The sequence below is a fragment of the Vicugna pacos genome, unplaced genomic scaffold (genome assembly GCF_048564905.1).
Source record: "Vicugna pacos unplaced genomic scaffold, VicPac4 scaffold_20, whole genome shotgun sequence".
Taxonomy (NCBI): Eukaryota; Metazoa; Chordata; class Mammalia; order Artiodactyla; family Camelidae; genus Vicugna; species Vicugna pacos.
Genome location: NW_027328741.1, coordinates 44,844,124 through 44,916,212, shown reverse-complemented (window position 1 = coordinate 44,916,212; position 72,089 = coordinate 44,844,124).

Sequence of the window (72,089 nt, the reverse complement as noted above, 5' to 3'; positions counted from 1 at the left end):
TTTATTTCAATTGATTTCGTATTTTTCTCTCTTTAATCCATATAGTATAGTAGCATTTAAAAACATAACCAAAGAAACAGTTGCAAGTTTCTCATGGTCTCTCCTTAGCATTTTGGTAAATGTTTTGCATATTTTTGCTATTTTATATTTCTTAGTAGACTTCTTTTGTACCCCTCTTATAAGGTGTATCCGTTTTGTTTTTTTAAACACATTCAGGTTTTGATTCTCTAATAAAGTCTTTATTTTCACTTTATATCTAAATGATAACTGTGTAAGTATTATTGGGTGAGTGATTTCTTATTTCATTAGTTTGAAAATGTCATTTTATTTAATCTTGGCCTTTGTTTTCAGCTCAGAAATGTGCTGATATCCTAATGGGGGTTCCTTTGTAAATTATCATAATTTTTTTGGCTGCCTTTAAAATTTTTTCTCTGTCATTGACTTGCCAATTTTCATATGACGTATCTTGAAGGAGGTCCCTTTGTCTTAAAGTTATTGGTGTTTTGTTGGCTCACGGACTTGTATATCAGTTCCTTACACAGGTTCGGGAAGTTGTCAACTATCACTTCTTTTAATAAACTATCAGCTGCCTTCTAAATGTCTTATCCCTCCAGGATTCCACTCTAATGTGCACTTCTTGAGGAAGTCTGAAGGCTATTGTAGAATTTCCTCACTTTTTAATATCTTGTATCTCTGCCCTCTCCTATAATTTCTAGTTTTGTATTCCTGAGTTTGCTAATCTCTCTTCCACAAAGACAGTCTACTTCCATTGCTTTCTGTTGCGTTCCTCATCTCATTTATTAAGTTCTCCTGGTCCTCCAATAATGTTTGTTTATTTTATAGTTTCAGTCTCTTTGGTAATGTATACCTTATCATCATTTCATTTATTCCTGAGCTCGCTAAACTGCTTTCTGAGTTTTGTTTTGTGTATTGAGTTTCTGTATGACATCTATTTAGATTGAGTGTTAGTTATGTGGCAATATACCATGACTTTAAGTTTGTTTGCTGCAGGGTTGACATTGTGTGTGTGTGTGTGTGTGTGTGTGTGTGTTCAGGTGCATCTGCGTGTTTGTCTGTGTCTGTGTCATTGTATGTGTGTGTCTTTCAGTGAGTGTGTGTGCCTTAAAATGTAACTGTGCTTGGTCATGATCTTGATAAATTATTGCTCTGATGACACTAAATAACAGATTTGGAGTTGGAGTCCGTGTTTTTGTTTTTTGGTAGTTTGCAATATGGCACAATTTTTGGTTTTACTTACCTGAACTACCTCTGACAATATTTCAAAACGGCACTTTCCAGTCACTACTGTCTAGATAAAAGATGTACTTTCATTGTCACTTCTTACACTTCTCTGGTAGTTAATGCCACTGTTGTCACTGGGAGGCGAAACCTTCCTTTCATTTGATATCCCTTGAGAATCAGTGAGCACAATGAGGAAAGGTGTAAAGACAGGTTGGTATTTGGAATTAGGCAAGTGTCTTTGCCATGTCCAGTTTTGCAATGTAACTTGTCTCCACCACTGTGAATGGGGAGTAGGGACAGTGTCATGAATGTCTGAGGGTCTGAAAGATGGAATTTCTGTCTCCATTGTGGCTCCCTCCTAGTTACCTTTGACCATGAGTACTGGTGCAGTTGGAGGCTGAAGCTGTGTGAACCACTGAGACCCTGTTTCTACTGGGTTCTCTGAACTTGTGGACTCAGATATCTTAGTCATGGGGCCTTGGTTGCAGACACCAAATCTGCTCTTCCCTCAGTTCAGCCTCTTTGAGTGTTTTATTACACCAAACTTCACCTTTTCACATGCGTTCTGTAGTATTGTTTTGTGTTGTATTTTTTTATTGAGATTTGAATGTTTTAATGACTGTAGATGTAAGGGGAAAGACAAAAATAGTTTAAACATGTCATTTTTAAAAGTATATACTTTTTCAATTAAAAGCTTAAATTCTACTAAGGACATTATAAGAACACAAAAGAAAGTGAACAAATCACCTCCCTTAATGTCATAGTACTGTAAAATAATTTGATTTTCCTCGGTTATTTTCTTCAATATTTTTCCCACCTCATGCACATTTTACTAAAATATATCCATATAATCCCTTTAAAATCAATGAAATTATTAAAATATTTCTCTGTGCTCTAAATATAGCCTTGTTGTTTCTCTAATTTATTACTAGTAGCTTTCACGTTTCTGTCTTCTCCATCTTTTTTCCCTTTCTCCACAGGAAACCACTACTTGGTACACTACACATATATATGTGGTTCTGTTTCTGTTTTTTATGATTATTTCTCTTATATATTTATTTTCCTCATTTAAGTGACAACGTAGAGTGTTTTTCTCTGTATGACTTATTTTCCTATGTGCAACACTCTCTGGGTCCATTCACATTGTTCCAAATGGCGGAATTTTATTTTTTAATTTACAATGACTAAGTATATATTATGTTATCTATATCTAACATTTACTTCAGCCAATCAGCTGTTGATGTGCAGTTGATTTGTGCTTCTCTCCTTGGCTACTATAAATGATGATGTTAAGAACTTTGGGGGTAATATATCCTTTAAGTTAATGTTTTCATTTTTTTCAGATTTATACCAAAAACAGGAATTGCTGCAACATATAATGATTCTATTTCTAGTTTTCTGAGCACTGTCCACACTTTTATACTAGTGGATACATCAATTTATATTTCCACCAACAGTGTACCTGGTTTCCCTCTTATCAAATTCTTATTAATTTTTGTCATTGGTAGACTATTTGTTAATAGACATTTTGGTTGCTGTGAGATTATATTTCATACTGGTTTTGATTTATGTTTTCCTGATGAATAGCAACGTTATGTATAATTTTATGTACATGAAAATCATCCACATGTCTATTTTTGAAACGTTTCCATGAAGATTCTTCAACTGTTTTCAAGTTGGGGTCTTTGTTAAATAGTGAGACTAATATGCTATACATATATTATGGATATTGACATCTTGTTGTTCTCATTATCTGAAATTTTTCCTTCTATTCTGTCTTTTATCATATGTCTTGCTGAAAGTTTCCTTTGAACTGCAAAAGGTTTTGCACTTCACATTTATACAAGAAGTAAATTCCCTAAATCACATAATTCATCTATTTTTTCCTCAGTAAACTAAAAATTGTAATTGTTAGTTTTAATTTTTTTTTAATTTGGAGACAGAACAAAAATACACATTGCTATGATTTATCTCAAAGTCAGTTCTGCTCCTGTTCTTGGTCAGAAATTGTACAGTTTCGGGCTTTACATTTAGGAAATTAATCCATTATTATCTCATTTTGTATACTATGGAAGGAAGCGCTCTTCCATCTTCTTTTTCATATACTGTCAAGATTTCTCAGAACTACTTGTTGAAGAGACTGCTTTTTTTCCATTTTGTACACTTGCATCCTTCATTGTAGACTAATTGACCATATGTGTGTGGGTTAATTTTTGGACTCTTTATTTTGTTCCATTGATCTATGTGTTTCTTTAAGTGCCATATTTTAATGTATTGATTACTGTAGCTGTGTAGTATGTTATAAAATCAGGGAGGGTAATAACCACATCTTTGTTCATTTTATAAATAATTTTAGAAAATTTGGGTGTTTCAGATGTACGTATAAATTTTATTATTTTCTCTTTGTTTTGTGAAGAAACTTATGGATTCTGTGAGAATAGAAATTTACTAAAGGGAAAAACCTGAGAAAAATACTAAAGTATGGAAGATAAATCATAAAATATTAGCAAAAAATGGATTGCTGTATAAATCAAAGAAAAAATATATAAAGACAAATGACAACAGAAACAAAATCCATGGTGTATAACAAAAACAGTATTAATAGGGATGTTTATAGCAAAATAATCCCTCTTATACAAATAAGAAACATCTCAATCTTATAAAATATTCTTACAAACAAAAGTTGTACCAAAATTTAAAACAAACTTGTTAGTAAAGGGAAAATAGGTGAAAGGACAGGACATAATTAAATAAAATAAAGATTAAATATAGAAACATTTAATCAAATTAAATAATGGCTTTTAAAAGATAAATAAAGTTGTTAGATTTTAACCAGACACATGAGCAAAAAAGAGAGTACAGATTAATAAACTGAGAAATAAATGAGAAGTTACAACTTATATCATAGAAATACAGAGCATCATAAGAAGATACAACAAATTATATGCCAATAAAATGAAAACCCTAGGAGAAATGGACAATTTCTTAGAAAGAACTAATCTCCAGAATGGCACGAGTAAGAAAATATGAACAGATTATCACTTATGAAATTGAATATGTAATTAAACAAAATCTCCCAAGAAACAAAATTCCAGGCCTTGACAGCTTCACGGGTGATTTCTGCAAACATTTAGAGAATAACTATCACCTATACTTCTCAGAGAATTACAAAAATTTTGAGAGGAAGGGAGGCTTCCTACCCCACATTTCTGTATCACACTACAACTAAAACTGGAACAAATACGTCAAAAAATTACAGGTTAAATAGTAATGATAAGCATAGATGTGAAAATCATCACTAAATTATTAGTAAATCAAACAGTACAGTAAGAGGGTTATACATTTTGGTTAAGTCCATTTTATTCCATGGATACAAAAGTGATTCAATATCCACAAATTAATCAGATACACCACACTAACAAATTGAAGAATAAAAATTATATAGACACCTCAATAGAGTCATAAAATATTTTGAGAAATTCAGTATCTATTTATGAATATATTTCTCCTCAAAGTGGGCATGAGGAAACATACCTCAACACAGTTATGGTCATAAATGACAAAAACTCAGCTAACATGACACTCACTGATTAAAAGCTGAAATCCTCTCCAATAAGAGCTGGAAGAAGACAAGAATGCTCATTCTTACTTCTTTTATTCAGTATAGTATTGGAAATTCTAGCCATAGCTTTCCAAAATAAAAGTAAATAAAATATAGCTATTTCAGAAAAGGAGTAAAAGAATCTGTTTGCTGATGACATACATTAAACAGAAATCCTAAACATGATGCCACAAAACTACTAGGGCTTATCAATGCATTTGGTAAAATTTCAGAATGTAAAATTAACATACAGAAATCTTGCATTTCTACACACTAAGAACAAGCTAACAGATAGAGAAAGTGAGGGAACTGCCTCATTTACACTTGCATTACCAAAGAAAAATCAAAAATTTTTCCAGCCAAGGAGGTAAAAGACCTGTACTCAGAACACTATAAAATATTTATAACAGAAATTGAAGATAATGCAAACACATGAAAGGATATTCTGTGTTCATAGATGAGGAAAAAATATTGTTTAAATGACAGTATTAGCCAAGAATATACACAAATTAAATTCAGTGCCTATCGAAATACCAAGGGCATTTTCAGGCACTTGCAAAAAATAATTCTAAAATTTACATGTAAACACAAATTAGTTGAAATCACTGAAAAAAGGAAGAAAAGAATACAAACAAACTAAAAACACAAACAACTGTGAGAAAGAACAAATAGAAATTATCACTGTCCCTGATTTTGAACAATAATACAAATCTACAGTAAGAAAGAAAATATGGTAGTGGCACAGAACAAACAGAATAATGGAACACAAAGAATGCCTGAAAATGAAATCAGACAGTTATTGTCATTTGGCCCTTTACAAAAAAATGAATATATAGTGGGGGAAATGTTACCAACAGGCACATGAAACCGATCAAAATCACTAACCATCAGAAAAATGCACGACCAAAACACAATGAGAGTTTATATCACTCCTGTCAGATGACTATTATCAAAAAGATAACAAATATAAGTGTTGGTGAGGATGTATGACAAACAACCCTGATGCACTGCTGGAGTGAATGTAAATGTGTGCTGCCACTGTGGAAAACCACATGGAGTTTTATGTAAAAATTAAAAATGAAATATAATCCAACATTTCTATACCTGGATACTTATTTCAAGAAAATAAAAACACTAATTAGTAAATATAATTTCAACCCTATACTCACTGCAGCAAAATTCACAATAGACAGGATATAGAAGCAAATTAATTGCTCATCAATAGATGATGGATAAAGAAGATGTGTGTTTATAGTATATATATCTACAAATATTAACTACAGATTTGTCTATATTTATATATATATATACACACACTGTATATATATGCCCTGTGTGTGTGTATATATATATATGCACAAACACACATAAAATTACAATGGGTTATTACTCAGGTATAAAAAGAATAAGTTCTTGTCATTTGCAACAAATGGGTAGACAAAGAGGGTAATATGCTAAGTGAAATATCTCAGAAAGTAAATGACAAATGCTGAATGATTTTACTCATATTTGTAATTTTAAACAAATGAATATAACAACACAGAAAAGGAGTTATAGATATAGAAAGAAACAGGTTGTTCACAAGAAGGAGGGAAATGGGGTGAGGAAAAGATAAAGCTGAGGAAAATGAAGAGAGAAAACTTTCCAGTTGCAAATTAAATGAATCAGGGGCAAGAAATGTACTGTATGGGGAATAGTCAATGACTATGAAATATCTTTAAATAGCAAAATATCATAACTAGATATATTCTGGTGATCAGTTTGAAATATATTAAAAATAGAAAAGGATATGTTGTGTAAGAGAAACTAACACAGTGTTATAGATTTAAGTACATTTCAAAAACAAACATACTTATAGAAAAAAATTAGATTTGTAGTTAACAGAGGCAGGGTTTGGGAAAGAGAATTGATTAATGCACTCAAGAGCTACAAATCTACTGCCGTAAAATAAACGTGTTTTAGGGATGCCCCGTAGTAACATGAAAATTACAATAAATACTGCTTTATGTTCTATATGAATGTTGCTAGAGAGTAGACCATAAGGTTTCTCATCACGACCAAAAGACAAATAGTATTTCTTTTATATTGTATCTAAATGATATAATGAATTCTCCCTAAAGTTGCCTTGATATTAATTTCAAGATACTTGTAAATCAAATCAATATCCTGTGCACCTAAACTTACACAATGTTTTATGACAATTATATCTCAATAAAAGCGGAAGAAAAATGGAAAATCAATGGTAATTTTTCCCATGAAATTTCTCATGATTATTTTTGCAGCAAGTAATCTTGAGTCATGAAATACTTATCCTAGGTAAAGATAGTAATAAATAAGTGATTCTAAAATATTTTACATAAAGATACTTATAAAATTAGTGTTTTACCATGCCTTTATCTTTCTGCATGTTAACAGCCTACTGCTTCTGTACGCGACAAAATTTCACTCTGTGTATTCATCTGAGATTAGGGAATAGATATAAATTTAAAACTGGCTGCTCTTGCTGTGAGTGATAAATTTCACTGTCTGTGACCTATGGGCTCATCTCCCCGACAGCATAGGTAAAAAATGAACATGCTAGGTTGCTAAAAATCTCAGTATGATAAAATCTCAGAACTCCTACAATTCTTAACTTTTATGCAATAGGAATGCAATACTGACAAAAACTTGATTTTGGATAACAATGTGGTGTTTTCTCATGGTTGCATTAGGGTATGTGAGGATAATCCCTGAGATCCACAACAAACATTCTAGCTTAATTGCTGGGCAAAGAAGTGTAATGGTTCTGCATTATTAGCACTGAGTACTGCTTTCAAAATGATGACTACGGTCACTCTAATCCAGGTAGTCCAACGAAAGAAAGGTTATTGCTATTTCTAAGTGAACTGGAATAAGTCAGTAGTTCAGTCTCTATAAATATGTCACGGGGTGTTCAAAACCAAAATAAGTTATGTCAACAATTAGAATTAAAAAAAATTGGACATAAGCTTAAATTAAAAAGAAGACAGTCTGTGCTGGGCTCTGTTAACTGGAGAATATATATGTCTCAGTCCAATTCAAGGGTTCAGTGGCTTGACCTTAGCATCAGCTCTGGATTCAATGAACAGCTAACAATTAGTATACTGGGAGAAATATAATCTACCTCTCCCTGATCGGAAGAAAACCTGGTGGCTCAGTGAAACTCTTAATTCACAGAGATTCTGCTAGATGCAGAGGAATAATTCACTGATGACTCAACTAAGAAAAACTTAGTTACTTCTTAATAAACCATCTTCACACACACACAAAATGGTAGACAGATTTGTAGTTATTAGTGGGAAGTATTCAGTGGGCAAAGCGCAGAGAATAGTTTTCACAGCACCACCCAAATTTTGTACATTTGCCAATAGTCTAGATTTTCCCAGGTAGAAAACTACAGATGGACAAACAATATTCTTCTTTAGAATTTCTAATTTTGAAAGGAAACTGTAGGTTTTGACTTATCAGTATAGATCCTTGTTACGGTGATCACGCTAAGACCCACTGTCTGATAAGAGAGCTGGAAACTAGCTGCCGATCAAGCCCATCTGAAGCCCAGACTGCTAATGCAAAAAACAACATAACCACCATCTGAGCTGAGCTGACAAATTTAAAAGCTTGATGTTTCTGTTGTAGGAACAACAGGTGCTGTGCAGACACAGTTCTCCTGCTGCAAGTGGGCCTTTTTATTCTCTTGGTAAAGGTCATAATGGTTGCATGTTGCTAGAACATACCCTGGCTCATTTGCCCTTTCTCCAGGTTATCAAAGGGTTTCTTCACAACTGGTGACACATTTTCAGGACTCAAACTTGCCATTTCAGTCTTATCAGATGACACTTTCTGCATGATTGTGAGCAGAAGCCTTAGGCTCCCTGACCTTGCCTAAAAGTTTTCCAGCATTTCACAATCTGAAAATGCTTCACTTTTATTTTAATTTAATGGGAAATAGACAAAGTCTTCCGTGAATATTTTATATTTAATATCTGCAGAAATTTGGTATTCTTGCAGTTGGACAAATTTTTAATTCCACCACTCTCACCTCCTTTGAGTCCACACATTTTAGATTGCAATTTGGTAACTGAATATGACCACCCCAACCAACCATCAAGTACCACTTAGATACTTACTGTCTGAAGGTTAGAAGGGGCACAATTTATGTGAGGTGTATAAACCTACATTAAATGTTTGCAATGGCACTGTCTCTTCTGGACAAAGCTCTGATTCTAAGAAGTAAATTTATCAGAAGTCAGTATAGTTATTCATATGGAGAAGAGAATCAGCAATTTTGGGGTGGGTGGGTGATGAAGAGACAGGAAAAAATGCAGCAAATGGGAATTTAGTGCTTTCGGCTACTGGAGGTATGAATTAAGAAGAAAATAATACTTTGTCTCCTGTACCTACATCCACTTACTGTCTTGAGAGACTAGTCCTTGGGCTATGAAAAGAGCTAGTTTGTGGTGAAGAGTAAAGACCATAACGAAATAGTTTGAAAACCATGAGAGTTTTGTTGTTTCAGGAAAGTAGATTTTGCTTAAAGTCAACATGTATTTTTCATTCACTAAATAATAAAATGCATTCTGTGGCATGTGCTGTGCTTTCTGTGCCGGTATCCAAGTTAGACAAGGAAGGGGGGATAGACAGAAAACATCTGGAGGAGGTGGCTTCTGTGCTGAGACTGGGAAAGTCTAACTAGGTAAAATGAGAACACCCTAAGCCCAATGATGAGCTGAAGCAAAAGTGGTGAGGTTGCAGCTAACATAGTTGCAAGCATTTGCCTGGATATATCTCCAGATACAGTGAAACATTAAGATATCCCAAGGTAGTCAGATGCCAGATTTTTAAAGAAATAACAAAACTAAGTTGAGTTTCTGGGGTTAGATTTAGAAAGGCATATAGTGCCACCCTGAGGACTTTAGCTTGTATTTGGCTGGAAATAAAAGTAACATAAAGTATTGACTAGAAGATATAGTGTAGACACTTGAGGGCAGGAAATGAAAGCACCAATTGGAATGCTTTGAGAACAGCACAAAGAACACCATAGATAAAATTGCTTCTTAAATTCTACCACATGATGAATGTGCCATCTGGGACTACATCATGTGACCCTTATGATTCCAGGGATGAGATAATCGAGACCAGGATCCCTGGGCCGTTTCCGGCATTGATCTCCTGTTCCAACATATCCTAACTTATCACTTTTGATACTTTCCAGGATGAACCAGAAACCACTTAGTACTTTTCCCTCTCTCCATGTTTTAGTCTTTTCCCAAATTCTTCCATTTTTCTCTTCTTCCTTACAAGAAATTATTTAAATTTACTCCCATATTCTTCCATCAAATGATCATATCAATCAAATATCTCTTTTTTTTCTTTAAATGGTAACTTAATCTCCCATTTAACACTTAAGTCTACTTAAAAAATATAAGGAAAATACAGGTGCACATCTATGTTTATTGTTCAAATAAGAATATTGCAGATATTTGTCGACATTTAACAACATCAATTTTAATCTTTGTTATCCTGCATAATCTGGTAGTCCTCTGGTAGATCAGTTGTAATTAGGATGACGTTCATAAGCTGAAGATAGCTGATGATTTGGCCTTGAAAGAGAAGTAGCTGATGTATTGGCTAGCTCTGGCACTGAAATCCGTGGGTTTCTACCTGGTTGAAGTTTAGAAAAACGACCTTCACTGGCAGATATTTTGTGATATCCATTTGGAAAAGTAGGAGGTTCCTCCATCAGTCCAAAATAATTGCACTGTATGGGAGATAAGATGCTGTACTGAGAAGTAGAAGTTTTAGTTGTAATGAAGTTCACAACACGGCCATTTGCTTCATTGTAGCTGCTTTGAGAGTGCCCGTGGATAATGGTCAACTGATTTAAAATAGCACGTTGATACATTACAATTTGTTCTGGATGTCTAAATGACATTGATCATAGAGGAGAAAAATCACCTCTGATCAGGATATTCGTATCACCATTTATGTGGCTAGTAGAGGGCTTTCTTATTAGAAGCATGTTTAAATTTGCAGAAGGTAAAAATGCACTTTATCCTCTATTGTCAGCCACAAAATCTGAACTATGAGTGTCCCCATGCTTTAAGTGCTTCTTTTTGAAATCTTCAGCCAATGAAGCCACCAGAGAGGCATTTTTAATCCCAACTATTCCTTTTATTCTCACTGAAATCAGGGGACTGCCTAGTTTAAAATTTGGATTATGATAGAACTGCTGCTACAACCAAAGGAGAAAGATTTTAGTAATATTTTAAACCGAAATACAAGGCTACAATAAGCCTAACCTATAAAACCTCAGAATTCACTTTTACTATGCAAAGATATTATCATCAATATATGAACATTGCTGACAATATTTTGAAGTTTCTTATTTGGAAAATACCATTTAAATAGTATAGTCATCAAATTTATGAAGTTAGCATTTGCAGTAATGGTGAATGCCATTTTTTAAAAGCAGTTTTAATAACTTTATTTAAATTTGTGGTAAGATTCATAGTTGTAAGCAAATTTCCCATAATCTTGACTACATAAGACACTGTCCTCATTTTTTTGAAAAATAAAGTATTTAAGTTTTAATAGTTTTGTACAGTTTTCAAAATCTAGTTTTACATATATATTACCATAGATTGATGTACAAAATAAAATTTTATATATAAGTTACGAAGTGGTAATTAAATTTCTTAATACCTTGCTTAAAACAGAGACTTCTTTTCTTCTGCCTGAAAGTCAGCTAGAGAAGCAGATCTTCGAAAATTCTGCTGCACTTTACTAAATCCATAAAGGTTTAGCTGTCTAACTAAACTTTTCATACTTCCAGGTTCAAATATTCTGAAAGGAGACTTTCTTTCCAAATTTTCCTTCATAAAGACATCTTCATCCATCACTATGGAAGTTCCAATATCATCCCAACAGATGGATTTAAATTGGTCATTCCCAACCATTTTCCAGAGTTTTCTTGGATATGTCAGAGAACGAAAATCATTATCTTCATCTGGTTCAGAGACACAATGTTTGTAACATGGCCTTTTTATCAGGGATTCTTCAGACAAATCCTTAAAAACATTTTCCTCAATCATAGACCTCAAGTCCAAGTCCCCAGAGAATGTTTGATCACACAATAGAGATCTACTGTACATTCCTGAAGAAGTTGGTCCATATTTAGGAGACACAACTTGAATTTCTGTAGAAACATGTGCCATCTCAAATAACATTTTCTACAACTACATTTCTAATCTGCATAATTTTGTGCACTGCAGCTTCAAATGCTGTTTTGGCGGGCCAGCACAGATAAACTGTGAGGCCATCACAATGGTTCTCAATTTGAGAAGCTGTGACATCACATTCGACTGGTCTCCTAGCAACTCAAGTGTAACATTCAGCCAGTGTTTACTTCTCATTCATCCAGTTAAAATGAAGCATATATGATGCTTAATTTTATACGGTGATCTGCAAATATTATCCCCACAAAATCTATTTAAATAATTTAATTTTGGTGTCTAAGAAATAAAACCAATCTCCATCCTTTTGTACACAAATTTATACCAATTATGTGAACAGAGAATAAATAATCACAAAATATATAAAATAATTTTAAAGTCTTGGATTTTAAAGTGAAATTTGTGTAAAACATTTATGAAAATTTATAACTATTTCATTATCATTTGTAATTAAAGTGAAACATAATTTGATTTGGAAGTGGAAGTAGTTTTTTATCTGTGTACTTTAAAATAAGTAGCTCTATATTCAACACATGAACAGAATAAATATTAGTTTATTTGTTATGTTTATATATAAATGGTAAATATTTATGAAATAAAATTAGATTAAAATATTCAATCAAATTTAAGAAATTCTAAAGGAGAGAATTTTTGTTTTAACTTGTAATTCAGTGCTATAAGTAAAATAAATGTAGTTTTATATACTACTTTAAATTTACACAAGAGAAAATCTTACAGTATTCTTACAAATGTTTATTTTTGCCATTCTTTCACTCAGAGGTTTTCAGTCCCTAGAAGGAATAAATTTTCTTGTCATCTTTATAATACATACTCTTGTGGCTTCTGTTAAGTGTTCTAAAATGATGTTGATAAATACACTTAGGCACAAGATCCTGGGTTCAAAAAGCATTACCTCCATTTAGGGGCAAACAAACAATCAAAATACAAAGAAATTAGAGAATACGTGGGTTGGGGTGGAAAAGACCAGGCAATGCATTTTAGGAAGCAATATGTTTCTCAGTCCTAAAACAGTTGTCATTGTTAGTAAAATACGGCACTTTAAGGCAAGTGTTTTGTTCACTAATTTTAAATAATAGCTATGTTCTTTATCAGTAAACTGTAGTAAACCAAGTTCAACCAAAATTTATATTCTTAAATAAGAAATAAAATCCATTAAACATAAACCAAATTCAAAATGAGAGACAAAATTTTTGAATAAATAAATCTACACTCAAGCTATAATGTAAATTTCTCATTCAGTATGTGTATATTCCATTCTAAATAAATGTTAGCAACCTGAATTTATTGCATATTATAAGTATTATAAACTATAGTTAAGAGGGAGTTAGTCCTGATTCATAAATATTATTTAACATACGCAAAGTAATATATGGTATACCATACCTTTAAAAACAGAGAATTCAGAAATAACAGTCTCAAAAACTGTAGGAAATTTATTGACAGATCTAATCTTAAGTTTTCTATAAAAGTATTCTTAACAAATTCACTTTAGATAGAATGTAACTAAACATAATAAAAGGCATAAATGTAAAACGCATGAATAAAATCAAGTTCAATGTAAACATACAGAAAGGTTTATCTCAGGTCCTGTAATAAAAAAAGTAGCTCATTGTCACAAGTCCTAAATTACACTTCTAGAAGTCTGAGCCAGAACAACTAGTCAAGAAAAAATATAAAATGCATACAACTTGTAAAGAAGCAGTAAAATTTTTACAGATGACATAATTATACATAGATGGAAAACTCCATAGACTCCTACAGTGACTGTTAGAAATACTGAACATACTTAGTAAACTTGCAGAATACAAAATCAATATACAAATATCCATTGCATTTTTATATAATAAGAACTCATTATCAGAAAGAGAAATTGGGAAAACAATTGTGTGTAAATTTATACCAAAAAGAAAAAAAAAGGAATAAATTTGATAAGTGAAATAAAAGATCAAAACATAGATCAATAAATTACAGGTGTAAGAAATAAAAGTAAACAAAATAAATAAAAGATATTCTGTGCGCATGGATTGTATACAATGTGAGGAAATACTCTAATTTATATTTCTCATGTTCAATCTTTCCAGCACTACATATTTAGGAGAATGTCTTTCCTTCATATTATACTCTTGCTTCATTTTTCATGGGTTAATTGATCATAATTGTGAGGGATTACATCTGGTTGCTCTATTCTCTTCTATTGTTTGGTGTCTGTTTTTGAGTCAGTATCATGTTATTTAAATTACTAAATCTTTGTAGGACTGTTTAACATCAGAGAACTTTACACTATTAGATTTAATACATATTTTCAAGATTATTTCAGCAACTCATGATTTTTGTGGATACATATAAATTTTGAATTTATTTGTTCTATGTAATGGAAAAATCTCATGGTTATATTGACATGAATCACACTAAATTTAGATTGCTTTGGGTAGTATGGTTGTTTCAACCAAATAGTTTCACAACATTAACATAAGAGATGTTTTCATTTCTTTGGATCTGTTTTAATTTCCTTCATCAATGTTTTCTATATATTAATGTATAGGTTTTCATCTCAATTGTTAACTTCATTTCTAAGTATTCTTTACATATACATAAAATTATATACATTATATTTTTAAACATGTTCCTACACAATTACAACAGGCAGAAGGCAGTGGCAAGACATATTCAAAGCCCTGAATGAAAGAAAGCTGTAATCTAAGATAATTTATCAAGCAAGGATATCCTTTAGAATAGAAGGAGAGATAAATAACTTCTGAAAAAACAAATATAGAAGAATTTAGCAACAGAAAAAGAAATAATGAAAGATCTACTCTAAAACAAAAAGAAGCAGGATGTTATAGAAAAGAGAAAGGCATAATTAGAAAGGCAATAATTACAATGACTTACAATTGCATAAACATGATGTTGTAAAACAGGACATCAAAATTTTTAAGTGTCATAGTGTGAAACAGTTAATACAGAGTATTTTCTTCTTGTTTCTCTTCTCTTTAGGATGAGTTAGAATTTGTATTCCTATCAGTTAAAATAAATAGATATAGTAATGGGTCAGTATACATAAAAAACAGGTCAACCATTAGTCAAAAGCTTACAATGAATTCACAAATCCAGAAAGAAACCAGGATAATAAAAAAAATTATCAAGCCACAAAAGAGAAAGAAATGAACAAAAAGGAAATACAAAATCAAAAGGGAAATGAAGTTCAAAATGGATATAAACACCAGTCTATCAATAATTATCACAATTTTTAATAGACAAAGTGCCTGATTAAAAAGATAAATATTGTCAGATGGGATAACATAACAAGACCCTACATAATGAAGATACAAGAGACCCCATTAGTAAGAGGAACACACATAAATGAAGTCAGAGGATTCAAAAATATATTCCATGCAAATGGACATGAAAAGTAAGCAGGACTAGCAGTACTGACTTCACACAAAATAGACTTTACAACAAAGGCCATAGAGAAAGATAAACAAGGACATGATATAATGATTAAAGAAGCAATAAAAACTGAGGGTGTTATGCTCATTAAGTTATACGTCCTCAATATAGGAGCACCTAAATACAGGAAGCAAATACTAATAGATAAAAAGGGAGAAATGGATGGGAACACAATCACAGTAGGAGATTATAACTCCCCATTACCATCACTAGACTGGTCTTTCAGACAGGAAATTAATAAGGGAACAAAGACACTAAAAGATAAGATAAAATAATTGGAGTTGGCTGATATTTTCAAAACAGTACTTCTCCCCAAAGCAGAATATGCATTCTTTCCCAGTGCACATGAAACATTTTCTTGGAAAGATTATGTACTCAGGCACAGAAGAATCCTCAAAAAATTTAAGAAGCTAATAATTATTTCAAGCATCTTTTCTGAGTATAATACCATGAAAGTAGTAATCAATCACAGAAAAACAGGGAGAAAAAATGACAGCAAGAAGATTAAACAACATGGTACTAAAACAAGAGGGGAGTTGATGAAGTAAAATAAGAAATTCAAATATATCTTGAGAAATATGACAAAACACTATGCAAAGTTTATGAAATACAATTAAAGCAGGCTTAAGAGGGAAGATCATTGTGACAAGGCCCTCTTCAAAGAAGAAGAGCATTTTCAAATAAATAATCTAATGTTCTATCTAAACTAATCATGAAAAGAAGAGCAAACAAAACCAAAAGTCAGCAGAAAGAGGGAAATAATAAAGATAAAGGAAGGAAGAATTGAAGTAGATATTAATAAATAGAAAAAATCAAACTCTTTTCTAAAATAGTAAACAAAATCGACAAAACTCTGGACAGACTCATCAACAAGAATAGAGAGAGAACACAAATAACATAAGAAATGACAATGGAGAAACTACAAAGAGTACAACAAATTTGCAAAATATCATAAGGGAATACCATGAGCAACTCTATGGAAACTTACTGGATAACCAGGAAGAAATGCAGAAGTTTCTGGAAACATTCAGCCAACCATTTTTGCATTAAGAAGAAATTGACCATTTGAACAGAGAGATCACCAGAAATAGAATAGAATTATCAATAAAATAAAAAATCTCTGCAAACAAAAATTCAGACCCAAATATCTTCACTGGGGAATTTGACCAAAAATAGAAAGAAAAATCCATACCACACTTCCTCAAGCTTTTCCAAAAGATTGATACGGAGAGAGTACACCCAAACTCACATCATAAAGCCAACATCAACCTGATACCAAAACCAGACAAAGACACTATTCCAAAAGAAAACTATAGGCCAATATCATTGATAAACATAGATGTAAAAGTCTTTAAGGAAGTATTAACAAACAGAATCCAACAACATGAAAAAAAAGATTATACACCATGGTCAATTTAGGTTCAACCCAGGAACGCAAAGATGGTTGAACATATACAAATCAATCAATCCATTGTGATACACTATATCAACAACAGAGAGGACAAAAAAACACATGATCATCTCAGTAGGTAAAGAAAAAGCATTTGATAAAATTTAACACCTATTTGCAATAAAAGTTCTTATCACAGTGTGCATAGAGGGACCATATCTCAACATAATGACAGCTATTTATGACAAACATATACCAGCAAATTACTCAATGGTGAAAACCTGAAACCCTTCCCACAAAAAGCTGAGACAAGACAAGGTTGCCAATTCTCACAATTTCAATTAAATATAGTATTGGAAGTCCTAGCCACAATGATCAGGCAAGAAAAAGAAATAAAATTATTCAGACTGGAAAAGAAGAGGTAAAATTGCCACGATATGCAGACATGACACTATATATAGAAAACTGTAATAGCTTCACAAAAAATACTTAGGCTAAAAAAGGAACTGGTCAAGCTACCCAGATTAATGTAAAAATCAATTTCATTTCTTTACACTAACATTTAATCAACAGGAAAACAAAGTATAGAAACAACCGCTTTTATAATTGCACCCAAATCTATAAAATGCTTAAGAATAAATCTGACCAAGGAGGTGAATGGCTTATACATAGAGAATTAGAAAACATTGATTGAGGAAATCAAAAAAGATTAGAAGAATTGAAAAGATACCCAATGGATTTGAAATAGAAGAAACAATATTGTTAAAATGGCAATAATGTCCAAGGCAATCCACAAACTTAATATGATTTCCTATCAAATTTTGCAAAACATTTCTTTTTGTGACTGAAACAAATGATCCTAAGATTTAACAGAGTCATAATAGATCCATAATTTCCAAAGCAATATTCAAGAAAAAGAAACAGGCTGGAGGAATAAACAACCAGGTCTCCATACACTATTGCAGAGCTACAATAATCAAAATGACATGATATTGGTACAGAAACAGGCATATGGACCAATGGAACAGAATAGAGGGCCTAGGAAGAAATCTACAGGCCTATGTTCAATTAATATTTGACAGAGTAGACAAGAATATGACAGAGAAAAGACCGTCTCTTCACCAACTGGTATTGGGAAAAGTGGATAACAGCATGCAGAGCAATGGAGATAGAACACTCCTTCACTCCATACACAAGAATAAACTCAAAATGGCTTGAAGACTTAAATGTAAGGCAAGACAGAGTAGAAGAAAATATATGCAAAACACTCTGAGATAATTCTCAGCAATGATGTCCTAAAACAGCCTACCCAGGTAATGGATGTAAGAGCAAAATTAATAAATGGGACCTAATTAAACTTATAAGTTTTGCACAGCAAATTTAACCATAAACAAAGCAAAATGACAACCTACAGGATTAAAGAAAATATTTCGAATTGATGCAACTGACAAAGGCTAAATTTTCAAAATATAAAGACTTCATACCACCTAATAATAATAAAAAAACCACAAGAAACCCAATCTGAAAATGCGCAGAAGCACTAAAGAAGCAATTCTCAAATAAAGACATACAAATGACACATAGCTATATGAAAAAATAGTTGCTCACCATCATTATCAGAGAAGGGCAATTCAAAAGAATAATGAAGTATCAGCTCACAATAGTCACAATGGCCATCATTCAAAACTCCACAAACAATAAATGCTGGGGAAGCTGTGGAGAAAGAGAACCCTCCTACACTGTTGGAAGGAATGTAGTTTGGTTCACTCATTGTTGAAACCAGGATGGGGATTCCTCTAAATAATATAAATAGACAACATACAACCCAACTATCCCACTTCTGGGTATATATCAAAGGGAACTCAAATTCAAAAAGACATCTGCAGCAAAATGTTCTTAGCAGGGCTATATACAACAGCCACGACATGGAAGCAACCTAATTGTCCAACAACAGATGACAGTATTCAGAAGTTATGCCATATTTACACAATGGAATAATATTCTGCAATAAAAAATAAAACAATGACATTTACAGAAAAATGGATGTCCCCAAAAAGTGTCATTCTAATTGAAGTAAGCCAGAAAGAGAAAGAAAAATAATACATGACATGCCATATGTGGAACCTTAAAAAAAAAATTTGGTTGAGAACACTATGGCTTCATCTACAAAACTGAAACACAGTCGCAGATCTACTAAACAAATTTATAATTATTGCGGAAATGGGCTGCGAGAGGATAAATCTGGGTTCAGTAGATTTATAAATGTTATCCAGTATATATAAAGATATATTTTTTCAAAATTATTTTTTATGACACAGGGCAGTAAGTTAAATATCTTGAAGTAATATTTACTAGGCACACAAATATATGCATGTATGGGAACACTGTGATAAACCCACAGATTCACACATTGTAAATTGCAGTAATTCAAAGATAAATAAATGAATAAATATGTAAATTAATTAATTAATTAATTAATTAATAAATAATAAAGAAATAAAAAATATTTAATTATAAATGAAATACAAATATTCACACTATCTTTACACCTCACGAATCCAGGAGAAAACAGAAAGAATATAGAAGAAATTTCAATGAATGAGAATAAGGCAAATAAGAGAAACAATTGAAAAGATAAAAAAAATACCAAAGTCTGTTTCTTTTAAACATAAACTGGACAAACCTTTAGATTGTCTAAGAAAATAAAGACTCAAATAAAATAAGAAATGAAAGAGAAGATTTTACAACTGAAGTTGTAGAGATGCAAAGCATCATAAGATATTACCACTAGTCAACGATTTGAATTACCTAGAAAAGACAATTTCCCAGAAACATATGTCTTCTAATACTTAATGAAGAAGGAATTAGAAATTTAAATAGAACAAAAGGGTGTATGAGTAAATCAATAATCCAAACGTCTGAAACCAGAAAAAATTTACAAGACGGCTTTACTGGTGAATTCTGTCATACATTTGAAGACAATTTTTCACCAATTCTTCCCCATATCTTCCAAGAATTTGAAGGGGTTGAAAGATTCTAAACTTATTTTATGATGCCAGCTTTATTTGTATAACAGTGCTAGAAAGGACATTATATGCAAAATATACAATATTATCCCTGATGAATATATGTGCCAAAATTCTCAACAAAACACATGCAAAATGAATTCAACAACACATTTAATGTATGATAAACATTCATGAGTAAAGGGATTTATCCCTGGGTTTAAGGATACTTCAAAATATTCAAATCAATAAAGGTGACATGCCACACCAATAGAATGAGAAATAAAACTCACATTATCATCTCAATATATGCAGAAGCAGCATTCTATATAATGCAACATCCTTTTAAGATACTCCCATCAAATTAAATTAACCCTGTCAGTGGCACGATATCATATACACACACTGTGTGGACAGAAGCAGAGCAGTTCTCTGTTTATTGATTCTTAGAAAAAGGGTTTATATAGGACATGCACATTGCCTCACATATCATCTAATTTATAACAATGTTAATAATCTTAAGCAATTTATGTCACCATGCTCTTGCATTAAGCACAGAATGTTAAATTATCAAGGATTGTTTTAAAGTTCATCATGGAACTTCATTAAGTAGGCCATCTCTTATCCAGGCAGCTGTGCCTGTCTTAGGTTGTCCTCCTCTGAGAAACTTATCCAGCATAGGATATCCAGCCATCCATACTGGATACATTGTTTAGGCCATTTCTTATCCAGCCTGGATATGTGACATTCCTCACAGCTTGTTTATCAGTTCAGCCCATGGGCTTATTCTCTAGAGCCTTCAGATAGGGACCTACATACCCAACATTCCTTGACAGAAAAATGGATGAAGAAAATTTGTAGTATATATGCAATGTAATCAATACTTTGCATTCCTATCAACAGTGTCCACGATGTTCCTTTTTCTCCACAATCTGTGTCTTTTAGGCATTGTATATTTTTGTTTCCTTTGTCATAGTTTAGTTGACCAAAGGTGTGATGTTTAATTTCTGCCTCTGTGTTCTTTTCCAGTAATATAGATGTTTGTATGCTTTCTGGTATTGTGTTGTTTTGATTACTGTATTTTTGTAATATATTCTGGGACCTGGGAGGATTATGGGTTATGCCTCCAACTTGTTCTTTTTCCTCATTGTTCCTTTTGCAGTTCTGGGTCTTTTGCAGTTCCTTACAAATCTTAGGACTGTTTTTATTTCTGTGGAAAATATCATGTAGTTCGATGTGAATCACTTTATATCTGTAGACATTATTTGTAGTATGTATATTTTAACAATAATAATTCCTCTAAATTAAGACATTGAGATTTCTTTCCATTTCTTTACATCATCTTCAAATTAATTTATAAGTGTATTATTGATTTTATTATCTTGGTTTTTTCACAGGTTTTTCATTTTTTGATCTGATTTCATATGAATTTTTTAAAATTTTGGAATATTTCACTGTTAGGGTAAAGAAATGTGACATTTTTTGTATATTAATCATGAACTTTGCTAAATGTCTTTAATTTTTTTAGTTGTTCTGATGTGGAGATTCTTTAGGGATCTCTATATAGATTATCATGTCATCTAAAATAACAACAGTTTTACTTCATTCAATCCAACAAGAGTAAATTATTTTCTAGTCTGATTGCTGTTGCTAGGACATCCCATACTGTGTTTAATAGAAATGGTAAGAGTGGACATCCTTGTCTTATTCCTTTATTTGGCTTTCAGTTTTTCACTTTTGCATATTATTTTGTCTGTATGTCTGTAATTAATGACTTTAGTTATGTTGAGATATATTTCCTGAATCCTACTTTGATAAGAGGTTTCTGTTGTTGTTGTTGCTGTTGTTGTTTTTGTTGTTGTTGTTGTTGCAGTTGTTGATGTTTTATGTATAAATGTTGAATTTTGTGAAATACTTTTGATGGATTTATGACCACATCGTTTTCCCTTTTCATTTTGTTAATGTGGTGTTTCAAACTAATTGATTTTTGTATGTTGAACCTCTCTTGTGACCCTGCATTGAATCCAAGTAGATCATGGTGTATGATTCATTTTAGGTATTGCTGGATTTAGTTTGCTAATAATATTTTGTTGAATTTTTGCATCTAATTCAATCAAATATATTTGCTTGAATTTCCCTTTGCCCGTACTTTGTTTGTTGGCTTTGCTCTCAGGGTGATGAAATCTTCATATAATTAATTTGGGAGTTTCCCACATCTTCACTATTTTTGAATAGTTTGAAGAGTATGAGTCCTGCTTTGTATTTTTGTACAGTTTTCCACGGGAGCTGTTTAAATCTGCACTGATATTTAACGATAATTTTTAATGCAGATTCTATCTTTCTTCTAGTAATCAGTTTTTTCAAATTATTTGTTTCTCCTTATCTTGGTCTCTTTCTAGACATTTCTCTATTTTTTCTAATTTGCCCAGTTTTTTGGCATGTAATTGTTGACAGAATGAACCCTTATTTGTATATTTGAGTTAACAATTGTTATTTCTCTTCTTTTATTTCATATTTTATTTCTTTGGAGTATCTCTCTTTTCTTCATGACACACCAGGCTAGAGGTTTTTTGATTTTGCTTATCTTAAAAAGAAAACATTAAACAGAATTTTTGGTTTTACTACTTTTTTGCATAGTTTTTTCTCTCAAATTTATATTTACACCTGTAATATTTAGGATCATGCTTTTTTCTTTTTTTAACTTTTTTCTATTGGTTTATATTCATTTCACAAAGTTCTCTCCAATTCCAGCGTAGAACACACTTTTTCAGTTACAATGAACATATATACATTTTTGTCCCATTTTTTCCTCTCTGAGCTGCCGTAAGAACTTTTATATATTTCCCTGTGCTATAAAGTACAATCCTGTTTATCTATTCTACAATTTTGACCTCCCAGTCTATCTTTCCTCGACCCCTACACCCTTGGCAACCAAAACATTGTATTCTATGTCTGTGAGTCTATTTCTCTTTTAATTTTGTGCTTTTTTTGTTTTGTTGTTTTTATTTTTAGATTCCACTGATGAGCCATCTCATATGGTATTTTTCTTTCTCTTTCTGGCTTACTTCACTTAGACTGATTATCTCCAGGAGCATCCATGTTTCTGAAAATTGCATTACGTTGTTGTTTTATATGGCTGACTGATCTTCCATTGTATAAATATACTACCTCTTCTTTATCCATCCAACTGTCGATGGACATTTAGTCTGTTTCCATGTCTTGGCTATTGTAAATAGTGCTGGCTATGAACATTGGGGTGCAGGTGTCATCCTGAAATAGGGTTCCTTGTGGATTTATGTCCAGGAGCGGGATTCCTCGATCATATTGTAAGTCTATTCCTAGGCTTTTGAAAGATCTCCATCCTGTTTTAAACACTGGCTGAACCAAACTGCATTGCCACCAGCAGTGAAGGACGGTACCATTTTATCCACAGCCTCTCCAGCATTTGTCATTTGTGGATTTTTGAATGATGGCCATTCTGACTATTGTGAGGTGTTAACTCACTGTAGTTTTGATTTGCATTTCTCTGATAATCAGTGATATTGAGCATTGTCTGACGTGTCTTTTGATCATTTGTATGTCTTCCTTGGGGAATTGCTTGTTTAGTTTTTCAGCCCATTTTTGGGTTGCATTGTTTATTTTTTCTTATTCAGTTGGATGAACTGCTTATATACTCTGGAGATCAAGCCTTTGTAGCTTTCATATGCACATTTATTTTCCCATTCCGTACATTGTCTTCTTGCTTCAATTCCGGTTTCTTTACTATGCAGAAGCGTGTAAGATTCATTAGGTCTCTTTTGTTTATTCTTGCTTTTATTTCTTTGAGAAAATTTTCGAATCTTATGTCAGATAATATTTTGCCTATATTTTCCTCATGGAGATATATTGTATCTTGTCTTATGTTTAAGTCTTTGATACATTCTCATTTTATTTTTGTGTATGGTGCTCTAGCTTCATTGGGAGTGTTCCATTGGCCTATATGTCTGTTTTCCTTCCAATACATTGCTGTCATGTTGACTGTAGCTCTATAGTATTATCTGAATCATTAGCATAAATAATGCCACTGATTTTTGAACCTTAGTCTTGTAACCTGCTACCTTGCTGAATTCTTCTATCAGCTGTAGAATTTTTTGTCTGGACCTCGCAAGGTTTTCTATATTTAGTGACATACTATCTGCATATAGTGAGACTTTTTCCTCTTCCTTTCCAATTTGCATCCCTTTTACTTCTCTCTCATTTGATTGCTGTGACTAGGACTTCCATGTTTATATTGAATTGGAGTAGTGATAGAGTGCATCCTTGACTTGTCTCGATTTTAGTGGGAAAATTTTAACTTTCTCACCATTGAGTACTGGGCTGGCTATAGGTTTGTTATCTATAGCTTTCATGATGCTGAAATATGTTCCCTCTATGCCCACTTTGGTGAGAGTTTTTATCATATGTGGGTGTTGAATTTCAACAAATGCTTTTCCTGCATCTATTGAGAAGATCATTTTGTTTTGGTCCTTTCTCTTGTTGATATGCTGTATTACACTGATTGATTTGCATATGTTGATTCACCCCTGTGTCCCTGGCATGATCCCCCTTGGTCATGATGTATAATGTTTTATCTGTGTTGGATTCTATTTGTTACTATTTTGGTGAGGATTTTGGCGTCTGTGTTCATCAGTGATATTGGCCTATAATCCTCTTTTTTGGTAGTGTCTTTGCCTGGTTGTGGTATCAGGGTGATTGTGGCTTCATAGAATGAATTTGGGAGTATGCCTTCCTTTTCAATCTTCTGGAAGATTTTGAGAAGTACTGGTATGAGTTCTTCTTTGTATGTTTAGTAGAATTCTTCAGTGATACCTTCCAGTCCTGGACTTTTATTTGTAGGAATGTTTTATATTGCTATTTTGAATTCATTTCTAGTGCTCTGCTTGTTCAAGGGGTCAGTTTCTTCTTGATTCAGTCTTGGTGGACAGTATGTTTCCAGAAAATTGTCCATCTCCTCTAGGTTATCCAGTTTGTTTCCATATAGATTTAATAATATTTTCATATGACATCCTGTATTTCATTTTTAGTTGTTGTAATTTCTCCGTTCTCTTTTCTTATTTTGCTAATTTGTGCTCTCTGTCTTTCCTTCTTTTTTAGTTTGGACAGAGGATTGTTGATTTTAATTACTTTTTCAAAAAACAAGCTTTTGTTTTGGTTGATTTTTTCCTATATTCTTTTTAATTACTATTTTATTTCCTCCCCAATATTTATGATTTCTTTCCTTCTGCTGCCATTTGGGGTTTTTTGTTCTTCTTTTTCTAGTGCATTCTGCTGGTGGTTTAAATTGTTTATTTGTGATTGTTCTTCTTTATACAGGAAGACCTTTATTGCTATAAACTCCCCTCTCAGCACTGCTTTTGCTGTGTCCCATAAATTTTGTTTGGTTTTGCTTTCATTTTCTTTTGTCTCAAGGTACTTTTTCAATTTAGCTTTGATTTCTTCATTGACCCATTGGTTTTTAATAACATATTGTTTAATCTCCATGATTTCTTTTGTTCTCCTTTGTTTCTCTGTTGTTGATTTCTAGCTTCATGGCATTGTGGTTAGTAAAGATGCTTGAGGTAATTTCTTCCTTCTTAAAATTGCTGAGGTTTCTTTTGTGCCCAAAAATATCATGAATCCTGGAAAATGTCCCATGTGCACTTGAAAAGAATGTATATCCTATTTTGTGGGGGCTGCAATGCTCTGAAAAATCCAACAAGTTTAATATTTCTATTGTACTATTTAACTTCTCTGTTGCCTAATTTATTTTCTGTCGTGATGATCTGTCCAGTGATGTTAATGCAGTGTTGAAATCTCCAACTATTATTAGATTCCCATCACTATCCCCCTCTATATCTGTTAGTAATTATTTTATATATTTAGGTGCTCCTCAATTTGGTGCATATGTATTAACGAGTGTGCTATCCTCATCTTGTATCACTCCTTCAATCATTATAAAATGTCCTTCTTTATCTTTCTTTATGGCCTTTGTTTTAAAGACTATTTTGTCTGAAATTAGTACTGTAACACCTGCTTTTTTGGCTTTTCCATTTGAATGGAATAACTTTTCTATCCTTTCACTCTTGATCTATATGTGTCATTCTCTCTTAATTGGGTCTCTTGTATGCAGCATATTGAAGATCCTTGATTTATTATCTAGCATGCCACTCTATGACATTCGACTGGAGCATTTAGTACATTTACATTTAAAATAATCGATGATAGGTTTGTGTTTATTGCCATTATGACCTTATTTTTTCAGTTGATTAGGTATTTCCTTTCATCTTTCTTTTATGGTTTGGTCATTTTCCTATGTAGTGTCATGTATTTTATTTAGTTTTAGTGACTCCCTGATAAGTTTTTGTCTTGTTGTTACCACTTTTATAAGTGTTTTGACCATTATTGTAACTGCTTTTATTAAACTGCTAGTAATATGATCTCAAACCCATCCTATCGAGAACAAATAATTTTAAAAGGAAAGACCAAAAATAAAATTCTCTATTTTCCTTCCTCCCTCTCCGTATCTCAATGATTTGTATGTCTTCTTTTAAAATTTTTTGTGTATTTTATTTGTAATTCATGAGTTATCACCTTTCCAGCTGTGACTTTTAAATTTCTGAAGCATCCTGCTGCTTTTATATTTAGTGTAGACCTTTCAATATTTCTTCTAGCATGGGTCTAGTTTTGCTAAACTCTTGTAGCTCTTTCTTGTCTGTGAAATTCTTTATGTCTCCTTCTAGCATAAATTATTGGCTTACTGGTTAAAATATCCTAAGGTATATCTTTTTTTCATTCAGAACTTTAAATATATCTTTCCACTCCCTACAGGCCTGTAGTATTTGTGTAGTGAAATCAGCTGGGAGCCTTATGAGGATTCCCTTGTAACTCACTCTTTGTTATTCTCTTGCTGCCTTTAGGATTATTTCTTTATCCTTACTCTGGCGATCTTACTTATATGTCTTGGTTTGTGTGTATTTTTGTTCTTCCTGTTTGGGACACTCTGAGCTTCTTTTACTTGGATATCTGATTCCTTCCATATGTTAGGGAAGTTCTCAGTCATGATTTCTTCAAACACCTTTGTAATCCCCTTTGATCTTTCCTCCCCTTCTGGGACTTCTATCATGGCAAGATTGGCATGTTTTCTATTATCCCATAAGTCTCTTATGCCTTTTTCAATTGTTTCTCATTGTTTCTGTTGTAGATATTCTGATTGTGTGCTTTCTATTGTCCTATCTTCTAAGTCACTAATTTGTTCCCCTGAGTTCTCTACTCAGATTTGCAACACCTTTAGATCATTCCTCAGCTCAGTCAACGGTTTTACATATTCTTTTCGGTTCTTCTTTATAGCTTTCATTTCATTTTTAACATATTTTATATCGCTTAACACTATCTTTTATTTCATTGAATAATTTGATCACTCTTTTTTTGAAATCTTGATCTAGTAGGTTATTGATGTCTAATTCACTGATTGTTCTTTAAGGAATTTCTCTTTTTCTTTTAATTGGGACTTGTTTCTTTGCTTTTCATCTTGGTCTTACCTTTCTGGCACTGTGGTTTATGGATTATTATTTATCTTCTGTGGTCCTAAAGGTTTTTATCTAACTAATGCTATGTAGAATGCAACTTAGAAAAGAGAAAAGAGAGAGAGAGAGATAAAGAATATTAAAGGAGGGAGAAATAAAGGTTTGAAGACATTGTAAATGAATAATAGAAAAGCAAGTTAAAGCAGAGTTTTGAAAAATAATAATAAATATATTTTAAAAAATTTCAAAGGGATTAAAATGGGGGTATATATAATTGCCTGAGATGTAAAAATTAAGAGGGTAATAGAAAATGAAACAGGTAAAAACAGATTAAAACAAGGGGGTGGTTAGTGTCCTCCTGGTGACTGTGTACTTTTAATGTGAAGTCTTTCTGTCTTGATCCTGTTTTGGAAGCTCAGCTTACTTTTTCCAGAGGCCCTCCATTGGAGTTCTAATATGTGCTGCTCCCAGGGCCTGTTAGCAAGCAGATTGCTCCTATTCCAAACACTGGTTCCAGAGCAGCTCTCTTTACTGTGGGCTGGCTTGTCACTGCCCTGCCCGATGCTGCAGTCAGATGTTTCAGACTGACCAGGCAGGATTGGGCATCATGCTCACTCGCAGCCACATGGTCAGGGGCTCTGTTCCAGCTCAAAAGGTGGGAGGCCACCAGCCCCCTCATGGTGCTGGTCTCTCCACTGCTCTGTGCCACTGTATGCTCTGCCTCGGGTTTGCACACCAGAATTGGGCTCAGGGTAGACTGAGGAACAGACCTGTCCCTGTTTAGGCCAAAACACAGCTCCTTGTTTGTCTTGGCAGAGCAAGTCCTCTGAGGAAATAGGGCAGAAGTATCCTATCTGCCTCAGACTGTAGACAAGCCCCATCTGTCACTTGACGCTGCTAAGTCCTTAGGAATGGATGCAGGTCTTGCTCCCGCTGCCACCTGCATGCAAAGCACCAGAGGGTATGGTGGCTGTGTCTGCACCCCAGCTCTCTTCACCTAGAACTTTTGTGGATTATCAAAGATGGGGAATGCACCTTTCCCCTCCCAGGGCACGTCTGTCCTGTTGTTTTATGGAGGGCCCAGATTGTTCTGCCCTGTGCACCCTCAGCAATGACACACAGCCCCCTCCATTTCCCCAAGCTACCTCAGTGCAGCCATCTCCATCTGCCATCAAGCTCGTGCAGCATGGCCCTGCACTCAGCTGCCAGGATTCATCTTGGGGTTGGTGACACAGGGATCCCCTGTTCCTTTTTAACTTAGATCTGTCAGTCAACTTATTCTCTGTAGAGATCCAATCGTTGGAGGCTCCCCTTTCATCCTGCAGAACTCTCAGTTGAAGAGGGGAGACACTGTGAGTGAGCACCTGTGGTTCAAAGATGCTCCCTCTCCGTGGGAACTGTCCCAATCTGTGTTGCCTTTCCTTCTTTCTTTCCTCCTTTTCTTCTTCCAAATTTTTTGCATTTTTATCTTTTGAAGAGGACAATGTTCCATCAGAGTTCATCAGGTCCTCTGTTTAGCTGAGTGGGTCTGTGGATGAGTCTTGGTGCATTTGTGAGAAAGGGTGAGCTACAAGCATCCTTCCCTTCCAACATATTGGCCTTCCCCCCAAAAAAGTCTCACTTTATGGTGGAAGATAAACACAGCCAGGAAATAGATGGAAAAGATATTTCATGGAAATGACAATAAAGTGCAGTTTGCAATGCTCAAATCATACAAAATATGTTCCAAAATTAGGTTCACAATGAAAGATTAATATGAGATTACTTAAAAAGAGGAGATCAATGTAAAAATAGAGTATTACACTCATTAAATTATATATGGACCCAACACTGTAGATCCTAAGTATAAAAAGAAATATTGGTAGACATGAAGTAATTAATTTATTACAAAACAATAATAGCAGATGAATGTAACACCTCACTATTCTGATGGCCATATCATCCAGAAAGAATATCTGTAAGGAAACAGAGGTCTTAATGACATATTAGATAATTTGAACCAAAATGAACTATTGGACACTGCATCAGAAAAGGAGAACACAAAAGCTTCTCAAGTGTGCACAGGATGTTTTCTAAGGAATTAGCCACTTATTATGTCATGAAAAGAGCCTCAGGATCTTTAAGCAAATATAGTTTACAGCAAATATTTTTCCATACACAAAATTATGAAACTATGCATCAATTCTAGAAACAAGAACAGGAAAACCACAAACATGAGATTAAACCACATCCTTTAAACAATTAAAATAAAACAAGGTCAATGATGAAATCAAAGAGGTAATAAAATCATACCTGCAAACAAATTACAATGAAAATAGCTTCATACAAAGTATGGGATGCAGTAAAAGGAAATCTAAGTGGGAAGTTTAGAACAATTCAGACCTTCTACAAGAAAAAAAAATACCTCACACAAAGGACCATGCTTTCCACCCAAAATAACTAGAAATAAGGACAAATAAACCCAAAAGCAGTGGAAAGAGAAATCTTTAATGATTAGGTTGAAAATAAATAAAAAATTAAAAAATAAATTAAAAATCATTAAATCAACAACTTATTTTCTTAAAAACATTAACAAATTGACAAGCATAAAGTCAGGTTTATCAAGAAATGCAGAGTGCTGACCCAAACAAAATAATAAATGAAAGAGTAGAAATAAAATCTGATATTACAGAAATACAGAAAAAGATTATGAAAGCACTCTGAGCAGTTACATGACAACCAACTAGACGACCTTAAAGAAATGGACAAATTTCTTGAAACGTACTTCCTGCCAACACTTAATAAAGATAAAACTGAAAACTTGAAAAGAGCAATCAGTATAAGTTAAATAAAATCTATGATATTAAAAATACCCTTTGAACACAATACCTAAATGCCTTCTCTAAAACCACTTTCCTCCCAACTATTTCAAAAAATGAAGGAGGAAAGAAAATTCCCAAAGTTATTCTATGATGCCACCAATACCATGATAACAAAACCAGTCAAAGACACTAACAAAAAATAAAAATAAAATGTAAAGCCAATATTCTTGATGAATATAGATTCAAAAATCCACGAAAAACATCAACAAACTAATCCAGCAGTACATAGAAAGGATAATACACGATGATCAGTTGGATTCCTTCCAGAGTCACAAGGATGGTTCAACATACACAAGTCAATCAGCATGACACATATTTAATAAAATAAGGGCAAAATTCACAGGACCATGTCAATACACACAGAAAAATCATTAGACAAATTTCAACATACATTCATGATCACAACTCTCATAATAGGGACTACAATGGGAACATCTCTCAACATAATAAAGGCCATTTATAACAATTTATAATACTTAGGGGAAAGGCTGAAAGCATTCTTGGTAAATTAGGGAACAACATATTGATTTCTACTCTCAGCACTTCTGTTCCATAGTAAAAGAAGAAAGGAAAAGGAAAGAAGAAGTAAAAGAAATGCAAAATGGAAAGAGGTAAAATTGTCACCAGTACTGATGACATAACAATCTACATAGAGTCTTAAGGTCTTCACACTGACTATTATGAACAATAAAAATTTCATCAAGGGAGCGGGATACAAGATTAATTTAAAGAATTCTCTTGAATTTCTACATATTAATCATGAGATACCCTAAAATGGATGTTGAAAGCAATACTATTTAAAATCACATCACCCCGAATATCTTGGAATAAATGTAACCACATATATGAAAGATCTAAACACTGAAAATTAAAAAACATTGACAAAGAAATTAAAAATGAATCAAAGAAATGGAAAGATGTCTTGTGCTCTTGGATTGAAGTAGTTAATATTGTTAACATGGCCGTACTACACAAAGTAACCTATAGATTTAGTGCAATTCCTGTTACGAAGCTGTAGTATTTCCCACAGAACCAGAAAATAAATAACTCTAAGCTTTACATGAAACCTTTAAAAATTGCCAAAATGATCTTGAGAAAAAACAAGAAATCTGGAGGTATAAAACTCCCCAATAGCTTATTATACTACAACCCTGCAGTAATAAAAACAGCATGGCATTGACAGAGATATATAATCAATAAAAACAGATAGAGAGCCTAGAAATAATTCCACACACCTATGAGTAATGAATCAATTATAGAAGAGGCAAGAGTACACAATGGAGAAAAGACACTCTCGTCAATGTTTTGTGTTGGGAAAGCTGGACATCTACATGTAAAACAGTGAAATGAGAGCATCCCCTGACATCATATACAAAAATAAACTCCAAGTTTATTAAGGGCCTAAATGTAAAACCTGATACTAAAAAACTTCTAGTAGGGGATATAGGTGATACCATATTGGATATATATCATAGGAATAATTTCTTATATCTGCCTCCTAAGGCAAAAGAAATAAAAGCAAAAATATGTGAATGGGACCTAAACAAACTTGAAAACTTCTGCACAGCTAAGGACACTATCAATGAAATGAAAACATTGTCTGTGTAATTGGAGAATATAATTGCCAACAATGCAAGTGACCAGGGGTTAAAACATGTAGGTTAATAGATGTAACATGGATTTAGGTTACCCAACTCAAAGTGAAAAACAAAAGCCCAATAAAAAAATGGAGCAGAGTGCCTGAGTTAATATTTTTCCAAAGAAAACATAAAGATGAGTAACAGGCAAGTGTTAAAAATGTTCAACATTAATAATTATTTGTAATTGCATATCAAAACCACAATGAGGTATCACTTCACACTGGTCAAATGGCTGTTATCAAAAAGTACAAATAGAAAGTGTTGGAGAGTATATGGAGGAAACAAATCTCTTTTATACTTTCGTAGGAATGTAAATTGGTACAACTGCTATGTAAAACAGTATTCAGATTATTTAAAAAGTAAAAAGAGTACTACCATATGACCCAGTAATACTACCATATGACACAGTAATACCTCTCCTAGGAAAAATCTGGGGAAAAACACTAAATTGAGAAGAACCAATGTTCACAAAAGCACTGTTTATATTATGCAAGACAGGTAATCTATCCATGGTCCACAGTAGACTATGGACTTAAGAAGATATGATGTTTCTATAAATATATAATGGAATATAACTCAGCCATGAAAAAGTACAACACATTGCTATTTCAGCATCATGAAAGGACCTAGTAAATATTCTGCTTAGAGAAGTAACTTAGACAAAGGCAAAAGTATATAATATAATTTATATGTGGAATATAAAGAATAACACATATCTGTGTACATTTATCTATAGCTATCAATTGATAGTTGACAGATAAATAGTTAGATAGAAGGATAGATACATAGATACATGATAGATAGATAGATAGATAGATAGATAGATAGATAGATAGATAGATAGATTGATAGAGACATGGTAGGGAGATAGAGAGATTAGATAGAAAAGCCTGAAGCAGACTGAAAGATATGGGGAAAAATTTATGTTTAGCAAATTGGAAGTGAAAGACAATTTAATGGTAAGACATTGACAGATACAAAGTAGTATACATAAAGGAGAGATGCAACAAGGATAATCTGTATGGATCAGGGAATTATACACAATAACATATAATAAATAATGTTGCAATTATTGTAAAAATTTATAATGCAATATAATATACAAAGTGGTTTCTATCACTATCCTGTACATCTGAAACTACACAAAACTGTACATCTACTGTACTTCAAATAAAAATAAAACATCTCATGTATAATTTAGTGTTTTTTCTGCTGATAGCATCTTCCTTTAATATTGTTTTAATTTTACTCTTTACGTTTCAAGAATACTGACTAAAATTATTTCTTTTACTGTTGTGAACACCTTACCAGATTGATGTATCTATATTTATTGCAAATGATTTCCTATTTTTCACTCTTTAATCCATATAGTAAAGTAGCATTTAAAAACATACCCAAAGAAACAGTTGCAAATTTCTCGTAGTCTCTGCTTAGTATTTTGTTCAAAGTTTTGCTTATTTTTGCCATTTTACTTTTCTTAGAATAGCATTTTTCTGTACCTCTTTTAAGGTGTCTCGGTTTTGTTTTTTTATCTCATTCAGGTTTGGTTTGTCTGGTAAAGGCTTTAACTTTATATGTAAGGGATTACTGTGCTAGGTATAGTATTCTTAGGTGAGAAATTTCTTAATTCAGTAGTTTGAAAATGTCATTTTATTTTCCTTGGCATATGTTTTCTGCTCAGAAATCTGCTGATAGCCTAATGGGGATTCCTTTGTAGATTATCATAACTTATTGGCTGCTTTTAAAATTTTATTCTGTCATTGACTTGCCAATTTGCATATGACATATCTTAAATCAGGTCTCATTGTCTTAAAGTTATTGGTGTTTTGTTGACTCACAGACTTGTATATAAGTTCCTTACACATGTTCAGGAAGTTATCAACTATTACTTCTTTAAATAAACCATCAACAGCCTTCTAACTTTCTTCTCCCTCCAGGATTTCACTCTAATGTGCACTTCCTGAAGAAGTCTGATGGCTACTGTAGAATTTCCTCACTTTTTAATATCTTGTATCTCTGTCATCTCCTTTCATTTCTAGTTTTGTATTGGTGAGTTTGCTAATCTCTCTTCCACAAAGACAGTCTTCTTCCAATTCTTTTTGTTGCATTCTTCATGTCATTTACTAAGTTCATCTGGTCCTCCAATAATGTTGGGTTATTTTATAGTTTCAGTCTCTTCACTAATGTATTCCTTATCATCATTTATTTAATACTGAGTTCACTAAACTGCTTTCTGAGTTCTGTTTTTTATATTGAGTTTGTGTATGACATCTCTCTGGATTCCTATCAGTTATATGGCAATATTATATGACTTTAAGTTTGTTTGCTGCAGGGTTGACATTATGTGTGTGTATGTGTGCGAGTGTGGGTGCGTGAGCATGTGCGTGTGTGTCTGCATCTGTGTCGGTGCCTGTGTGTGTGTATCAGTGTGTGTGTGTGCCATATACTGCTACTGAAATTGGTCATGCTCTTGGGGAATTATTGCTCTGATGACACTAAATAACAGCTAGGGAGTTGGAGTTCTTGCTTTTGTTTTCTGGTAGATTGCAATATTGCACAATATTTGGTTTTACTTACCTAAGCTACTTCTGATAATAATTCAAAATGGCAATTTCCAGTTTCTACTGGCTGGATAAAAGATTGCTTACATTGTCGCTTCTTAGACATCTCTGGTAGTTAATGCCACTGTTGTCACTGGGCTGGTGAATCCTTCCTTTCATCTTATATCATTTGAGACTCAGTGTACACACTGAGGAATGGTGTAAAGAAAGGTGGGTATTTGGAATTACGCAGTAGCCTTTGCCATGTCCAGTGTTACAAGGTATCTTGTCTCCACCACTGTGAATGGGGATTAGGGACAGTGTCATGAATGTCTGAGTGTCTGAAGGATGGAATTTCTGTCTCCATTGTGGCTCCCTCCTAGTTAAATGTGACCATGAGTACTGGTGAAGTTTGAGGCCGAAGCTGTGCGAACCACTGAGAACCTGTTTCTACTGGGTTCTCTGAACTTGTGGACTCAGATATCCTAGTCAGGGGGCCTTGGTTGCAGACACCAAATCTGCTCTTCCCTCAGTTCAGTATTCTTTATGTGTTTTAGCCCACCAAAATTCAGCTGTACACATGAGTTCTGCAGTAATGTTTTGTGTTGTAGATATTTTTGTTCAGATGAGATCGTTTCACTGACTGTAGATTTAAGGGGAGAGACAGAAATAATTTAAACTTGTGTCACTTTTTTAAAAGAATATGCTTTTTCATTTAAAAGCTTAAATTCTACTAAGGACATTATAAGAAGATTAAAGAAATTGAACAAATCACCTACCTTAATATCAGAGTACCAGAAACTATTTTGTATTTCCTGGGTTCTTTTCTTCAATGTTTTTCCCACATACATGCATATTTTACTATAATATATGCCTATAATTTCTTTAAAATCATTTAAATTATTAAAATATTTTTCTGTTGACAATATAGCTGAGTTGTTTCTCTAAATTATAACTAGTAGTTTGCACATTTCTGTCTTCTCCATCCTTCTTCCTGTCCCCACAGCAAACAACTACTTGGTACACTACGCATATATATATGATTCTGTTTCTGTTTTTTATGATTATTTCTCTTATATCTTTAGTTTCCTCATGTAAGTGATAATGTATAGTGTTTTTCTCTGTATGACTTATTTTCCTATATGCAACACACTCTGGGTCCAGTCCAATTGCTCCAAATGCAGAATTTTATTTTTATATGACATTGGCTAAGTATTTATTATGTTATCTATATCTCTCAACACCTCCAGCCAATCATCTGTTGATGGGAAGTTGAGTGGTGCATCAATGCTTCGCTAGTATAAATGATGATGTTAAGAACATTGGGGGTAATATATTCTTTAAATTTAATGCTTTCATTTTTTTTCAGATTAATACCAAAAACTGGAATTGCTGCAACACACGATGCTTCTATATCTAGTTTTATGGGCACTGTTCACACTTTTATAATAGTGGATGCATCAATTTATATTTCCACCAACAGTGTACCTGGGTTCCCTTTTATCAACATTCTTTTTAATTTTTGTCATTTCAAGAGATTTTTTAAAAGCCATTTTGTTGCTGTGAGATTATATTTCATTCTGGTTTTGATTTACATTTTCCTAATGAATAGCAATGATATGTTTCTTTTTATGCACATGAAAATCTTCCACAGGTCTGTTTTGAAAAGTTTCCAAGAAGATCCTTAAACTGTTTTTAAGTTGGGGTCTTTGATTTCTAAATAATTTGTCTAATATGCTACATATATATTACAGATATTAACAAAATGTTGGTTCCATTGTCTGAAATTATTCCTTCTATTCTGTGTGTTGTCATATGTCTTGCTGAAGGTTTCCTTTGCTCTGCAAAAGGTTTTACACTTCACACTTATACAAGAAGTGGAATCCCTGTATCACATAGTACTTCTATTTTCTCCTCAGTAAAATTAAAATCTGTTATTGTTAATTTTCCTCTTTTTTTTACTTAGGAGATACATCAAATATAAATGTTGCTATGATTTATCTCAAAGGCTGTTCTGCACCTGTTTTTGGTCAGAAATTCTTTAGTATCAAGTTTTACATTTAGAAAATTAATCCATTTTTATCTTATTTGCTATACTATGGAAGGAAGTGCTCTTCCATTTTCCTTTCACATGTACTGTCCAGTTTTCCAGGAACTACTTGTTGAAGAGAGTGCATTTTTTCCATTTTATACTCTTGCCTCCTTCATTGTAGACTAATAGACCATATGTGTGTTGGTTTATTTTAGGACTCTTTATTTTGTTCCATTAATCTATGTGTCACTTTTTGCCATATTTTCATGTTTTGATTACTGTAGCTTTGCAGTATGTTCTAAAGTCAGGGAGGATAATACCCACAACTATGTTTGTTTTTCAAAGATAATTTTAGAAAATTTGTGTCTTTCATATTTTTGTATAAATTTTATTATTTTTTCCTTGTTTTGTGATGAAACATTGATTCTGTGAGAATAAAAATTTATGTATAGAAAAAACCTGGGAAAAATAGAAAAGTGTGGAGGATAAATCATACAATATTAAACAACAGATGGATTGCCATATAAATCAAAGGAAATATATATAAAGAAATATGACTATAGAAACACAGTCCATGGGGTATAGCAAAAGCATTATTAATAGGGATGCTTATAGCAAAATAATCCCACTTATACAAATAAGAAATACCTCTCTCTTATAACATAATCTTACAAACAAAAGATGTAGCAAAACAATAAACAAACTTGTTAGCAGAAGGAAAGACAGCTGAAAGGTCAGAACATAAATAAATAAAATAAAGATTAAAGATAGAAACATCTAATCAAATTGAATAATGGCTTTTGTAAGAAAAATATAATTGATAATATTTAACCAGACTCATGAGTATAATAGAGAGTACAGAATAATAAGCTCTATAATAAATGAGAAGTTACAGCTTATATCAAAGTAACACAAAGCATCATAAGAAAATACAACAAATTTTATGACAATTAAAATGGAAACCCTAGAAGAAATGGACAATTTCTTAGAAGACATATTCTCCAGGATGGAATGAGAAAGAGAAAATATGAACAGATTATCACTAATGAAATTGAATAAGTTATAAAACAAAATCACCCAAGAAACAAAATTCCAGGCCTAGATAGCTTCACAGGTGAATTCAGTCAAACATTAACAGAAGAGCTATCACCTATATTTCTCAGAGAATTCTAAACATTTGCAGAGGAAGGAAGGCTCCCTAACCCACATTTCTGTTTCACACTACTACTAAAACAGGAACAAAAAATAACAGGTGAAATAATACTGTTAAGCATAAATGCAAATATCACCACTAAATTGTTAGCAAATAAAACAAAACTTTAAGAGGATTATACATTATGATTAAGTCCATTTTAATCCAGGGATGCAAAAGTGATTCAGTACCCACAAATTAATCAGTATGATATACCACACTAACAAATTGAAGAATAATAATTATATGGTCGCCTCAATAGTGTCATAAAATGTTTTGACAAATTCAGTATCTATTTATGAATATATTTCTCCTTAAAGTGGGCATGAGGATACATACTTCAACACAGTTAAGGTCATATATGACATGAACTCAGCTAACATGACACTCACTGTTTAAAAGCTGAAAGCATCTCCAATAAGAGCAGGAAGAAGACAAGTATGCTCACTCTTACCAATTATATTCAGTATCGTATTGGAAACTCAAGCCATAGCTATCCAAAATAAAAGTAAATAAAATATAGCTTTTTCAGAAAAGGAGTAAAAGTATCTGCTTGCAGATGACATACTTAAAACAAAAATCCTAATAACGGTACCATAAAACCACTAGGGCTTATCAATGCATTTGCTAAAATTTCAGAATGTAAAATTAACATACAGAAATCTTGCATATCTACACACTAACAACAAGCTAACCGATAGAGAAAGTGAGGGAACTGTCTCATTTGCAGTTGCATTACAAAAAAAAAAAAAAGAAATGTATCCAAACAAGGAGGTAAAACACCTGTATTAAGAAATCTATTAAATATTTATAACAGAAATTGAAGATAATGGAAACAGATAAAGTATATACTGTGTTCGTAGATGAGGAAAAAAATATTGCTTAAATGACAGTATTAGCCAAGAAAATACACAGAAAAATTTCAGTGACTATCAAAATCCCAACGGCATTTTCAGATACTTGGAATAAATAATTCTAAAATATACATGAAAACACAAAAGAGTTGAAATCACAAAAAGAAAAAGAAAGAAAAGAAAACAAACTAAAAACACAAACAACTTTGACAAAGAACAAAGAGGATGTGTCACTGTCACTGATTTTAAATTATAATAAAAAGCTATAGTAATAAATACAATATGGTTGTGGCACAGAACAAACAGAATAATGGAACTCAAAGAATGCCTGAAAGTGAAATCAGTTATGGTCATTTTGCCCATTACAAAAAATGAATATACAGTTGGGGAAAGGTAACCAAGAGGCACATGAAACCGATCAACATCACTAAACATCAGAAAAATGCAAGTCCAAAATACAATGAGATTTTATGTCACTCCTATCAGAATGACTATTATCAAAAAGATAACAAATATAAGTGTTGGTGAGGATGTAAGAGAAACTACCCTGATGCACTGCTGCAGTGAATGTAAATTTGTGCTTCCACTGTGGAAAACAACATGGAGCTTTATATAAAAATTAAAAATGAAATATAATCCAAGATTTCCATATCTGGATACTTATTCCAAGAAAATTGTAACACTAATTAGAAAAGATAAACTCAACCCTATATTCACTGCAGCATTATTCACAATAGACAGGATATAGAAGCAAACTAATTGCTCATCAATAGATGATGGATAATGAAGATGTGTGTTTATAGTATATATATCTACCCATCTAATAACTACAGATTTATCTATATTTATATATACACACACACACTAAATATATATATAAGAAATATATATATATATATATATGCACACACACACATAAAAATACAATGGGTTATTACTCAGCTCTGAAAAGAATAAGTTCTTTTCATTTGCAGCAAATGGGTAGACCAATAGGGTAATATGCTAAGTGAAATAATCAGAAAGAGAATGACAAATGCTGTATGATTTTACTCATATTTGGAATTTAAAACAAATGAACATAACAAAACAGAAAAGGAGATATAGATATACAAAGATACAGGTTGTTAACAAGAAGGAGGGTAATGAGGTGAGGAAAAGAAAAAGTTGAGGAAAATTAGGAGAGAAAATTTTCCAGTTGCAAATTAAATCAGTCCGGGGCAAGAAATGTACTGTATGGGGAATAGTCAATAACTATGAAATATATTTACATAGCAACATATCAAAACAAGATTTTTTCTTGTGATCAGTTTGAAATGTATTAAAAATAGCAAACAGTTATTTGTGTAAGAGAAATAAACATAGTGTTATATACTAAATTACACTTCAAAAACAAACAAACATACTTAAAGAAAAAAAAATTAGATTTGTAGTTAACAGAGGCAGGGGTTGGGAAAGAAGAATTTGATTAATGCACTCAAAATAATCAAACCTCCATCCGAAAAATGAACGTGTTCTAGGTATGCCCCGTACTAACATGAAAATTACAATTAATACTGCTTTATGTTCAATATGAATGTTGTTAAGATAGTAGACCATAAGGTTTCTCATCACAATCAAAAGACAAATTGTATTTCTTTAAAATTGTATTTATATGAAATAATGAATTCTCCCTAAAGTTGCTATGACATTTATTTCATAATACTTGTAAATCAAATCACTATACTGTGCACCTAAACTTACAAAATGTTTTATGCCAGTTATATCTCAAAAAAGCGGAAGGAAAAATGGTAAGTCAATGATTATTTTTTCCCATGTCATTTCTCATGACTGTTTTTGCAGCAAGTAAACCTGAGTGATGATATACTTATCCTAGGTAAAGATACTAATAAATAAGTGATTTAAATTAAGTATACATAAAGATAATAATAAAATTAGTGTTTTAACATGCCTTAATCTTTCTTCATTTTCACAGCCCACTGCTTCTGTTGGCATCAAAATTTCACTCTGTGTATTCATCTGAGATTAGGGAATGGATACAAATTTAAAACTGGCTGCTCTTGCTGTGATTGATAAAGTTCACTGTCTCTGACAGATGGTCTCATCTCCCGACAGCATCTGTAAGAAAACAACATGCTAGGTTGCTAAAAAAACCAGCATGGTAAAATCTCAGAACTCCTACAGTTCCGAACTCTTTTGCAGTGGGAATGCAATACTGATAAAGACTTGATTTTGGATAACAATTGTGGTGTTTACTTATGGTTGAATTAATGGATGTGAGGAAAATCACTGAGATCCAAAACAAACATTCTTGCTCAAGTGCTGGGCAAAGATGTGCAAAGGTTCTGCATTATTAGGACTGATGGCTGCTTTCACAATGATGATTATGCTCACCCTATTCCAGGTAGTCCAAGGAAAGAAAGTTTATTGCAATTTCTAGGTGAACGTGAGTAAGTCAGTGGTTCAGTCTCTATAAATTAGTCAACGGGTGTTCAAAGCCAAAATAAGTTGTGTTAACAATGAGAAAAAAAAAAAACTTGGACATAAGCTTAAATTAAAATGGTGACATAGGCCTGTGCTGGGCTCTGGGGACTGGAGAATGTAAATGCCTCAGTCCAATTAAAGGTTTCAGTGGTTTTACCCCAACATCAGCTCGGGATTCAATGAACAGTTAACAATTAATATACTGGGAGAAATATAATCTACCTCTCCCTGATCGGAAGAAAATCTGGGGCTCAATGAAATTCTTAATTCACAGAGATTCTGCCAGATACAGAGGAAAACTTCACTGATGACTCAACTAAGACAAACTTAGTGACTGCTTAACAGTCCATCTTGACACAAACACACAGTGGTAGACAGATTTGTAGTATTTAGTGGGAAGAATTCAGTAGGCAGAGTTCAGAGAATAGTTTTCAAAGCACCAGACAACTTTTGTACTTTTGCCAATAGTCTAGCTTTTCTCAGGTTGAAAACTACAGATGGATAAACAAACAATATTCTTCTTTAGGATTTCATATTTTGAAAATAAACTGTTGCTTTTGACTTATTAGCATACAACCTTGTTAAGATGATCACGGTAAGACCCACAGTCTGATAAGAGAGCTGGAAACTAGCTGCTGAACCAGCCCATCTGAACCCCAGACTGCCAATATAAGCAAAAATATAGCCACCATTAGAATTGAGCCGAAAAATTTAAAACCTTGATGTTTCTGTTGTAGGAAAACCACTGCTGTCCAGACACAGTTCTCCTACTGCAAGTGGGCTCTTTTCTTCTCTTGGTAAAGGTCATATTGGTGGGATGTTGCAAGAATATACCCTGGCCCATTTGCCCATTCTCCCGATTATCAAAGGCTTTCTTCACAACTGGTGACACATTTTCAGGACTAAATATTGTCACTCCAGTCTTGTCAGCTGACACTGACTGCATGATTGTGAGCAGAATCCTCTGGCTACCTGAAATTGCCTACAATTTTTCCAGCATTTCAGGGCATTTCACATTCTGAAAATGATTCACCTTTTATTTTAAATTAATGGGAAATTTTCAAAGACTTCCATGAATATTTCTTGTTTCCTAATATCTGCAGAAATTTGGTATTCTTGCAGTTGGACAAATTTTTAATTCTACAGCCCTCACCTCCTTCTAGTCCACATATTTTACATTGCAATTTGGTTACTGAATATTACCACCCCAACCAACGGGCTACTACCCCTTAATTATTTCCTCTGTGAATGTTAGAATGGGCAAAAGTTATGTGGGTTGTATAAACCTACATTAAATGTTTGCACTGGCAGTCTCTTCTGGACAAAATTCTGATTCTAAGAAGTAAATTAATTAGAAGGCAGTATAGTTATTGGTATGGGGAAGAGAATCAGCTATTTTGGGGTGAGAGGGTGATGAAGAGACAGGAAAAATTCCAGCAAATGAGAATGGAATGCTTTAGGCCTCTGGAGGCATGAATAAAGAAAAAAATAATACTTTGTCTCCTGTACCTACCTCCACTTACTGTCTTGTGTGACTAGTCCTTGGGCTATGAAAAGAGCTAGTATGTGGTGAATAGTAAAGAACATAATGAAATAGTTTGAAAACCATGAGAGTTTTGTTGTTTCAGGAAAGTAGATTTTGCTTAAAGTCAACATGTATTTTTTTCACTAAATACTAAAATGCATCCTATGGCATGTGCTGTGATACTGTGCTGGTATCCAAGTTAGACAAGCAAAGGGGGATAGACAGAAAATATCTGGAGGAGGTGGTTTCTGTTCTGAGACTGGGAAAATCTAAGTAGGTAAAAGGAGGACACCCAAAGTCCAAGGATGAGCTGGAGTAAAAGTGGTGAGGTTGGGGCTAACATTGTTGACAAGCATTTGCCTGGATGTATCTCCAGATACAGTGAAACATAAAGATATTCCAAGGTAGTCAGATGCCAGATTTATAAAGAAATGACTAAACTAAGTTGAGTTTGTGCTCTTAGAGTTGGAAAGGCATTAAGTGCCTCCCTGAGGACGTAAGCTTGTCTTTGGCTGGGACATAAAAGCAACATAATGTGTTGACTACAAAATATAGTGTAGACACTTAAGGGTAGGAAATGAAAGCACCAATTGGAATGCTTTGATAACAGCACAAAGAAGACCATAGATAAAATTACATCTTAAATTCTACCACATGCTGAATGTGCCATATGAGTCTATATCATGTGACTTTTATGATTCCAGGGATGACATAATAGAGACCATGACCCCTGGGCCGGTTTCTGCATTTATCTCCTGTTCCAATCTATTCTAACTTAACGCTTTTTATACTTTCCATGATGAACCAAAAACCTCTTAGTACTTTTCCCTCTATCCATGTTTTAGTCTTTTTCCAAATTCTTCCATTTTGCCTTCTTCCTTACAAGAAATTATTTAAATTTACTCCCATATTGTTCCATCAAATGATCATATCAATCCAATATCTTTTTTTTCTTTAAATGTTAACTTAGTCTCCTGTTTAACTCTTAATTCTATTTAAAAAAATATAAGGAAATTACAGTTACACATCTATGTTTATTGTTCAAATAAGAAAATTGCATATATTTGTCGACATTTGCCAACATCAATTTTAATCTTTGTTATCCTGCATAATCGGGTAGTCCTCTAGTAGATCAGTTGTAATAGGATGACGTTCATAAACTGAAGAGGCTGATGATTTGGCCTTGGAAGAGAGGTAGCTGATGTATCAGCTATCACTGGCACTGGAACCGTGGGTTTCTACCTGGTTGAAGTTTAGAAAAATACCTTCATTGACAGATATGTTGTGAAATCTATTTGGAAAAGTAGAAGGCTCCACCATCAGTCTAAAATAATTGCTCTTTATGGGAGACAAGATGCTGTACTGAGAAGTAGAAGTTGTAGTTGTAATGAGATTCACAACACGGCCGTTTGCTTCAGTGTAGCTACTTTGGTATGCCTGTGGACTGTGGTCAACTCATTTAAAATAGCACGTTGTTCCACTGCAATTTGTTCTGGTGGTCTAACTGACATTGATGATGTAGGAGAAAAATCACCTCTGATCGGGATAGTTTTATCAACAATTATGTGGCTAGTAGAGGGCTTTCTTATTAGAGGAATGTTTAAATTTGCAGAAGGGAAAAATGCACTTTCTCCACTTCTGTCAGCCACAAAACAAGAAATATGATTATCCACATTACCCTCTGCTTTAAATTGCTTCTTGTTGAAATGTTCAGCCAATGAAGATACCAGAGAGGCATATTTAATCCCAACTTTTCTTATTATTCTCACTAAAACCTGGGGTAAGCCTCGTTTAGAATTTGTATTATGATAGAACTGCAGCTACAACCAAAGAGAAAGCTTTTAGTAATATTTTAAAACAAAATACAACACTACAATAAGCATAATAAAACCCTCAGATTTCACGTTTACCACGCAAAGATAATATCATGAAAATATGAACATTACTAACGATACTTTGAAGTTCCTTATTTGGAAAACAAACATTTAAACAGTATCGTCATCAGATTTAAGATGTTAGCATTTGCAGTAATGGTGAATGCCACTTCTCAAAAGCAGCTTTAATACATTTATTTTGATTTCTGATAAGATTCATAGTTGCAAGAAATGTTTCTCATAATCTTGAATACTTAAGTCACTGTCCTTTTTTTAGAAAAAATATTTTAACATTAGTACTCTTATACAATATTCAAAATCTATCTTTACATTTATATTTCCATAGATTGATGTACAAAATAAAATTTTATATGTAAGTTACCAAGTAGTAACTAAAATTTCTAAATACCTTGCTTAAAATAGAGACATTTTTTCTTCTGCCAGGAAGTCTGCTAGACAAGCAGACATTTGAAAATTTTGCCGTAATTTACTAAAACCATAATGGTTAAGCTGTGTAACTAAGCTTTTCATACTTCCAGTTTCAAATATACTGAAAGGGGCCTTTCTTTCCAAAACTTCCTTCTTAAAGACATCTTCATCAATCACTATGGAAGTTCCATTATCGTCCCACCAGATGGATTTAAGTTGGTCACTCCCAGCCATTTTTCAGAGTTTACTTGGAAATGTCAGACAACGAAAATTATTATTTTCATCTTTTTCAGACACAATGTGTGTAACATGGTCTTTTTATCAAGGATTCTTCAAACAAATTCTAAAAAGCATTTTCTTCAATCATAGACCTCAAGTCCAAATCCCCAGAGAATGTTTTGTTACACAATAGAGATCTGCCGCAGATTCCTGAACCAGTTCGTCCAACTTTATTAGACACATCTTCAAATTCTGAGAAACATGTGTCATCTCATATAACTTTTTCTACAGCTACTTTCAAATCTGCATGATTTTGAGCACTGCAGTTTCCAATGCTGCTTTGGCAGGCCTGCACAGATAAACTGCTAGGCCATCAAAATGGTTCTCAACCTGAGTAGCTGTGACATCACAAAACGCCTGGTCTCCTAGCAACTCAAGGGTAACAATCAGCCAATGCTTACTTCTCATTAATCCAGTTAAAATGAAACATAAGATGTTAATTTTTATAGTGTGATCTGCAAATATTATCCCCACAAAATCTTTTTAATAATTTAATTTTGAGGTCAATGAAATAAAACCAATCTCCATCCTTTTTTACACAAATTTATGCCAGATGGGTGAACAGAGTATATATAATACACAAAATATATTAAATAATTTTAAAGTTTTTGAATTTAATGTGAAATTTGTGTAAAACATGTAAAGAAAATATATAACAATTTCATTATCATTTGTAATTAATGCGAAACTTACTTTGATTTGGAAATGGAAGTAGGTATTTTTCTGTGTACTTTAAAATCAGTAGCTCTATCTTCAAAACATCAGCAGAATAAATATCAGTTTATCTGGTATGTTTATAAATAAATGGTAAATATTTATGATATAAAATTAGATTAAAATAATGGATCAAATTTAAGAAATCCCAAATGTGGCAATTTTTTTTAAATCGTATTTGAGTGCTATAATAAAAGAAATGAAATTTAATATTCTTTTTTAAAATTACAAAACAGAAAATCTTATAGTATACTTACAAAAGTTTATTTTTGCTATTCTTTCACTCAGAGGTTTATCAGTCCCTAGAGAAGGAATAAATTTTCTTTTCATCTTTATAATCCATTCTCTTGTGGCTTCTGTTAAGTGTTCCAAAATGATGTTGGTAAATAAACTTATGCACAAGATCCTGGGTTTAATAAGCAGTGACTCAATTAAGGCGCAAATAAACAATCAAAAAACAAAAAAAATCAGTATATGCCGGTTGGGGTGGAAAAATCTAGGTAATGCATTTTAGGAAGCATTATGTTTTTTCAGTCCTGAAACAGTTGCCATTGTTAGTAAAATGCGGTATTTTAAGGCAAGAGTTTTGTTCACTAATTGTAAATAAAAGCTATGTTGTGTATCAGTAAACTGTAGTAACACAAGTTCTACCAAAACTCTTATTCTTTATTTAGAAATAAATTCCATTAAACATAAGCCAAATTCAAAATGATTGATAGAATTTTAATTAAATAAATGTACACTCAAGCTACAAATGTAAATTTTTCCTTCAATATCTGTAAATTCCTTTCTAAACAAATTTTAGCAACCTGAATTCATTGCATATTTTAAGTATTATAAACAATAGTTGTTTGATTTAGTCCTGATTCATAAATATTATATAAAGTATGCAAATCAATATATGTGGTGCCATCCCTTAAAAAACAGAGAACTCAAATTTAAAAATCTCAATAAATGTAGGAAAATTATTGACAGATCTCATCATATCCTTTTTATAAAAATATTCTTAACAAATTCTCTTCAGATAAAATGTAACTAAACATAATAAAAGCCATACATGAAAAACCCATGACTAACATCAAGTTCAATGTTAACATACAGGAAGGTTTTCCTCTGGTCCAGTAATAAGAGAAAGTAGCTCATTCTCACAAGTCCTAAATTAAACTACTAGAAGTCCTAGCCAGAACAACTACTCAAGAAAAAATAAAAAGGCATCCAACTTGTAAAACAGCAGTAAAATTTTTACAGATGACATAATTATACATAGATGGAAAACTCCATAGACTCCTCCATTGACCATTAGAAATAATGAACAAACTTAGTAAACTTGCAGAATTCAAAATCAATGTACAAATATCCGTTGCCTTTTTAAAAAGTAACAACACATTATCAGAAAGAGAATTTAGGAAAACAATTGTGTGTATATTTATAACAAAAAGAATAAAATAGGAATACATTTGATAATGAAATAAAAGATCAAATCATAGATGTATAAATTACAGGTGAAAGAAATATAAGTAAACAAAATAAATAGAAAGATATTTTGTGCTTATGGATTGTATACAATTTGAGGAATTATTCTATTCTGTCTTTTACATGTTCAATCTCTCCAGCACTACTTAATGAGGAGTATGTCTTTTCTACATTTTATACTCTTGCTTCCATTTTCATGGGTTAATTGATCAAAGGTGTGAGGGATTATATCTGGTTGCTCTATCCTCTTCTATTGATTGGTGTCTGTTTTTGAGCCAGTATCATGCTGTTAAAATTACTAAAGCTTTGTACGACTGTTAAACATCAGAGAAATTTACACCATTAGATTTAATAAACTTTTTCAAGATTATTTATGCAACTCATGATCTTAGTTGTTACATATAAATTATGAAATTATCTTTTGTATTAAATGGAAATATCTAATGGGTATTTTGACATGAATCACACTTAATGTAGATTCCTTTGAGTAGTATGGTTGTTTCAACCACATTGTTTCACATCATTAACATAAGAGATCTTTTCACTTTTTTGGATCATTTTTAATTTCCTCCATCCATGTTTTCTATTTTTTAACTAATAGATTTTCTCCTAATTTGTTAACTTCATTACTAGGTATTCTTTACGTATATATATTATTATATATATTATATTTGTAAACATGTGTCCTACACAAATACAACAAACAGAAGGCAGTGGCAAAACATATTCAAGTCCTGAATGAAAGAAAGCTGTAATCTAAGATAATTTATCAAGCAAGGCTATCCTTTAGAATAGAAGGAGAGATAAATAAATTCCACACAAGCAAATTCTAAAATAATTTAGCAACAGAGAAAGAAATAATGAAAGATCTACTCTAAAAAAAAAAGCAGGATTCTATAGAAAGGAGAAAGGCATACTTAGGCAATAGCTACAATGACTTACAATAGGATAAACATGATGTAAAACAGGACATCAAAATTTTTAAATATCAGAGAGTGAAACAGGCAATACAGAGTATTTTCTTCTTGTTTCTGTTCTCTGTATGATGGGTTAGAATTTGGATTCTTATCAGTTAAAACAAACTGATATAATAACGGGTCAATATACATACAAAACAGGGTAACCGTAAGTCAAAAGTTTACAATTAATTCACAAAGCAAAAAAGAAACCAAGATAATAAAAAAGAAAACATATCAAGCCACAAAAAGAAAGAGAAATGAACAAAAAAGATATACCAAGTCAACTGGAAAATGAAGTTCAAAATTTAAATAAACAGCAGTCTATCAATAATTATAACAAATGTTAATGGACTTAGTGCTTCAATCAAAAGTTATATATTGTCATATGGGATAATATAACAAGACCCTACATTATGAAGCATACAAGAGACCCACTTTAGTAAGAGGAACAAATATCATTTGAATGTCAGAAGATGGAAAAATATATACCATGCAAATGGACATGACAAGAATGCAGGGCTAGCAGTACTGACTTCACTCAAAATAGACTTTACAAGAAAGGCCATAGAGAAAGATAAACAAGGACATGATATAATGATTAAAGTAGCAACACACAATTAGGATATTATACTCATTAATATATATGCACTCAATATTAGAGCACCTAAATACATAAAGCAAACACTAATAGATGAAAAGGAAGAAATCGATGGGAGCACAATCACAGTAGGAGATTATAACTCCCCATTACCATCACTAGATTGGTCTTTCAGACAGAAAATTAATAAGGGAACAAAGACACTGAAAGATGCAATAAAATAATTGGAGTTGGTTGATATTTTCAAAACAGTACTTGTCCCCAAAACAGATTATATATTCTTTTCCAGTGCACATGGGACATTTTCTAGGGAAGATTATGTAATCAGGCACAGAAGAAGCCTCAACAAATTTAAGAAGATAAAAATTATTTCAAGCATCTTTCTGAGTATAAAAACATGAAACTAGAAATCAATGAAAGAAAAACAGGGAGAAAAAATGACAGTATGTAGATTAAAAAACATGCTACTAAAACAAGGGAGGGAGGTGAAGATTTAAAAGAATAAATTAAAAAATATCTTGTGAAATATGGCAAAACACTACACAAAGTCAATTGAATACCGTTAAAACAGGTTTAAGAGGGAATTTCATAGTGACAAGGCCCTCCTTATATAAGAAGAGCAATTTCCAAAAAAATAATCTAACGTTCTTTGTAAACTATCATGAAAAGTAGAACAAACAAAACCAAAAGTAAGCAGAAAGAGGGAAATAATAAAGATCAAGGAAGAAAGAATTGAAATAGAGATTAAAAATAGAAAAAATCTATCAACAATTTTTTGAAATAGTAAACATAATTGACAAATCTCTGGACAGGCTCACCAACAAGATAAAAGGGGGAACACAAATAACATAAGAAATGAAATTGGAGAAATTACAAAGAGCACAACAAATTTGCATAATATCATAAGAGAATACCATGAGCAACTGTATGGAAACAAACTGGATAACCAAGAAGACATTGAGAAGTTTCTGGAAATATTAGCCCAACATTTTTGCATCAAGAAGAAATTGACCATTTGAACAGAAAGATCACAAGAAATGGAATAGAATTATCAATAAAATAAAAAATCTCTGCAAGCAAACATTCAGACACAAATAGCTTCACTGGGGAATTTGACCAAACATTCAAGGAAAAATCCATACCAGTCCTCCTCAAACTCTTCCAAAAGATTGATATGGAGAGAGTACTCCCTATCTCACACCATAAGGCCAACATCAAACTGATACCAACACCAGACAAAGACAATACCTCAAAAGAAAACTATAGGCCAATATCCTTGATAAACATAGATGTAAAAGTCTTTAAGAAATTATTAACAAAGAGAATCGAACAGCATGCAAAAAAAGATTATACTCCATGGACAAGTTAGGTGCATATCAGGAACACAAGGATGGTTCAACATATGCAAATCAATCAATCAATTGTGATACACCATATCAACAAAACAGAGGACAAAAAACCACATGAACATCTCAGTAGATACAGAAAAAGCATTTAATAATATTTAACACCTTTTTGCAATAAAAGCTCTTATCACAGTGGGCATAGAGGGACCATATCTCAACATTATGAAAGCTATTTATGACAAATATATAGCCAGCAAAATACTCAATAGTGAAAAACTGAAACCCTTCTCATAAAAACCTGAGACAAGACAAGGTTGCCCATTCTCACAATTTCAACTCAATATAGTCTTGGAAGACCTAGCCACAATGATCAGGCAAGAAAAAGAAATAAAAGGATTCAGACTGGAAATGAAGAGGTAAAATTGCCACGATATGCAGACATGACCCTATATAGAGAAAACTGTAAAAGCTTCACAAAAAATTACTTAGGCTAAAAAAGGAACTGGGCAAGGTACTCAGAGTAATGTACAAAAACAAATTGCATTTCTTTACACTACCAAAAAATCAACAGGGAAACAAAGTATAGAAACAAACACTTTTATAAGTGCACCCAAAACTATTAAATGCTTAAAAATATATCTGACCAAGGAGGTAAATAACTTATTCATGGACAACTAGAAAACATTGATTGTGGAAATCAAAAAAGATTTGAAGAATTGAAAAGGTACCCAATGGACTTGTAATGGAAGAAACAACATTGTTAAAATGGCCATACTGCCAAAGGCAATCTACAGACATAATGTGATTTCCTATCAAATTATGCAGAAGATTTCTTTTTAGGCCTGAAACAAATGATCCAAAGATTTACACAGGGTCATAAAAGATCCATAATTTCCAAAGCAATATTCAAGAAAAAAAAAGAGGCTGGAGAAATAAACCACCAGATCTCCACAAACTATTGCAGAGATACAATAATCAAAACTATATTATATTGGTACAGACACAGGCATGTGGACAAATGGAACAGAATACAGGGACTAGGAATAAATCTACAGGCCTATGTTTTATTAATCTTTAACAGAGTATCCAGGAATATGACAGAGAAAAGGCGATATCTTCACCAACTGGTGTTGGGAAATCTGGATAGCAGCATGCAGAGCAATGGAGTTAGAACACTCCTTCACTCCATACACAAGAATAAACTCAAAATGGCTTGTAGACTTAAATGTAAGTCAAGACACAGTAAATCTCCTAGAAGAAAATATAGGCAAAACACTCTGACATAAATCTCAGCAATGATGTCCTAGAACAGCCTACCCAGGTAATGGATGTAAGAGCAAAATTAATAAATGGGACCTAATTAAACTTATAAGCTTTTGCACAGCAAAGGGAACCATAAACAAAGCAAAATGACAACCTACACGATTAAAGAAAATATTTGAAGTGATGCAACTGACAAAGGCTAAATTTCCAAAATATAAAGACTTCATACCACCTAAAAATAATAATATAAAAAGCAAGAAACCCAATCTGAAAATGGGCAGGAGCCCTAAACAAGCAATTCTCCAATAGAGACATACAAATGCCACACAGATACATGAAAAAAAAATTGCTCACTATCATTATCAGAGAAGGGCAATTCAAAACTATAATGAAGTATCACCTCACAATAATCACAATGGACATTATTCAAAAGTTCACAAACAATAAATGCTTGGGAAGGTGTGGAGAATTTGAACCCTCCTACACTGATGGAAGGAATGTAGATTCATGCAGTCATTGTGGAATCCAGGATGGGGATTCCTCAAAAGAATAAAAATAGACTTAACATACAATCCAGCAGTCCCACTTCTGGGTATATATCAAAGAGAACTCTAATTCAAAAAGACACATGCACCCCAATGTTCTCAGCAGTGCTTTATACAACAGCCATGACATGGAAGCAACCTAATTGTCCAACAACAGATGACAGTAATCAGAAGTTATGCCATATTTACACAATGGAATACTATTCTGCAATAAAAAATGAAAAAACAATGGCATTTGCAGCAAAATGTATGTCCCCAATAAGTGTCATTCTAATTGAAGTAAGCCAGAAAGAGAAAGGAAAATAATACATTACATGACATATGTGGAAACTTAAAAAAATTTTGGATGAGAACACAGTGATTTCACCTACAAAACTGAAGCACACATGCAGATCTACTGAACAATTTTATGATTACTGCAGAAAGGGGCAGTGAGAGGATATATTTGGGAGCTGTATATTTATACATGTTATCCACTATATATAAAAATAGGTTTTTTTCAAAATTTCTTTCGTATGACACAGGGTAGTAACTTAAATAACGTGAAGAAACCTTTAATATGCACACAAATGTTTGCATGCACAGGAAAACTGTGCTATACCCCACAGATTGACACATTGTAAATGGCAATAATTGAATGATAAATAAATGAATAAATATGTAAATAAATAAATAAATAAATAGTATCTAAATAGAAAATATTTAATAATAAATGAAATACAATAATTCACACTACTTATCTTTACACCTCAAGAATCTAGGAGAAAACAGAAAGAATAAAGAATAAAATTGAATGAATCAGAGTAAGGCAAATAAGAGAAATAATTGAAAAGATAAAAAAAACCTAAGTCTGTAAACATAAAGTGGACAAACGTTTAGGTCGACTTAGAAAATAAGACTCAAATAAAATCAGAAATAAAAGAGAAGATATAAACACTGATTTTGTGGAGATGAAAAGCATCATAAGAAATTACCACAAGCCAAAGATTTGAATGACCTTGAACAAAAGACAAATTTCCAGTAACATATGTCTTCCAATACTGAATCAAGAAGAATTAAGAAAGTTAAATAGAGCAAAAGTGTGCATGAGTAAATCAATAATCCAAACTTCCCAAACAAGAAAATATTTACAAGATGACTTTACTGGTGAATTCTGCGATACATTTGAAAACAATTTTTCACCAATTCTTCCACAATTCTTCCAAGAATTTGAAGGGTGTGAAAGAATCGAAACATGATTTATGAAGCCAGTATTATTTGCATAACAATGCTAGAAAGGACGTTATATGCAAAATATAGAATATTATCCCTGATGAACATATGTGACAAAATTCTCAACAAAACAAAAACAAAATGAATTCAACAACACATTTAATGTGTAATACACATACATGAGTAAAGGGATTTATCCCTGGGTTTAAGGATACTGGAAAATATTCAAATCAATAAAGGTGATATGCCACACTTATAGAATGAGAAATAAAACTCAATAATCATCTCAATAAGTGCAGAAAAAACATTGTATATAATGCAACATTCTTTTAAGTTACTTCCAACAAATTAAATTTACCCTATCAGTGGCACGATATCATATACACACAAACACTGTGTGGACAAAAGTGGAGCAGTTCACTGTTTATTGATTCTTAGAAGAAGGGTTTATATAGGACATGCACAATGCCTCACATATCATCTTAGTTATAACAATGTTAATAATCTTAAGCTATTTATGTCCCCATGCTCCTTCAGTAAGCACAGGATGTTAAATGATCAAGGATTGTTTTAAAGTTCATCACGGAACTTCATTAAGTAGGCCATCTCTTATCCAGCCGGCTGTGCCTGTCTTAGGTTGTCCTTCTATGAGGAACTTACACAGCGTAGGCTATATAGCCATCCATACTGGATGCATTGATTAGGCAATTTATTATCCAGCCTGGATATGTGACATTCCTCACAGCTTTTTTAACAGTTCAGCCCAAGGGCTTATTTTTTAGAGCCTTCAGACAGGGGCCTACTAACCCAACATCCCTTGACAGAAAAATGTATGGAGAAAATTTGATGTATATATGCAATGGAATCAATATTTTGCATTCCTATCAACAGTGTCCATGGGGTATCTTTTTTCCACAATCTCACTATCATCTATTTTCTTTTTGATGAGAGCCTTCTGGCAAGTGTGTGGTCTTGCCTCACTTTTGGTATATGACTTTCCTAATAATTTATATCTCTGAACATAATTTCATGTGTCATTTCGTCAACTGTATGTTTTCTACAGAAAATTGATTCAGATCTATCTCTTCAGTTCCTATGGACTTTTTTTAGTTGGTTCATTTGGTATTTTTGTTGTTGCTGTGGGGTAAGGGTTGGCAATAAATTTTGGATATTAACACTAGATTGGAAATTATTACTTGCATATATATTCTCCCATTGTGTTTGTTGAGTTCTCATTTTATTGATCATTTCTTCTGTAGTGTAAATCTGTTTAGAGTGATACAATCGTATTTTGTTAGTTTTGTTTCTGCTTCCCTTGCCAGAGGAGACATATGAAGAATCATATTAAATCCAATGTCACAGTGTAATTCTTATATTTTACCCTAGGATTCTTTGTTTTCAGGTTTTATGTTTTATATGCCCAGGAGTGTGATTGCTGTGTCACATGATAGGTCTATTTTTATTATGTAAAGGAATTCCCATACTGTTCCCAAAGTGGTTGCACCAATTTTCATTCCCACCAACAGTGTTGGAGAGTCCCCTTTTCTCCACAACCACCCCATTCTTTATTATTTGAAGACATTTTGATGACAGGCCTTCTCTGTAGTGTGAGGTAAAATATTATGTTATTTTTGTCTTCGCTTTGTATAGTGATTAGCAATGTGAGCATGTTTTACTTTTCCTGTTTGTCATCTGTGTGTCTTCTTTACAGAAATGTCTTCTGCTCATTTTCTGTCTGAGTTGTTTTTAGAGTTTTGAAATGGAGTTGTATGAAAGATGTGTGTATTTCAGAAATTAGCCTCTTGTTGATTGCATTGTTTCCTAATGTTTTCTCCCATTTGGAAGTTCATCTTTTCATTTTATATATTTTGCTACTTAGAAGCTTTTAAATTTAATTAGGTCCTATTTGTTTATTTTGTTTTTAAAGTTTTCAGCTTGGGAGAGTGACATAAGAAAATTTTACTTCAATATATGTCTTGTTTTGCTTATGTTAGTTTCCAGGAGTTTTATTTTGTCATGCATTAGATTCAGATATATAAATAATTTTGAGTTTATTTTTGTACAGTGTGAGGTAATGTTCTAATTTCATTGATTAACATGTAGCTGTCTAGCTTTCTCAACAGCACTTACTGAAGAATGTCTTAAAGGCATTGTATATATTTGTTTCCTTTGTCATAGTTTAGTTGACCATAGGTGTGATGTCTTATTTCTGCCTCTGTGTTCCATTCTAGTGATATAGATGTTTATTTGTTTTCCAGCATTGTGCTGTTTTGATTACTGTATTTTTTAATATAGTCTGAGATCTGGGAGAGTTATGGGTTATGCCTCCAACTTTGTTCTTTTTCCTCATTGTTACTTTTGCAGTTCTTGTTCTTTTGCATTTCCATACAAATCATAGGACTGTTTTTAGTTCTGTGGAAAATAACATGCAGCTCGATCTGAATCACTTTATATCTGTAGACAACTTTTGTAGTATGTATATTTAAACAATATTTATTCCTCTTAACTAAGACCTTGAGGTTTCTTTCCATTTCTTTGCATCCACTTCAAATTTCTTTATCTTCATTTTATTATTTTTTTTATAGGTTTTTCATTTTTTGTTCTGATTTCATATGGATCTTATAAAATTATGGAATATTTAATTTTTAGTGTAAAGAAATGTGACAGTTTTTGTATATTAATCATGAATCATGCTGCTTTGCTAAATGTGTTTATTAGTTTTGGTTCTTTTAGTTTGGAGAATCTTTAGGGATCACTATATAAATTATTATGTCATCTAAAATAATAAAAGTTTTACTTCATTCAATCCAACTTGAATAGCTTTTTGTCTTGTCCAATTGCCGTTGCTAGAACTTCCCATACTGTGTTTAATAGAAATTGTAAGAGTGGACATCCTTGTCTTATTCCTTAATTTGGCTTTCAGTTTTTCACTTTTGCATATTATGTTGTCTGTGGGTCTGTAATTAATGACTTTAGTTATGTTGAGATATATTTCCTGAATCCTACATTGCTAAGAGTTTTCTGTCATTGTTGCTGATGTTGCTGTTGTTGTTGTTACTGTATTTGCTGTCTTAATGAATAAAAGTCGAATTTTATGAAATGCTTTTTATGGATTTATTGGGATGACCATTTCTTTTTCTCTTTTTCTTTTGTTAATTTGGTGTATCAAACTGATTGATTTGTAAATGTTGAACGTCTCTTCTGACCCTGCAATGAATCCAAGTACATCATGGTGTATGTATTGCTGGATTTAGTTTGCTAATAATATTTTGTAGAATTTTTGCATGTAATTCTATCAAATATAATGGCTTGAAATTGCATTTGCCCATTATTTTTATGTTGGTTTTGATATCAGGGTGATGAAAGCTTCATAGAATTAATTTGGGAGTTTCCCACATCTTTACTAAGTTTGAATAGTTTGAAGAGTATAAGTTTTGATTTGTATTTTTGTACAGTTCTCCACAGGAGTTGTTTAAATCTGCACTTCTATTCATTGATTTTTTTAAATGCAGATTCTATCTTTCTTGTAGCACACAGATTGTTCAAATTATTTGTTTCTCCTAATCTCAGTCTCCTTCTAGACATTTGTCTATTTCTTCTAAGTTGTCCAGTTTTTATGCGTGTAATTTTTGACAAAATGATCCCTTTTTTGTATACCTGAGGTAACAATTGTTATTTCTCTTCTTTTATTTCTTAATTTATTTCTTTGGATCATCTACCTTTTCTTCATGATGCACCTGGCTAGAGGTTTATTAATTTGCTTATCTCAAAAGAAAACATAAAACAAAATCTTGGTTCTATTACTCTTTTGAATAGATTTTTATTCTCTATAATTTATATTTACCCCTGTAATATTTAGGATAATTTTTTTTCATTTTTACCTTTTTTTATTGATTTACAGTCATTTTACGAAGTTGTCTCCAGTTCCAGAGTAGAGCACAATTTTTCATTTAAAATGAACATATGTGCATTTGTTGTCCCATTTTATCGTCTTTGAACTGCTGTATGAACTTTTGTACTTTTCCCTGTGCTATACAGTGCAATACTGTTTATCTATTCTACAATTTTGCTATCACAGTCTATCTCTTCACACCCCACACCCCATGGCAAACAAAACTTTGTATTGTATGTCTGCTGTCTATTCCTTTTTTTATTTGTGCTTTTTTAGTTTTGTTTTGGTTTTTTTTTTTAGAGCCATCTCATATGGCATTTTTATTTCTCTTTCTGTCTTAATTTACTTAGACTGATTTTCTCCAGGAGCAACCTTGTTGCTAAAAATGGCATTATGTTGATGGTTTATATGGCTGACTAGTATTCCACTGTATTAATATACCACCTCTTTTTTATGCAGTCAACTGTCGATGGACATTTAGGCAGTTTCCATGTCTTGGCTATTGTAAATAGTGCTGGCTATGAAAATTGGGCTGCAGGTGTCATCCTGAAATAGATTTCCTTCTGGATTTAAGGCCAGGAGTGGGATTCCTGGGTCATATGGTATTCTATTCCTAGGATTTTGAGGAATCTCCTGCTTTCCACATTGGCTGCACCGAACTGCATTGCAACCAACAGTGAAGGACTGTTCCCTTTTCTCCACAGCCTCTTCAGCATTTGTCATTTGTGGATTTTGGAATGAAGGCCATTCTGACTGGTGTGAGGTGATATCTCACTGTAGTTTTGATTTGCATTTCTCTGATAATCAGTGATATTGAGCATTTTCTGATGTGCCTTTTGACCATTTGTATGTCTTCCTTGGAGAATCGCTTGTTTAGGTTTTCTGCCCATTTTTGCATTGGCTTGTTTATTTTTTCTTATTCAGTTGGATGAACTGCTTATATGCTCTGAAGTTCAAGCCTTTGTCTGTTTCATATGCAAATTATTTTTCCCATTCCGTAGGTGGTCTTTTTGTTTTACTTCATGTTTCTTTACTGTGAAGAAGCTTGTAAGTTTCATTAGGTCTCATTTGTTTATTCTTACTTTTATTTCTTCTATGAGAAAATTTTTGAGACTTATTTCACATAGTATTTTGCCTATATTTTCCTCAAGGAGGTTTATTTTATCTTGTCTTATGTTTAAGTCTTTGATTCAGTCTGAGTTTATTTTTGTGTGTGGTGTTCTAGCTCCATTGGGAGTGTTCTAGCTTCATTGATTTACATGCTGCTCTCCAGTTTTCCTAACACCATTTGCTGAAGTGTCTGTCTCTATTCCATTGTATTTTCTTGCCTCCTTTGTCAAAGATTAATTGACCAAAAGTTTGTGGGTTCATTTCTGGGCTCTCTATTCTGTTCCATTGGCCTATATGTCTGTTTTCCTACAAATACAGTGCTGTCATGTTGACTGTAGCTCGATAGTATTATCTGAATCATTAGCATAAAGAATTACCACTGATTTTTGAACCTTAATCTTGTAACCTGCTACCTTGCTGAATTCTTTGATCAGATATAGTAGTTTTTGTTTGGTTCTTTAAGGGTTTTCTATATATAGTAACATATTATCTGCATATAGTGAGAATTTTACCTCTTCGTTTCCAAATTGCATCCCTTTTAATTCTCTCTCTTGTTTGATTGCTGATGCTAGGACTTCCAAGTTTATATTGAGTTGGAGTGGTGATAGTGTGCATCGTTGTCTTTTCCCAGATTTTAGTGGGAAGATTTTAACTTTCTCACCATTGAGTACTATGCTTTAGTACTTAGGTTTGTTATCTATAGCTTTCATGATGCTGAGATATGTTCCCTCTATGCCCACTTTAGTGAGAGTTTTTACCATACATGGGTGTTGAATTTTATCAAATGCTTTTCCTGCATCTATTGAGATGATCATGTGGTTTTGGTCCTTTCTCTTGTTTATGTGCTGTATTACATTGATTGATTTGCATATGTTGAACCACCCCAGTGTCCCTGGTATTATCCCCATTTGGTCATGATGTATAATCTTTTTTCTGTGTTGTTGGATTCTGCTTGCTACTATTTTGGTGAGGATTTTGGCGTCTGTGTTCATCAGTGATTTTGGACAATAATTATTTTTTTTGGTATTGTCTTTTCCTGGTTGTGGTGTCAGGGTGATTGTGGCTTCATAGAATGACTTTGGGAGTATTCCTTCCTTTTCAATCTTCTGGAGGAGTGTGAGAAATCCTGGTATGAGTTCTTCTTTGTATGTTTGGTAGAATTCCACTGTGAAGTCATTCAGTCCTGGACTTTTATTTGTAGGGACATTTTTTATTGCTATTTTGATTTCATTTCTAGTGCTCTGCTCGTTCAAAGGGTCAGTTTCTTCTTGATTCAGTCATGGTGGACAGTATGTTTCCAAAAACTTGTCCACCTCCTCTAGGTTATCCAGTTTGTTTCCATAAACTATTCATAATATTCTCATATGATATTCTGTATTTCTAATTTATTTGTTGTAATTTCTCCATTCTCCTATCTTATTTTGCTAATTTGTGCTCTCTCTCTTTTCTTCTTATTGAGTTTTGCCAGAGGTTTGTCGATATTACTTACTTTTTCAAATAACCACAATTTGGAATGGATGATTATTTTCTTATGGTTTTTTCAATCTCTATTTATTTCCTCTGCAATATTTATGATTTCTTTCCTTCCGCTGCCATTTGGGTTTTTTTCTTCTTGTTTTTCTAGTTCAATCTGCTATTGGGTTTAATTGTTTATTTCTGTTTGTTCTTTTTTGAGGTAGGCCTGTATCACTATAAACTCCCCTCTGAGCACTGCTTTTGCTGTGTCCCATAAATTTTGTGTGGTTTTGCTTTCATTTTCTTTGTCTCAAGGTAATTTTTCATTTCAGCTTTGATTTCTTCTTTGACTCATTCGTTTTTTAGTAACATATTGTTAAATCCCCATGTTTTCCGTTTGTTCTCATTTGTTTCTCTGTTGTTGATTTCTAGCTTCATGGCATTGTGTTCAGAAAAGATGCTTGAGGTAATTTCTATCTTCTTAAAATTGCTGAGGATTCTTTTGTGCCCAAGTACATCATGAATCCTGGAATATGTCCCATGTGAACTTGAAAAGAATGTATATACTATTATGTGGGGTGTGTAATGCTCTGAAAATATCCACCAAGTGTAATATTTCTATTGTATTATTTAACTTCTCTGTTGCCTAATTTATTTTCTGTCTCGATGATCTCTCTAGTGAAGTTAATGCAGTGTTGAAATCTACAACAATGATTAGATTCCCATCACTATCCCTCTTTGTATCTGTTAGTAATTATTTTATGTACTAAGGTACTCCTCAATTTGGTGCATATGTATTAATGAGTGTGCTATCCTCATTTTGTATAACTCCTTCAATCATTATAAAATGTCCTACTTTATCTTTCTTTATGGCCTTTGTTTAAAGACTATTTTGTCTGAAATCAATACTACAACACCTACTGTTTTGGCTTTTCCATTCGTATGGAATACCCTTTTCCATCCTTTTACTCTCAAACTATATGTGTCCTTCTCCCTGAAGTGGGTCTCTTGTATGCAGCATATTCACGGTTCTTGCTTTATTATCAAGCCTGCCACTCTATGACATTTGACTGGAGCATTTAGTCCATTAACATTTACAATAATCGATGATATGTTTCTGTTTATTGCCATTTTGACCTTATCTTTTCAGTAGATTTGTTATTTCCTCTTTGTTCTTTTCATCGTCCTATTATGGTTTGGTCATTTTACTTTGTATTATCATGAAGTTTATTTAGTTTTAGTGACACTCTGATAAGTTTTTGTCTTGTTGTTACCCTTTTACATAAGTCTTTTAGACCATTTCTATAACTGCTTTTATTAAACGGATAGTAACATGATCTCAAACCCATCCTACCGAGAGCAAAATTTTGTAAAAGAAAGACCAAAAAAGTAAATTCTCCATTATCCTGCCTCCGTCTCAAACTCTCAATTATTTGTATATCTTGTTTTAAAATTTAGTGTTTATTTTATTTATAATTAATGAGTTATCACATTTCCAGCTGTGAGATTCATATTTCTGTAGCATCCTGCTGCTTTTCTTTTTAGAGTAGAACTTTCAGTATTTCTTTTAGCATGGGTCTAGTGTTGCAAAACTGTTGTAGCTTTTTCTTGTCTGTGAAATCCTTTTTGTCTCCTTCTACCATAAATGAAAACCTTGCTATTTAAAGTATTCTAGGGTATACCTTTTTTTCATTCAGTACTATGAATAAATCTTGCCACTCCATTCTGGCCTTTAGTATTTGTGTAGTGAAATCAGCTGTGAGTCATATAGTGATTCCCTTGTAACTCACTCTTTGCTATTCTCTTGCTGCCTTTAGGATCATTTCTTTATCCTTGACTCTGGCCATCTTAATTATATGTCTTTGTGTGAGTGTATTTGGGTTCTTCCTGTTTGGGACACTCTGAGCTTCCTGTATTTGGATATCTGATTCCTTCTTTAAGTTTGGGAAGTTCTCAGTCATGATTTCTTCAAACACTTTTGCAATCCCCTTTGATCTTACCTCCCCTCTGGGACTTCTATCATGCCAAGATTGGCATGCTTTCTATTCTCTCATAGGTCCCTTATGCTTTTTTCATTTGTTTCTCATTGTTTCTCTTGTAGCTGTTCTGATTCTGTGCTTTCTATTGTCCTGTCTTCTTAGTCACTAATTCATTCCTCTGCATTATCTAGTCAGCTTTGAGATACCTTTAGATCATTACTCATCTCAGTTTACGGGTTTACCTATTCTACTTGGCTCTTCTTTATAGCTTCCATTTCATTTTTGACATATTTTATATCTATGACCACTATCTTTTATTTCCTTCAGTAATTTGATCACCCCTTTTTTGAAATCTTGATTTAGTAGGCTATTGATGTCTATTACACTGATCATTCTTTCAGCAGATTTCTCTTGTTCTTTTATTTGGGAATGGTTTGACTGCTTTTTCATCTTGCTCCTACCTCTCTGGCACTGTGGCTTATGGAGTATCAGTTATCTAATGTGGTCCTAAAGGAGTTTATCTACCTAATGCCTATGTAGTAATACAACTTAGAAAATAGAAAAGAGAGAGAGAGAGATAAAGAATTTTAAAGAAGGGGAAATAAATGTTTGAAGACAATGTATAATGCATAATATAAGAGGAAGTTGAAGCAGAGTTTTGAAAAATAATAGTAATAAAAATATTTTTTAAAAATGTCAAAGGGATTAAAATGGGTGTATATATAATTGAATAAGTAGTAAAAATTAAGAGGGTAATAGAAAATGGAAGAGGTAATAACAGATTAAAACAAGGATGTGGTCTGTGTCCTCCTGGAGACTGGGTACATTTAATGTGAAGTCTTTCTTTATTCATCCTGCTATGGAAGCTCATCTTCCTGTTTTCAGAGGCTTTCCATTGGAGCCCCCATTTGTGCTGCTCCCAGTGCCTGTCTGCAAGCCGATCACTCCTACACCCAACACTGCATCTGGAGCAGCTCTCTTTACTGTGGGCTGCTTGTCACTGCCTTGCCCGATGCTGCAGTCAGATGTTGCAGACTGACCAGGCAGGAGTGTGCATCATGCCCTCTCCTAGCACCATGGTCAGGGGCTGAATTCCAGCCCAAAATTTGGGGGGCCACACACCCCATCAGGGTGCCAGTTGCTCCGCTGCTGTGAGCCACTGTACGATCTGCCTTGGTTTTGCACACCAGAAGTGGGCTCAGGGAAGCCTGAGGAACAGCCCTGTCCCTGATCTGGCCCAAAACCCAGCTGCTTGTTTGCCTTGGTGATGCAAGTTCTCTGAGAAACCAGGTTAGAAGAATCCTATCTGCCTCAGGATGTAGAGAAGTCTCCATCTGGCCCTTAAGGCTTCTAAATCCTTAGACATGGATGCAGATTTTGCACCCACTGCTGCCTGGGTGCAAAGCACCAGAAGGTATTGTGTCTGAACCCCAACTCTCTTCACCTAGAAACGTTTGCAGATTTTCAGAGATGGCTAAGTACCCTTCCCCCTACAGGGCACATCTGCCCTGTTGCTTCATGGAGGGCCCAGGTTGTCTTGCTCTGTACAGCCACAGCAATGGCACACAGCAACATGCATTCCCCAGGACTGCCTCAGTGCAGCCATCCCCAACGTCCACCCAGCTCATGCTGCATGGCCCTGCCCCCAGCTTCTTGGCTGCATTTTGGCTGGGTGTCTGTGCCTGGTTACTTAGTTCTGTCAGTCAACTTATACTCTGTACAGATTCAAGGCTTGGAAGCTCCCCCTCCATCCTGCCAAACTCTCAGTTGGAGAGGGGAGACACAGTGAATGAATGCCTGTCCTTCTTAGCTGCTCCCTTCCTGTGGAGCTTGTCCCAATCTGTTTTGCATTTTCTTCTTTCTTTCTTCCTTTTCTCCTGCCAGATTTATTGCATCTTTATCTTTTGAAGGGGACAATGTTATATCAGAGATCTGTAGATTCTCTGGATAGCTGAGTGGGTCTGTGGATGAGATTTGGTGCATTTGAGGGAAAGGGTGAGCTATGAGTATCCTTCTCCTGCAACATCTTGTCTTCCCCCACAAAAAATTGTCACTTTATGGTGGAAGATAAACACAGCCAGGAAATAAAAGTAAAAGTTATTTGATGGAAATGACAAGAAAGTGCACCTTGCAATGCTCAAATCATACAAAATACATTTTAAAATAAGGTTCACAATGAAAGATTAATATGAGATTAAATAAAGAAAAAGAGATCAATGTAAAAATAGAGTATTACACTCATTAAATTATATATGGACCCAATACTGTAGATCCTAATTATAAGTAGAAATATTAGTAGACATGAAGTAATTAATTCATTATAAAAAATAATAGTTTATGAGTTTAACACCTCGCTATTCTGATGGACATATCATCCAGAAAGAATAGCTGTAAGGAAACAGAGGTCTTAATGACATATTGGATCATTTGAACCTAAATGAGTTATTGGACACTGCATCAGAAATGGAGAACACATAAGCTTCTCAAGTGTGTACAGGATGTTTTCTAAGGAATTAACCACATACTATGTCATGAAAAGAGCCTCAGGAAATTTAAACAAATATAGTATACAGAAAAAATTTTTCAATACACAAAAGTATGAAACTATGCATCAACTATAGAAAGAAGAACAGGAAAGGCACATACATGAGATTAAACCATATCCTTTAAAAAAATTAAATAAAAAAAGGTCAATGATGAAATAAAAGAGATAATAAAATCATACCTGGAAACAAATTACAGTGAAAACACAGCTTCATAAAATGTATGGGATGCAGCAAAAGCAATCATAAGAGGGAAGTTTAGAACAATTCAGGCCTTCTTCAAGGAAAAGGAAAACCTCACACAAAGGACCAAGCTTACCAAACAAAATTACCAGAAATAAGAACAAACAAAACCCAAAGGTGGTAGAATGAGAAATCTTTAATGTTTCAGTAGAAAATAAATAAAATAAAAGTTAAAAAATAAATTAAAAATCATAAAATCAACAGCTTTTTTTCTTAAAAATATTAACAAATTGATAAACATTTAGCAAGGCTTATCAACAAATAAAGAGTGGACCCAAACAAAAAAAGAAATGAAACAGTAGAAATTATGTCTGATAGTACAGAAATGCAAACAAAGATTATGAAAGCACTCTGAGCAATTACATGACAACCATTTGGACAACCTTAAAGAAATGGACATATTTCTTGAAACGTACAGTCTGCCAAAAGTGAATAAAGAGAAAACTGAAAACTTGAAAAAAGCAATCAGTATAAGTTAAATAAAATCTATAATTTTAAAAACATCCCTTGAACAAAATGCCTGGATGAATTCACTAAAACTTGTTTCCTCTCAACTATTTCAAAAAATGTAGGAGGAAGTAAAATTCCCAAAGTTATTCTATGAGGCCATGAATACCATATTAAAAAAAACCAGCCAAAGACACTACCAAAAAAAAAAAAAGAAAATGTAAACACAATATCCTTGATGAATGTACATTCAAAAATCCTCAAAAAAAATCAACAAATTAATCCAGCAATACATAGAAAGTGTTATACAAGATGATCAGTTGGATTCCTTCCAGAGTCACAGGGATGGTATAACATACACATAGCAATCAGCATGACGCATATTTAATAAAGGAAGGACATAATTCACAGGACCGTGTCAATAGACACAGAGAAAGCATTAGACAAAATTCAACATATATTCATGATCAGAACTCTCATGAAAGTGAGTAAAATCGGAACATCTCTCAACATACTAAAGGACATTTATAACAGTTTATAATACTTAGGGGAAAAGCTGAAAGGATTCTGGATAAATTCAGGAACAAGACAAGGATTCCTACTCTCAGCCCTTCTGTTCCATAGTAAAAGAAGAAAGGAAAAGGAAATAAAAAGAAATAAAATAAATGCAAAATGAAAAAAAGAGGTAAAATTGTCACCAGTACTGATGACATAACAATCTACATAGAGTCCTAAGGGCTCCAGACAGACTAATATGAACAATAAATAATTTCAGCAAAGGAGCAGGGTACACGATTAATGTAAATTATTCTCTTGCATTTCTACCCATTCATCATGAGATACCCTAAAATGGACGTTGAAAGCAATACTATTTAAAATCCCATCCCCCCGAATATCTTGGAATAAATGTAACCACATATATGAAAGATCTAAATACTGAAAATTAAAAAACATTGGAAAAGAAATTAAAAATGATTCAAAGAAATGGAATGATGTCTTGTGCTCTTGGATTGAAGGAGTTAATATTGTTAACATGGCCGTATTACACAAAGAAACCTACAGATTTAGTGCAATTCCTATTACAAAGCTGTAGTATTTCCCACAGAACCAGAAAATAAATAACTTTAAGTTTTACATGAAACCAGTTAAAATTGTCAAAATGATCTTGAGAAAAACCAACAAATCTAGAGGTATAAATCTCCTGGATACCTTACTATATTACAACCCTACAGTAATAAAAATAGCATGACATTGACACAGAGATATAATCAATAAAAACAGATAGAGAGCCTAGAAATAATTCCACACACCTATGAGCAATGAATCAATGATAAAAGAGACAAGAGTACACAATGGAGAAAAGACACTCTCGTCAGTGGGTGGTGTTTGGAAAGCTGGACTTCTACATGTAAAACAGTGAAATTAGAGCATTCCCTGACATCACATACAAAAATAAACCCCAAGTGTATTAAGAACTAAATGTAAGACCTGATAATTTAATTCTGCTAGAAGGGAATACAGGTGGTACTCTATTGGATATCTATCATAGGAATATTTTCTAATATCAGTTTCCTATGGTAAAAGAAATATAAGCAAAAATAAGCAAGTGGGACCTAAATAAACTTGAAAAATTCTGCATACGTAAGGAAACTATGAATGAAATGGAAACACTGCCTGTGTGTTTGGAGAACATATTTGCAAACAATGCAAGAGGGCAGGGGTTAATAGATGAAGTTTAATTGTTGTAACATGGATTTAGGTTACACAACTCAATGTGAAAAAGAAAACCCAATTAAAAAAAAGAGCAGAGTACCTGAGTTAATATTTTTCCAAAGAAAACATACAGACGAGTCACTGGCAAGTGATAAAAATGTTCAACATTACTAATTATTAGTTAATTGCATTTCAAAACCACAATGAATTATCACTTCACACTGGTCAGTGGCTATTATCAAAAAGTCTACAAATAGAAAGTGTTTGAGATGATGTGGAGGTAAGAAATCTCTTGTATATTCTTGGTAGAAATGTAAATTGTTACAACTTCTATGGAAAACAGTATTCAGATTTATTTAAAACCAGAAGAGAACTACCATATGAAAGAGTAATATCTCTTCTAGGAAAAATCTGGGGAAAAAAACCATAAATTGAGAAGAACCAATGTTTACAACAGCACTATTTATAATATGCAACACAGGGAAGCAATTCTAGAGTCCACAGTACACTATGGACTTAAGATGATATGAAATATCTATAAATATGCGATGGAATATTACTCAGCCATGAAAAAGTATAACACATTGCTATTTTAGCATCATGAATTGTCCTAGTATATATTGTGCTTAGTGAATTAACTTAGACAAAGACAAAAGAATATAATATAATTTATATGTAGAATCTAAAGTATAACAAATCTCTGTGTACATCTATCTATAGCTATCTATTCATAGGTGACAGATAAATAGATACATAGAAGGATAGATACATACATACAAGATAGATAAATAGATAGATAGATAGATAGATAGATAGATAGATAGATAGATAGATAAATAGTTTGATAGGGACATGGTAGAGAGATAGAGAGATTAGATAGAGAAGACTGAAGCAGACTGAAAGATATGGGAAAAAATTCATATTTACCAAAGTGGAAGGGAAAGTCAATTTAATGGTAGGACATTAACAGATGCAAAGTAGTATACATAAAGGAGATAAGCAACAAGGATAATCTGTATAGATCAAGGAATTTTACACAATAACTTTTAATAATTTTATGTTACAATTATTGTAATAATTTACAATGCAATATAATCTACAAAGTGGTTGGAATCACTATGCTGTATATCTGAAACTATTCAATATATTACATCTACTGTTCTTCAATTAAAAATGAAACACCTCATGTGTAATTTAGTTTCTTTTCGGCTGATAGCATTTTCCTTTAAAATTGTTTTATTTTTACTCTTTAACTTTTATGATTACTGACTCAAATTATTTCTTTTACTCTTGTGAACATGTTACCAGATTGATGTATCTATATATATATTGCATCTGATTTCCCATTTTACTCTCTTTAATACATATAGAATAGTAAAATTTCAAAACATACCCAAAGAAACTGATGCAACTTTCTCGTGGTCCCTGCTTTAGTTCAATGTTTTGCGTATATTTGCCATTTTATTTTTCTTAGAATAGCTCTTTTATGCACCTCTTTTAAGGTGTCTTGGTTTTGTTTTTTTTTCATCTTGTTCAGGTTTGTTTGGTAAAGTCTTTTTTTTCACTTTATATATAAGTAATAACTGTGCAAGTTCGAGTATTCTTGGGTGAGAGATTTCTTACTTCAGTAGTTTCAAAATGTCATTTTAATTACCCTTGGCATATGTTTTCTGCTCAGAAATCTGCTGATAGCTTAATGGGGGATCCTTTGTAGATTATCAAAATTTTTTTGGCTGCCTTTAAAATTTTACTGCATCACTGACTTGCCAATTTGCATATAACGTATCTTGAAGGAGGTATTTTTGTCTTAATGTTATTGGTGTTTTGTTGGCTCATGGACTTGTTTATCAGTTCCTTACCAAGGTTCGGGAAGTTATCAACCATTAATATTTTAAATAAACAATCAGCTGCCTTCTAAGTTACTTCTCCCTCCAGGATTTCACGCTAATGTGCACTTCCTGAAGAAGTCTGATGGCTATTGTAGAATTTCCTCAGTTTTTAATATCTTGTATCTTTGCCCTCTCCTATCATTTCTAGTTTTGTATTGGTGAGTTTGCTTATCTCTCTTCCACAAAGACAGTCTTCCTCCAGTGCTTTCTGTTGTATTCTTCATCTCATTTACTTAGTTCATCTGGTCCTCCAATAATGTTAGGTTATTTTATAGATTCAGTCTCTTGGGTAATGTATTCCTTATCACCATTTATTTTATTCCTGAGCTCACTAAACTGCTTTCTGAGTTTTGTTTTCTGTATTGAGTTTCTGTATGACATCTCTTTGGATTCTCTATTAGTTATAAGCCAATATTCCATGACTTTAAGTTTGTTTGCTGCATGGTTGATATTTTCTGTGTGTGTGTACATGCGTGTGTGCGTGTGCGTGCACGTGTGTGTCTGTGTCAGTGTCTGTTTCTGTCTATCTGTGTGTGTGCTTGCCTTATAATGTTACTGAGATTGGTCATGAACTTGGTAAATTATTGTTCTGATGACACTAAAAAACAGAATGGGATTTGGAGTCCTTCATTTTGTTTCCTGGTATTTTGCAATATTGCACAATTTTTGGTTTTAATTACCTGAGCTACCTCTGACAATATTTCAAAGTTGCACTTTCCAGTTTCTACTGTCTGGATAAAAGATTGCTTACATTGTCACTTCTTAGACAACTCTGGTAGTTAATGCCACTGTTGTCACTGGTATGGTGAACCCTTCCTTTTATCTGATATCCCTTGAGACTCAGTCCACACATTGAGGAAAGTTGTAAAGACATGTGGGAATTTGAAATCAGGCAAGTGTCTTTGCCGTGTCCAATGTTGCAAGGAAACTTGTCTCCACCACTGTGAATAGGAAGTAGGGAGAGTGTCACGAATGTCTGAGTGTCTAAAGGATGGAAATTCTGTCTGCATTGTAGCTCCCTCCTAGTTACCTGTGACCATGAGTGATGGTGCACTTGGTGGCTGAAGCTGTGTGAACCACTGTGACCTTATTTCTACTGGGTACTCTGAACCTGTGGGCTCAGATACCCCAGTCAGTGGGCCTTGGTCGCAGGCACCAGCTCTGCTCTTCCCTCAGTTCAGCCACCTTTATGTGTTTTAGCCCATCAAACTTCAGCTGCACACGTGTGCTCTGGAGTATTGTTTTGTGTTGTAGTTATTTTTGTTGAAATGTGAAAGTTTCACTGACTGTAGATTTAAGGGGAGAGACAGAAATAATTTAAACTTATGTCACTATTTTCAAAGTCTATACTGTTTCATTTAAAAGCTTAAATTCTAATAAGGAAATTACAAGAACAGTAAAGAAAGTGAACAAATCACCTCCTAATATCAGAGTACTATAAAATATTTTGTTTGTCCTGGGTTCTTTTCTTCAATGTTTTTCCCTCATGCATGCACATTTTACTATAATATATGCCTATAAACTCTTTAAAATCATTTAAATTATTAAAATATTTCTCTGTGATGTAAATATAGCCCTGATGCTTCTCTAATTTATAACTAGTAGCTTGCATATTTCTGTCTTCCCCATCCATCTTCCTGTCCCCAATGGAAAACACTACTTGGTACACTACACATATATATATGATTCTGTTTCTATTTTTTTAATGATTATTTCTCTCATATCTTTAGTTTCCTCATGTAAGTGGTAATGTAGAGTGTTTTTCTCTGTATGACCTGTTTTCCTGTGTGCAACAGTCTCTGGGTCCAGTCACATTGTTCCAAAAGGCAGAATTTTATTTTTTGATATGACAATGACTAAGTATTTATTATGTTATTTATATCTTACATCTACTTCAGCCAATCATCTGTTGATGGGCAGTTGAGTTGTGCTACATACCTTGGCTATTATAAATGATGATGATATGAACATTGGGGGTAATATATCCTTTAAATTTAATGCTTTCATTTTTTTCAGATTTATATTAAAAACTGGAATTGCTGGAAAATATGATGCTTCTATTTCTAGTTTTCTTAGCAGTGTCCACACTTTTATAATAGTGGATGCATCAATTTATATTTCCACCATATGTGTACCTGGGTTCCCTTTAATCAACATTCTTATTAATGTTTGTCATTTGAAGAATATTTTTAATATCCATTTTGGTTGCTGTGAGATTATATTTCATTCTGGTATTGATTTATGATTTCCTAATTAATAGCAATGTTACGTTTCTTTTTATGTGCATGAAAATCATCCACATGTCTGTTTTTGAAAAGTTTCCATGAAGATCCTTAAACTGTTTTTATTTTGGGGTCTTTGTTTTTTAAATATTGGGTGTAATATGCTACATATATATATTATGGATATTAACTAAATGTTGGTTTCCTTGTGTGAAACTCTTCCTTCTATTCTGTGTGTTGTCATAAATCTTGCTGAAGGTTTCCTTTGCTTTGCAAAAGGTTTTGCACTTCACACTTATACAAGAAGTGGAATCCCTGTATCACATACTATATCTATTTTTTCCCAGTAATAGTAAAAACTGTTATTGTTATTTTTCCTTTTTTTAACTTACGAGTTAGATCAAAAATAAATTTTGCTATGATTTTTCTCAAAGGCAGTTATGCTCCTGTTCATGGTCAGAAATTGTATATTTTCAGGTTTTGCATTTAGGATATTAATCCATTTTTATGTTACTGTGTATTCTATGGAAGGAAGTGCTCATACATCTTTCTATTACATGTAATATTCTGTTTTCCCAGAACTAGTCTTTGAAGAGATTGCCTTTTTTTCCATTGTATACTGTTGCCTCATTCATTGAAGACTAATTGAGCTTATGTGTGTGGGCATATTTTTGGACTTTTTATTTTGTTCCATTAATGTATGTGTCTCTTTTAGTGATATATTTTGATGTTTTGATTACTGTATCTTTGTAGTATGTTCTAAAGTTAGGGAGGATAATACCCACAACTTAGTTCATTTTTCAAAGATAATTTTAGAAAAATGGTTCTTTCCAGTTTTTGTATAAATTTTGTTATTTTTCTCCTTGTTTTGTGAAGAAACATATGGATTCTGTGAGAATAGAAATTTACTAAAAGAAAAAACCTAAGAGAAACACTAAAATGTCGAGGATAAATCATATAATATTAAACAAACAATGGATTGCTGTATAAATCAAAGGAAATATATATAAAGAAAAATGACAAAAAAAAAGTCCATGGGGTATAACAAAAGCAGTATTAATAGGGATGCTTATAGCAAAATAATCCCACTTATACAAATACGAAACATCTCTCTCTTATAACATAATCGTACAAACTGAAGATGTAGAAAATTTGAAACAAACTTGTTAGTAGAAGGAAAGACAGCTGAAAGGTCAGAACATTCATAAATAAAATAAAGATTAAAAATACAAATATTCAATCAAAATAATAATGTCTTTTCAAAGATAAATAAAATGGATAA